At 36.1% G+C, this 56,870-nt stretch overlaps 1 protein-coding gene and 1 pseudogene across 1 annotated transcript; one reads left to right on the top strand and one right to left on the bottom strand.

Annotated features, from left to right (window-relative positions):
• Positions 1–15,562: 15,562 nt before the first annotated feature.
• LOC132560033 (uncharacterized) lies at positions 15,563–23,475 on the bottom strand (annotated as a pseudogene).
• Positions 23,476–41,188: 17,713 nt separating this feature from the next.
• Positions 41,189–54,337, top strand: LOC132560021 (arrestin domain-containing protein 17-like). The gene is made up of 8 exons (XM_060224680.1): positions 41,189–41,249; positions 42,096–42,338; positions 44,261–44,383; positions 46,176–46,399; positions 48,028–48,210; positions 50,428–50,637; positions 52,005–52,185; positions 53,528–54,337. Exons 2-8 carry the CDS (start codon positions 42,224–42,226, stop codon positions 53,719–53,721), a joined length of 1,230 nt encoding a protein of 409 aa, XP_060080663.1. The 5' UTR covers positions 41,189–41,249; positions 42,096–42,223; the 3' UTR covers positions 53,722–54,337.
• The last annotated feature ends 2,533 nt before the right edge of the window (positions 54,338–56,870 follow it).

The raw sequence follows: 56,870 nt of genomic DNA, 5'->3' as shown, positions 1-56,870 counted from the left end.
ATTTTATCATTCAACTACCAGTTATCAATGTGAAAGTTATTAAAGGAGCTGTAATTGACTGAAAGCAAACCATATCCCCATATCTTATATATGGCAATACCATCAACACTAAACAAAAAACAATAATTATTATTAATAAATAAATAAATAAATAAATAATGATAATAAATAAATAAAGATGACACATATAGGTTTTTATCCACCCTCATCCCCTATTTTACAGAATGTAAGTAGCCATGAAGCGATGATACTAGTCTTCATGGGTACACATAGTATTCTTCTTGTACAGAATGCACGGATAAAGCGAATGCTTTTCAAAACTAAATATAATTGCGACGTTTACTGTTAAGGATTAAATACCATTGCCATATTTACTGAAAAATGCACAAGGAAGGAAATATTAGGCCTTTCTGCATTTTGAATTAATATGTATTTATGTAATGAGATAAAATGCAGCTAAGGATGAGTTCGATGTATATTTTTTTCTCTTAAATAGAAAACATCTCTGTGTGCTTTTACCGTGTCTTTGTAGATATTATTTATTTGACTCATTATCCAAATGCCTTCTGGTTATCACTTGTTTTTTCAATGCATAGGAAGAGGAATTTAGCATGAGTATGTATGGAAACACAGGTTAAATCTTTCTACAACCAAGGTCTTCTAAGAGTTGTTTCCCTTAGATCATTTGCCAGCATCCTTGTATTTGCGGAACCGAAACTTACTACTGCCCCATTTAGTTTTGGAATGAAGGCGTTAAAACAAACAAACAAACAAACAAACAAACAAACAAACAAACTAACTAACTAAATGAATATATAAATAGCATACTGTTTTGGCTTGTAATATACTAGGTTTTTACATTTTTTGTAGATTATTACCATGTAAATGCATGCAAACTGACAAAGGGAATCGAACAAAATGTAAAATAAAAAAGAAATATATATATGATATGACATCGCCACGGCTGCCATCTTGACGGATCCGGCAGTCAAGGTTAACGCAATGCTTGCTTGATGGGGAAGCTGATTTAAACAGATATGTTGAGTCATTTTTTTCAAGGTTTATCACCTTCTACAACGACACCAAAGACGGAGTAAAATAAACGATCATTAAAACTCAGAATCGAAACGAGAACGTGTGTGGGGAAGTGTATTTATATATCTTACTACTCCGTGGGGAGAGGGGAACACTGTAGTAATAATGCCACGATTGGAAAGTGAGACTGTTTTGGTGATATATCACAATAGGGTTATAACACATATATATAATAATGCCACGATTGGAAAGTGAGACTGTTTTGGGGGGTTATAACACATTTGTCTATCCTGATATATCACAATAGGTTGTCTTTGCAGAGGTCCGTTATATATATATATATATATATATATTACTATAAGGTCAAGCCAATAAAAGTACATTGCAAATCAATGGCGACCACGTGATTATCTTATTTATTGATTATCAACCGTTTAAAACTGTTAATGAGTAGCACACTTACTCCTCCGGAACACCTGGTCTTATTCTCCTGGTATTTTATTCAGGAGTCTCTGTTTTTGTTGTTGTTGTTGATACTTTGCCTTAGCTTGTTTTAATGTGAGTTTGGATGGTGTGTTGTGTCGACTTCACATAAAATAAAAAAAAGAAATCATTTGTTCCACGTGTATTTTAATTTTTCTTCTCTTTTTCTTTTTTTCTTTCTTCACACTCTGAAGAGTTCAGCAAGTGACTCACAGAGTTATCGCCCTTCCCCCAAATTCCCAGACCAGTACAATCATAAACATTACATCCCCGCCACTACAAAATGTGCACAGGGTGCAAACTGGTCTGAAATTTGGGGAGAAGAAAACTCTGCGAAACACATATCCTTGTCATATTACATTCTATCCAAATCAAATCAATTTACTTGGCATAAAAGCATATATAGAAGTACTATTGTAACAATCTCTATGTTGTGAGAGGGGACTAAATTTATGACACAGTGAATATATTCAGCTGTTGACGCCATACCATAGGTACATGTTGTACTTATTACTAATTCTTTACATAATGAAATTATAAACAATTACTGAATCATTTTCTGTCCGAACAAGTTTGTGGAACAAAACTAACATTAAAACTCTAACTCCGAACAAGTTCGTGCAAACACAAGTAATACTGGAATCTTATTCATTGAAACTAACACGAGAAGCAAAGTGAACAAGGTATTTCAAAATCGCCGTCATCAAACACAGTCAAATATTGCGAATATAGCACTATCTAATATATATCGTACAATTAGTACAAAAAACAATGTCATCAATCGAACATTAGGTCATTCAAGAAACATTATGTGGTGGGTTGGTACGTATTTTCCTTCGAGTCTTCTCATCTAATTGATGCAGAGACATCCATCTTGAATTCTGTGCTGGTTCGCCTTTGAAATGTACCAAAAACTTTTCATCCGGACTTGTAGATCTACGTGCAAGAACACGATGAACATGGCAAGAGCCACTAGACAAAACGTCTGTTGGATCCACATGGTCACTATCTCTATATCGAAGTGGTTTCTGCCGCATTCAACTAGAACGTTTCAATGCCTGTGGCAATACAGGTAAAACATCTGCCTTATCTTCTGTGTTTGTTTGGGGCGACTGCTCCCTCAATGGTAAAATGGCATGCGGTTTTGGTGGCATTGGTAGCAGCCGCTTCTTCGCCTTAGAGTGTGTAGAAGGTGCATGTCCATTACAAAGGTTTGATGCAGGAAGAAGTCGTCTCCTGTGCACTGTTTCGTCATAATTGGTACTTGTTGAAAGGTCTTGCCCAGAATTGGAAATAGGCTCCTTCGGTACATCTACATTTATTGATAGGGCAGCACTATTGTCAGAAGAAGACGCAACTTTCCCCGGAACATCAGTCTCTGAGGCCATCATGAAATCTGTCAAAGAATCAATTTGAGTGTCTGCAAGGTATTCATCGCGTTGATCCCCAACAGGGATCTGGCTTTCAGATGTCACGACTGTTGGCATAAGATAACCGGTCGGCTCAGGAACCCGGATGTAGGCGAGTTTGAGTCGATCGATATGGATAGGTCTTGCAAGACACTTTCCAGACGAAAGATCCTGTAACTGAATAAGGTGAGCTGAACAAACTTTGTGAACTCTGTATGGACCAGCATAGCGAGGTTGAAACTTTTGTCCTTGACCAGTAGGTTCCTTCAGTAAATATACGTAGTCACCGATATCAACAATTAAAGAATTGACTTTTGAGTTCGCATAACGAAGAAAGGTTTCTTGTTTGGAGATTGCGTGACTCTTTACTTCCTCCCGAATTCTTTCTAGACGATCAGCAAATATTTTGACATATGTCTGGCAGTCTTTGGGAATGGCACTGAAATCCGTAGGAAGCACATGGGCAGAGAGAGGAAATCGAGGTCGACGTCCGAACACAATTTCAAAAGGGCTGTAACCAAGTGTGGAATTCACAGTATTGTTCATAGAGAACACAACAGATGGAAGAATTTCATCCCATTGCTTTCCCTTCTGTGTGAATGGTGTTAAACGCTCGGCTAATGTATGACGACTTCGTTCAACCGACCCGAGGCAATGGTGCGCAAAACTAGGCGTCAGTTCCTGATTAATATCCAGAAGACGATGAACTTCTTTGGTACACTTTGAGATAAATTCGGAACCTTGGTCCGACACGATTGTTTTGCTTACTCCAAAGGTAATAAACAATGAGTACATGGCTTCCGAAACTGTAATCGCATCTTTAGAAGGAATTGGTACAGCATACAAGTATTTGCTGAATAAGTCAATGGCAGTAAAGATATAACCATTACCTTTCCCTGAAATAGGTATAGGGCCATATAAATCTACTTCCCATACATCAAATGGAGCAGCAGGAGTTGGAAAAGCTACAACGCCAGTCTTTGTATGGCTTTTTGTAATTTTTCTTGTTTGACACTGGTGGCAGGATCTAACATAATCTGCTACAATAGTTGCTAGGCGAGGGAAATAATATGTGTGCTGTATCCCGCCATGTCCTCCCATAGCCGAATCGTGATACAGAGAAATAATAGTCTTAATCATAACGGATGGGACGACAAGCTGATAATGGGCATGGCTTTTAGTCCTAGCAGATTTTTGCGATTCTAGAATGGAACAGCACACCATCTACTAATAAGTAGTCAGTGCTTTCTAACAAAATCCTCCGAGATTCTTTCTGAGAGGTAGATAATTGTTCATTAGAAAGATACTCAATCATTTTTCGTAAGTTGTCATCCTGACTCTGTAGGGTCTTAATATTGCTCAGATCAAGTGTACCGTTGGAAAACATTCCATTGTCTTTGATCCTGGCAACCATTGAATCATCACTTGTCTGGACGGTATCAGCATCCAAGTACGCTACAGTTTGGTCAGCGTCCTGTACATTGTCAACAGATGAGTCGCTGATCTCCACACCAGACATGTGGCAAGCAGTATCGTTCAGGATCGGGCCTGTGGGCGCACAATCAGCGATACCTGAATTCTGTTGAGGTAAATCAATAGAGGTCTTATCCTGTGTGTCTAAAAGTGAAAAATTAGCAGACAAAACATGGTCTGTGTAGTCAACCGAATTATCAGTTGATTCCTTAATCGGAGTTTCCTTGTTGGATATACATGGTTTTCGCAAGAGGTTTTGTACACCACGTCGCTTGACTGCTTTCTTCCGGCAGGAAAATTCAACCTTCTCGTCAGTGTCTCCGTCATAACCATTGTCCAGATTCACTTCGGAATCCTGAGGTTTTACCGGTAATTGGTAAGGCAAAGGAACATCTGGAACAAAGAGGTCAACATTATTAACTTCTTCAACGGGACTGGAATGTTCCTCGGAATTATTCGCAAGAAGGCCTCTTAAGAAATGGTCCGTCGGTATGATAATGTCAACTTTAGGTTCAGGCACATATGGAAAATGTGGATCATATTCTGTCGGACTTTGGAAGCCTTCCACCTTGGGACAATCTCTGGAGAGTGTATCTGCTACTTGCATTTGGGATGCGGGTTTGTAGCAGATTTCAAAATCAAACTGCTGCAAGATCGCTATCCAGCGTTCATATATAGCTCCCTTCATCTGTTTTTGAAAGAGCGGCCTTAGGGCCTGGTGATCACATTCAACTACAAATTTGCTGCCTCTCAGGTATGCTGCACAGTCCAGAACAGCAGTAACCATGCCCAGTAATTCGAGTTTAGTAGGTCCATATGACTGCTGGTAACGATTGAGCGACTTTGATCCGAATCGTACTACACGAATATCCTCTGATGAAGGATCTGATACTTTTTGGTATAACATGTATCCTATTCCTTTTGAACAAGTGTCAACGCTCAAATGGAAAGTTTGATCGAAGTTCGGAAAGGCTAAGACTTCCGAGTGTTCGAGAAGGAATTTCAAGTGGTCCAAGGCATCCTGACACTGTTTCGTCCATTGAAACTTTATTCCTTTCTTTGTAAGTCGGAGCAATGGCTGTGCCACAACACTATAATTTGGAATAAATTTTCTAAATCAGTTAAAGACACCTAAAATTCGACGAAGAGATTTGGTATTTTCAGGACGGCAGATGCTACATACAGCATCTATACGATCCGGAGGTGGTGAGATTCCTGCTTCCGAGATTTTATGGCCTAAAAAAATGCAAGATTTTTGTGTAAACGCGCACTTTTTGGGTCCTAATTTCAGTCCAGCAGTAGAGAGTCTGTCAAACACTTCCTCTAAATCTGTCAAATGCTGCGAAAATGACGATGAAGTGATAAGAATATCATCAAGGTAGCACAGACATGACTTAAAAGTTAATCCACGCAAAACTTTGTCCATGAGAAGTTGAAAAGTGCTTGGGGCTGAACTCAATCCCATGGGCAACCGTTGAAACTGGAAAGTTCCGTAACAAGTATTGAATGCTGTCAGTCTTGCACTTTTTGGGTCAATCGGCATTTGAAAAAACCCTGAAGACAGATCGATGGAAGTGAAGAAGCGAGGGGTTCGATTGGAGAGTGATTCTGTTAATTCCTGAAGGTTCGGTATGGCATACTGAAATGTTTGTGTTTGAGAGTTCAGGTATCTGAAATCAACGCAAAAACGAAGCTGTGAAAGACTTGAATCCTTAGTGATTGGTTTCGTAGGTTTACTGCCTTTACCTCGCTTTGAAACAAGAACCACAGGGCTTGTTATAATAATTTCCTCTGCCCCATTAACTGGTGCTATGATTCCTTGGTGCAAGAGTTCATCCAGCTGGTGCCGTAAAACTTCTCTTTTGTCAGGGGGAAGTCTGTATGGTGGTTGATGTTTTGGTTTGGAATCCGGCTTTAAGATTATCCTGTGAGTGACAACATCGGTGTAACCTAAATCAGGTGAATCAGCAGTAACAAACAGTTGTTTATGTTTCCATAAGAGAGCTTTGAGCTGTGACTGGTCTTGTGGAGACAAATGATCAGGCATATCAAAGTTGGAAAAGTAACTGTCTGATTTGTTGTCCTGAGTGGAGCTTAACTGGATATTTTGAACAAAATTATCCGATAACCGAGAGCTCTCATCATCTATTGATGTGTAAGTAAAGTGAGCTAGAGTCTTTCCCTCAAGAACAGTTACCGGTTTGGAGGTAGCATTCATAATTTTGATTGGAACAGAGTTTTCACGAGAAACTGTCACTAACGTCTTCGCAATCAAAAGATGCTGGTGGGAACTATATGTACTACCTGTACAAATTCCCTGGGATCCATACAGTACGTGGTTAGGAACTTTTCCCCAAATTACCATTTCTGAATTTTCAGGTATAGTGGTTCTATGTAGGCATCTGACAGGATTTTGTCCAAATGAATAGGAATGCTGAGAAAAGTCTAGGATTACACCTTTTTCGTGTAAATAGCCAGTTCCTAAAATCAAAGGATGAGATGTTGATGCCAAGATGTGAACTGGTATAATGTGGGTGTTGCCCAACACATTCACACGAATAGTTGCTGTACCAATGAGAGTTATAGCCTGATTGTTTGCAAGAGTTACTTCACTATTTTCAGAGATTTCAAATGCAAATTTAAATGTTTCGGGTATATGTGAAAAGAAATCCTCACTGATAATATTTAAGGAACTGCCCGTGTCCAAAAGCGCTGAAATTTTAATGTTATTAATAGTTACAGGAAGGAAAAGAAATTGTGGTCTGGTTGTGGAAGACACAGCATGATGCTCTACATCGTTAGAGATTGACCCCATATTGGCTGTATTTACTTTCGGGGTCCTGAGGAGCTGGGTCGATCTCTCCTCAGGTTGGCAGGAATTGGCGGCACTGGAACGCTGGGTGCCCAAACTGAAAGCAGATCTGACACTGAATGCCAGAGGCGGACTCACCAACTCCAGTCCAGTTGCATTGTCTACGTAGGTGGCCAATGCCATGGCAGGTAAAACATTCCCTCTGATCATCCTGATTTGAACTATGAGTTCTAGCTGCATGAGGTAGACGTGGCTGGGAATGTGTCCACTTCTCCATGGTTAACGCTGACACCATTTCTGTTAAGGATTTAACTTGAATTTTAAGTTCTTCTATTTCAGATGGACGTGGTTTTGGTGATGTAACAGCACAAACTGGGTTGTCTGCCCTTGCTCCACAACTCTCCGCCATCTTTGCTTTGGATAATGCCTGGTCTAAAGTTGTTGGAGAACCAGCGCCAACATACACTGCTAACTCCTTTGGCAAGCCAGTTATAAATGTAGCCATTAATTCATTTTCTGACTTGTTCATCAACTTGCCCTTTTCAAGAACAAGGCAATAGAAATCCTCTATTGGTTGTCCTGGAAGGAGTCTCAAAGCTTGGAAATTGGCACTTTCAGAGAGCATGTGGGGACTCTGCCAGTCTAGTGTGAGGAATCTGTTCTTAAATGCTTCCAATACTGTATCCCAGGTTGCTTTCTGTTTTGATGACAGATTATTAAACCAAGTAAGGGCCGGGCCTTGTAAATGAAGATGAAACGCGGCTATCTTCCTTGGAGAGGAATCAACATTTATCAATGTAGCGAAGGAATCAAATTCATTTAGAAACTTTTCTCCATTTTCATGGGGATACCCAGTGAATTTTGAACAAGATATTGACTTTGCCATACTGAAACTCAAAGAATTTAAAGAAGTATGTTCATTTAGGTCAGGACAGGAAGTATCATTAAAATTGTCTGCTGAGAAATGTAACCCATGTAGGTCTGGCAGTGAAACATCTGAGAAATTGTCACTTGTGAAGACACTTGAAAAAGATTGAGGATTGCAAAATACAGATGTAATGTCAGAATTGGTATGGGGGTCAATAGAAAGTTGATCTAAAAAATCATCATCAAGAATACCACATGTGTCTATATCATTTGTGTCTGTATCATTATCAACATCTGAGTCAATAATAGGTTCTGCAGATATCCAGCTCATGACAACATGTTAACGTTACATTTGTTGCATTATATTGTTGGTCTGTAAGATAGAGTTTTCCTTTAATTGAAACAGGTAAGGAAGTTAAATCTTAAAACATAATAACAACTGCAGTGCCTGTACATAGAGCTCTGTCGGCCGGTGGGCTTTCAACATTTAATTGCTCTGTGTAAACAATTCAAACACATACTCAAGAACAATCACTGATGGGTGGTGGGCTTGCAACCTATGTCGGCCGGTGGGCTTTCGACATTAATAACCAACAGTTCAGTGTATGTATGTGGAACACAGTATATTAGGTGAGTTTATTCACACTTAAAAATCAAAAGTGTCGGCCTGTGGGCTTTCAACACTTTAAATGTTCAACAATCTGTGATAAACCTCCAACACTTTCACCTCCCAAAGTCTTAGTAGACAGTGTCGTGGATGAATACCATCATACAGGTTATAATAGGAAAAATGGGACGTTCTACCACGTGACCGATGAATGCGCAGCTGTGTGTGGAGGGGTAAATGAACTCCTGTATGAGCACAATTAAATTCACCTATAAATGCATTAAGTCTTGATACAAAATCCTCAAATGACTGTTGATGGTTTGTTATTACAGTAGATAGAGTTAAGTTAGATTTACTTGGGTATTTCCTAATTGTAGATTGTAAATTTTTTGGGGGGATTGTGCCAAATAAGATGAGAGCCGTTGGATTTTGGCGGAGAATTTCACTTTCAATGTCCGAAATGGTTTTAGTTATAGAACTAAAGCATGTGTGTCGCCCACAGATGGAATAGTCGCCGATATCATCTGGTATGTCATTAATACCTACACAGATTATGTATAGTTTGTAGCTCCTATCCAACTGACGTACGAGTCTAACCTGGTCCCTTAGCCTAGATCCTGGATAAACTCGGAGGGAAATTGAGCCTATGTTGGCTCCAGCGAATCTGGAATCGCTTAGTAAAATACACCTGCTGTTCATTAAGACAGCGATAAAGAACAGAAGTCAGAAAATTGGCAGTCGGATGTATGTCCACACTATACTCAGTGATCTGGTGATACTGGGACGAAACAATTGGCGACATTCAACGGGGCGAACACCGTCCGATATGAAAATTTACCTCAATAAATCAGATAGTCTAACATAAACACATAAATGGGGAAATATACTGACTCAGTTTGGATTCTCCACCATGTTGTGTCGACTTCACATAAAATAATAAAAAAAAGAAATCATTTGTTCCACGTGTATTCTAATTTTTCTTCTCTTTTTCTTTTTTCTTTCTTCACACTCTGAAAAGTTCAGCAAGTGACTCACAGAGTTATCGCCCTTCCCCCAAATTCCCAGACCAGTACAATCATAAACATTACACTTGATGGTGTAAATAACAGGGCAGACATTATGTGGATATTTTAATGCCCGAGCTGGTAAAAATCTGGACATAAACGAGCACAGAAGCTATTCTTTTGGAGATGACACTGACGATGAAATGAAGGAAGAACCATAAAAGATTCTAGCGGAAAAGCTGTGTTTAATCTATGTAAAGATTTCTACACAGTGAATTGTCACGCTAAGGGGAGATAACTCTGGCAACTGTAGAAAGTCGAGTGAAGTGTCGGTTCTACATAGCGTTAGATATCCAAGAACCAGACTGACACTGAGCGAATGCGTATTGAATGGGACACATCAAGAAGAAATATTGTAAACCAGCTAAGAGTATTTTTTCTCTTTAAGTTTTGGAGGGGTATTTACACAAACGGAAGTGTTTCAGCTTGCATACTATGTGGAGCTCTGTCTTAAGCAGCAGAAAAGGTTCGAGAATTACTAGTAGAATAAACACATTTATCACCCTGTAGGGATGGTGAATATCAACAGAGTTAAAAAGAGATATTAAACATTTAAATATTAGCCGTTAGATCGTTAAAATCCCTCTGTATATAATAACACCAAATTTTAGCGACCCGTCCATAGGACAGCAATCAGGCAATTTGATCGAAGCCCACGTGGCTTATGCTTTCTTAGTCCTCCAATCTCACCTGAGCTTCCTTGTATGTAGAGAGATTACATAAAGTGGCGACCATTGTAGATATGTAGGAAAGGAGAGTTGCCAGGAAAAATAAATACCACAATTATAAAATGTTTCCCTTTTCCATCGATGTATGATGTGTAATGATCACTCTGTTGTAAACTACATAAATCACAGCCTGAATGTCAATCCTTCAGGTTACCGGTGTCCCTGCAGGGGATGGAGTTGTTCAGTGGAGCAAATTACTACAATGACAGAAATTTCTAAAGATCGCAGGCGGTTTTTTCTTGTTCAGCTTTTGTTTTTGTGGGTTTTTTTTCAATTTTTTTTTGTCGCCATTAAAATAAATTACTTGAGACTTGCACATCAGTAAGTTGTAAATAACTTATAAATCTTACGGTACAAGAAACCACCTTTGAGCACATGATGACGTCTTATGGACCATGAACGAGGACAAATCGATATACACGTCACTGTCGAGCCTTAGATTAGATATCACCTATGATAAACAAGCTTTCACAGGTTACATGGGAATTAAGTCTGTTGTAAAGTACGGCCGAACACTAACAGAAGTCCGGAGTGAAAAATCGTGTCTTGTAAACGCCGCATTAAAGGACCACAGAACTCCATCTGATCGATTCCAACTCTATTAAAGAAGCTAACAATTTTCAGATCTGTTTTTCGATTGGATGAAGGAAATTAAATTAAAAAAGGAAATTATTTTCAATTCAGAATGTCACTATTTTAAATTTTCAAAGATATACCTTTAATTTGATTAAATATAGTCTTATTTTTGTAATAATATTTTCTCAAGTTGACAAATAAAAACTACACAAGCTGAATTTTTCACATGAAATCGAATTGATCGATTTGCATTTTCTCTGCCATTGTCGTCGACTCATTCTAATCCGTAAAAGCTAATAATGAAGTGGCAATAATATTTACGGTACATTTAATAATATCTTAAAAGATCATTTCTACAAGTATCCCTAAATAGAGAATATATGTTTACAATAAGCTATGTAATATAAAGCCTGATTCAAGTCAGTATTAGTCGCATATCGTATATTCATAAATGCACATACAAAAAACGCAATATTATAATAAATATAGTAATTTCACAAAAAAGTTTGAGAGATTGTTCAAAAGACACACAAGTGAAAAACCCTTTAGTAGTCTAGAGTGAGTAATAGTCAAATAATGAATAAAACTGCATTATACAGCTGTTTCGTCATTCTAGGCCTCGTCAGTGATGCTACATTATACAGCTGTTTCGTCCTTCTAGGACTTGTCAGTGATGCTACATTATACAGCTGTTTCGTCCTTCTAGGACTTGTCAGTGATGCTACATTATACAGTTGTTTCCTTCTTCTAGGACTCGTCAGTGATGTTATATCATACAGTTGTTTCATCCTTCTAGGACTCGTCAGTGATGTTACATCATACAGCTGTTTCGTCCTTCTAGGACTCGTCAGTGATACTGTATCATACAGTTGTTTTGTCCTTCTAGGACTCGTCAGTGATGCTGCATTATACACCTGTTTCGTCCTTCTAGGACTCGTCAGTGACGCTACATTATACAGCTGTTTTGTCCTTCTAGGACTCATCAGTGATGCAACATCATACAGCTGTTTCGGCCTTCTAGAACTCGTCAGTGATGCTACATCATACAACTGTTTCGGCCTTCTAGGACTCGTCAGTGATGCTACATTATACAGCTATTTCGTCCTTCTAGGACACGTCAGTGATGATACATCATACAGCTGTTTCGTCCTTCTAGGACCCGTCAGTGATGATACATGATACACCTGTTTCGTCCTTCTAGGACTCGTCAGTGACGCTACATTATACAGCTGTTTCGTCCTTCTAGGACTCGTCAGTGATGCTAAGCGCCTACATTTTGAAGGCAACAAAGGAAAATACAAAGTGATCGAAAGAAAAGTCAAAATCTAGACTGGGAGGTGCAGCAGCCCCATAAGTAAATGAATTTAGTAATTGCCATAAAACAGACAATTTCAAAACAGCGTCAAGGGCATTTCTATATTCTGAACCGTGTCACCATTCGAAGTCTGGAACTCTGAACAGCAAGATTAAAAACATGGTTGATGGTGTTTTTGTAGTTAGGTATGTCTGACAGCTTTATCAGCGTGGTGTGCTGTTTTCTTGTCTACCCAGTATATAGTTATTCAATTCTTTTTATATATACAGGACTTGTCCATTTGTTCAATCAACAAAAACTCATGAACTCAGTAATTCTGAAGAACACATATCACTAAAAACTAAATGATTGATTACTTTAAAAAATTACAGACACCTGATATCAATGAGAATCGTCAGTTCAATATGTAGCATGTAAACAAATAACACAGAAATCACATCAAAATAATTTAAATATTTCATCATTTAAAAATGTGTTCTTCAACTTTTTACCAATAAATCAACGGGAATGCATGCCCTGATTCAATGGTTGGTTCATGAGCCTTCGAAACCAAACAATAGTGGAGCAATTTAATAGGATTACATTCGACTGTTATTCCACATCGAATTAAGTAAAAACAAAACAATTCTTTTCAAACACATCCACATGATTTTATTATAACAAAATAGCAATATTTATCACAGTCAATATCAGAGACCTAAGGCCAGTTTGTAAACATACAAATCAGTTCTTTACTTTATACGGTAAAACGTGGTCAAGTTTCCTTTCATTGATAAAATCCTTTTGTTAAAATAAAAAACAAAACCATTTTGTTAAAATTTTAGTTGAAAAAGAATTGATATATAATTTGTATATAATTGAAACAATGTAACTATATGTTTATTTTTGTTTTAAATTAATGATGATTTTATCGCGAGAATAATGATGTCCTAATGTTGTGTATCTTTAAATGAATTAACGATAAAATAGCACGGACGGTATCGTACAGTTCAAATATGATTAAATGACTACTTGAAGCAACGTATAATGATAATAGAAGCGATTGCCACAAAGTCAGCGATAGATGAGGTTTTCAGTCTAAAACTGTCAGTCTGGCTTTGTTATTGCAAAAATGCTTACATATACTCTGATAACTTCAAAAAATATGCGCCCGTGTATATATATGTGTGTGTGTGAGTGTGTGTGTGTGTGTGTGTGTTAGTGATCGGGAGAGAAAGCGTCTGAGCGCCAGTCACAGTGTGGGAGAGTGCGTGTGTGAGAGGGTGTGTGTGTGTGTGTGTGTGTGTGAGTTGATGTGTGTATTTAAGAACGTTTTTTTCAGTCTCCTTAAAGAGTCTAGATTTCAGATATAATTGTAAATAAGAACTATTCCGTATTTTTCTTTATAGAATGTTTCCTCACAAAAAAAATTACCGTATTGCCGGTTATTTTCGCGAGGAGAATATTTTCGCTATTTCGCGGTACATTAAGTGATCGCGAAAATCGGAGAAATACTGATACACAGGTGTATGAAACGTTCTCTTACACCCTATCGCAAAATTTACATTCGTTTAAATATAATTCGACAGTTTTAAAAGAAAATCGCGAAAAAATTCCCCGTGAAAATGGTGTATGGATCTACATTTTATTACACTAACAATAACGTCATATGCAAAACATAAAACATTTAGTCATTATAAAACATTCAATGGAAAAGAAACACAAGTGACTAACATCATTCGATACAAATTGAAGGGATCTCTTTCAGGAACATTGTAATTTTTGCTCGCGCACCAAATTAAATAAAAGTACGCGGTATTTGTAGCACTTTCAGTGAATACCGATGAAATAAGATTTTTAAAAATTCAAAAGGTCAGTTTATCATTACTGTACATCAATGGTTCAAATTAGAGCCTTACAAATATTTTAGTTATCCTGATTTCGTTTCAAAGATGTAGAATTGACATATAATTTCTATCTAGTTAACTGGAGGTATGAGATGACGTAATATCAGTTAATATCATTTGAACAGATCATAATTTAAGTAGAGATCACACGTAGTTGGTTAGTATAATTTTATCGAGCGTTCTTTCAAGTTCAACTTAAATTTCAATGTTCCCTGAAAACTTTACAGTTGACAAGACTTCCTTAGCGATGTATTGTTATTAAGTTAGTCTGTATGATAACACGAGGAGATACTTACTGATATTATCATCATTTACAATTAAACCTGTCTATACAAACCACCCCTTTAAAGCGACATGTCACTGTTAGATAACATTCGATACCTAATAAATGTGCTATTTAACTATGATGCTATGACGCTATACAGCACTGTTCTTTACAACGATATATACACACAATTTCTATTGTATATTTTAATGTATTTTCAAATAAAATGCATGATTAAAAAAAATGAAATACTATATACACAATTTAACATATATCCAGATTCAGGACGAGGCTCATCTGATCCCCTATTGGTTCAGTAAAGAATGGTAGCCAGAACAATGGGGCCTAGTTTCACATATAGCTCTTTTGTAGAGATGGCCTCTCAAACGACTATAATACAATTATTGATTTGTTTTCAGGTACTAACTCGAGAAGGTGATATTTACCGAAGCTTCGGTTAAGAGATCCTCGTATTCACCTGTAAAAAGGGTCCATAATTGTTTTTATCATATGACAACCATTCACGCGTCTGATTGGTTAAAACTGCAGCACGATCATGTGATCGTTACAATAATCTATGAGATGTCCGCCGGGGGGGGGGGGGTTTCACTTTTATATTCTCTTTGCGTGTATGGATTCTATCTGTGTCGATGTAACATCGCAATATACATGTATTTAGACCTATGCCACGTGTTTTAAAACAATCTGCATTTAGGAAAAATGACCAATCATATGATAATTTTAATTATGCCACAAATTAAATGGACAAAATTTAAAGAACTAAATTACATAGCAAAAATAATAGCATCATTTTTGAAAAGGAGAAGGGGAAAAAAGAAAACATGAGAGATAACGATGTAAGCCAGGTCAATTTTTCACAAAGGCCTCTTGTGAAAGATATGTATAGTAAAGTCTTGCAGTCTTTTGTTTCCCTTAACGGAGACCAACAATATATGTACTATATATAGATATCCATTATCCAGGTGTTGCAGCTTGTCTGCTCTTTGAGGTTCTCTGTTAATTTCCAGTCAATGTTATTGGTCTACATCGCATGTCCGACAGCCTCGTTTCTCCCGTCCTATGACGAAGGAACGCTGTCATTGGCGCTGCCGGAGCGATATGAAGACGCGCTGTTTGGTTTGGACGGAATATCGTCGAAGTTGGACGAGCCATGCTGCATATTCGGAGCTGTTCTTGGTTTTTGTGGGAAGTCGTCGACAATTGATCCGTGACCCATCATCCCTGGATTATCATAGCCCATGGATTTAGATTTGCTGAAGACAGGTGGGGGCAGAGGAGAATCCATCTTGTTTCTGCTCGCGGCAGTAACACTATAAGCGGCAATCTTGACGGGGTCAAACTTCTTCTTAAGCTTTGAGTTTGAGAAGAAGCAGCACCAGCACATCAGGATGCAAAGAGCCGAGATAAACCCGAATACCAAGAACCCAACGGTCAAGCCTGTTATCATCTCGTACGTGCTCTTATAGCTCGCAGACTGTAATGAAAAGTAGGCAAACATACGTATATCTGATGTTAAATCCTCGAGAAAGAACATCAACAAAAATGATCACTAAAAGTGAACATCTGAAAGTCAATAACGATGAACAAAATGTTGTAAAATGTATCAAAATAAAGTGAACAAAATAAAATTGAAATCATTGAAATAATGGGCTGCCAGAAGGAGCTTTTGTAGGGAAACAAGAATATTGTTACCTGCCCCAATACTTACCGCACTGACAACAGGTAGGAGACATATCGGTATGTTATGTGATAGTAGGAATTCACCCGAGAATGTCATTCTAACATTTCCTACTGTTTTATGAAATTCTACCCTCTCACATGACACTGTCGCCTGTTCAAAGTTTCTTTCTTTCTTCCTTCTTTTTTTGAAAGGAAATGTCTTCAAAAAGTTACCTATAAAAATCACCCATTACAAATAAAGACGTATTGGCGTTTTCATATCCAATACGTTTGCCCGATAATGTATTGATCAGTAAATTCAGTGTTAGTAAATGTAATGGAAGACACAATGTCAGCACTAACCGTAATTCCATTTACACATATTGATTACCAATAAATATTTACTTAATTCTGACATGTGTATGCATGTACTTCAAGGATTAAATGTGATAGTTTAGGCTAAGTATGCTCTGCACATAAATCCGTATTTTCCCCAGTCCGTGATATTGACAAATTCAATTTGAATTTCTGTCAGAGCAAGCGAAGATTACAAAATGTTAGTGTCAACTGAATGGCGAAAGTAAAAAAAAAAGAAGAAAAAAAAAAAATGAACAATGGTCCCATTGGTAGATAATTTAAAAACTATTCTGTCATATAATTACTTGCTACAACATATATTGATAAACATTATGGTGATTTTAGAACCTTTATATATTGATGTAGGTATATTGTAAAATTAAATACAAAACGAAAAACAAAAAACTCGTCATACTCACCATCTGTGTAGTCTACAATAAAAACAAAAACAATATAGTTACACTAAGGTTATGATATAGTTACTGTAAGGTTATGATATAGTTACTGTAAGGTTATGATATAGTTACTGTATGGTTATGATATAGTTACACTAAGGTTATGATATAGTTACTGTAAGGTTATGATATAGTTACTGTAAGGTTATGATATAGTTACTGTAAAGGTTATGATATAGTTACTGTAAAGGTTATGATATAGTTACTGTAAGGTTATGATATAGTTACTGTAAGGTTATGATATAGTTACTGTAAGGTTATGATATAGTCACTGTAAGATTATGATATAGTTACTGTAAGTTAATGATACAGGTACTGTAAGGTTATGATATAGTTACTGTAAGGTAATGATATAGTTACTGTAAGGTTATGATATAGTTACTGTAAGGTTATGATATAGTTACTGTAAGGTTATGATATAGTTACTGTAAGGTTATGATATAGTCACTGTAAGATTATGATATAGTTACTGTAAGTTAATGATACAGGTACTGTAAGGTTATGATATAGTTACTGTAAGGTAATGATATAGTTACTGTAAGGTTATGATATAGTTACTGTAAGGTTATGATATAGTTACTGTAAAGGTTATGATATAGTTACTGTAAGGTTATGATATAGTTACTGTAAAGGTTATGATATAGTTACTGTAAGGTTATGATATAGTTACTGTAATGGTTATGATATAGTTACTGTAATGGTTATGATATATATAGTTACTGTAAGGTTATGATATAGTTACTGTAAGGTTATGATATAGTTACTGTAAAGGTTATGATATAGTTACTGTAAGGTTATGATAGAGTCACTGTAAGATTATGATATAGTTACTGTAAGGTTATGATATAGTTACTGTAAGGTTATGATATAGTTACTGTAAGGTTATGATATAGTTACTGTAAGGTTATGATATAGTTACTGTAAGGTTATGATATAGATATAGTTACTGTAAGGTTATGATATAGTTACTGTAAGGTTATGATATAGTTACTGTAAGGTTATGATATAGTTACACTAAGGTTATGATATAGTTACGGTAAGGTTATGATATAGTTACTGTAAGGTTATGATATAGTTACTGTAAGGTTATGATATAGTTACTGTAAGGTTATGATATAGTTACTGTAAGGTTATGATATAGTTACTGTAAGGTTATGATATAGTTACTGTAAGGTTATGATATAGTTACTGTAAGGTTATGATATAGTTACTGTAAGATTATGATATAGTTACTGTAAGGTAATGATACAGTTACTGTAAGGTTATGATATAGTTACTGTAAGGTTATGATATAGTTACTGTAAGATTATGATATAGTTACTGTAAGGTTATGATATAGTTACTGTAAGGTTATGATAAATTTACACTAAGGTTATGATATAGTTACTGTAAGGTTATGATATAGTTACTGTAAGGTTATGATATAGTTACGGTATGGTTATGATATAGTTACTGTAAGGTTATGATATAGTTACTGTAAGGTTATGATATAGTTACTGTAAGGTTATGATATTACTGTAAGGTTATGATATAGTTACTGTAAAGGCTATGATATAGTTACTGTATGGTTATGATATAGTTTCTGTAATGTTACGATATAGTTACTGTAAGGTTATGATATAGTTACACTAAGGTTATGATATAGTTACTGTAATGTTATAGTTACTGTATGGTTATGATATAGTTACTGTAAGGTTAAGATATAGTTACGGTATGGTTATGATATAGTTACTGTAAGGTTATGATATAGTTACTGTAAGGTTATGATATAGTTACTGTAAAGGCTATGATATAGTTACTGTATGGTTATGATATAGTTTCTGTAATGTTACGATATAGTTACTGTAAGGTTATGATATATTTACTGTAATGTTATGATATAGTTACTGTAAAGGTTAAGGTATTCATACGTTAAATGTCGTAGGTTCTACAAATGCAGCAAATATCTGGAAAAATTACCCCAGCAATATTGCACACTTATGGTGTAAGTACTTGATAATTTCTCGAATTATTTCTGTGTATTTTTAATTTCCTTTAACTAAAATATCTCAGTCTCTACGGGCTGACACAGACCTTGATTGGAATGATAAAATTGATTATTTCATCATATCCACGTTTATGTTTAAACAGTGATCATTAGCGAAAAGTATTCTCAGACTTAAACCAATGTTTACAGAAAATCACGCGCTTGATTAGCTGCTACGTATTGTCCTCATTAATATAAGATATCAATCTTTAATGAAGAAACTGTATTATGTTTCTCTTCTTTGTTAACACTCTGGTTGTGGTAAGGAATCCATACATACCACTGGTGGAGCAGGTGTTGTTGGTGGTAAGACTGAAACAACATTAACATCATTAGTAAAACAGAAAAATAAATCACACCAACATCACGACATAACGAAGAGCTGGGAGAATCGTTCGAGTTTTCTATATCATTTTCGTGCTACATAGGAATATATCAAAAAATAACAGATGGCGACAGAAAATATGACAATTACAATTTCCTGTTCATTAACAGTACGATAATCAACAGTACTTAATGTTATATCCTAAAAAATATACCCAGGACTACAAAGATGGGGATCAAATTACGCCATCATATAGCCAAGCAATTCCATTAATGTTGGAATAAATTGCTAGCTATACCCACTATCCACATCCTCTAATATATATATAGGTAGCAGTACACAGTTTCTCGGTGTGGCCATGGGTGATTTTTTTGCTCATTAGATTACCCCATTATAAAGGTTTTAATTAAAAATGAAAAAAAAAATCCTTGCTAAAATTGGTCCTGTCATGTTAAAGTGGACAATGTGGGTTTTCATTTTTTTCAGGATAATATTTTAGCTTTGTGTTGGAGATTACTATTTGGGCAGTCTCGAATCTGTGTCTACGCACCAAAAACTAGCTTTACAGGAAGTGAAATTTTCATAGTGTTCACATGTGGTCATGTTATGAAGAATTTCCGGGTTGGAATTTGCTGAAATGTAAGTACTTTGTTACCATGACAGTGTTGTTGATTGTAAGATAGGTGTTTAGAATTAAATTTCTCCTAGAAAGTTGTAGTGTTGGGTTGGAATTAGCAGTATTTTTGCATTTTTAGCATTTTTTCAGTAGGTAACCATGACAATCAAATGTCAGAAATCAGAGGAAATTTTTTTTTACACAAATTTCATCTCTCTACTGTTAATGTAATTGTTATATAGTTTATAAATATATATCTATACATGTAATGATGTATTTTTCATAACCAATCTGCTATACCTGTATATCTCAAACATGACAAATAATTTCAGGAAAAATGCAAATTAACTGTTTACTGCTACCATAACACTTTCTGTCCTTTGCAAATTATCATTGTGACCTCGTTTTTATTTCTTGTGTTTTGTACGCGGACCTGTCGATCCCAGATCTATATATCGTGACAAAGCGTGGAACTATAGAAGTGTTATTGTAGTAAACAGATAAAATAACAGTGTTAAATCTAGATATGAAATTCTTGATCAAAATTACCTGGTCCTCACAACAATGCTGTAAAGTTCGTCATGAAAATAATTTAACATTGCCGGGGTACAACACTGACATTAATCAGAATTGATCGTCTGTCATATATTGTAATGCTATTCCGGAAGACATAATCGATTTTCAGTATTTCTTCTATGGCAAGCAGATCGATAAAATTGAATAAATCGCGACAATTACAATAACTTCTTTGAAGACGTTGCTAAGCAACGATCAATTGTATATTATTGATGTAGCATTTCCAACATCCGGAAACTCAAACTACAAACACAAGAGAAATATATCGTCATTCCTGACATTGAATATGGTTTTGAGAGACGTATGGAAATCAATATCAGGTATAATTATAAGGATTAAAGCTACCAGATCTAAACATGGCGGTATATCATCGGATTTATCTTAGCATGTATTGGCGATTTTTGGCCTATTATAGTATATAAATCACACCCTTCTACACGGGAACACTTAATTATATATTCAATTAGTTTCCATTTCTTAAAAGCTTGGCAATCAAATCCTCAGAAGTTAATAGAAGTTTATTGATTTTTATTTCAGAGAAACGAAACATTCGCTATAGCAAGTGCTTGGATTTTTTTCGAGAATGTTTTTCTCTCCCAAAACCATTCCAAATGCCAATTGTGAGCTTATATCGACAGCATACCTTTAAAAAGCCTTCACTTAATAATCATAGCAGAGTTATTAAGATTTAAGTATGCGAGGTCACACTAAGCACCGACCGTTTAATAACACTAATGTACTCTCTATGCTGTAAGCATAATTGAGTATTAAAACATGAGAGGTATCGAATGGTCATGCCTAAGGATCATTAAAGTTGTACTTACTGTCCTTGCTACACGCATAAAAGAGATCGTACTGGCAATCGACCGTTCGGAACTGCAGGTAGCCATCCACCGCCATGATAACACATGGTCTTAACGCCGCATTGAACGGTTCATTGTAATACCATTTAGTCCACGTCATCTCTTCTCCATCTACCCAGAAAAACTTCTCCAATGACACGTTGTAGAACAGACCGATGTATATGTCTTTTTCCGGCATACGCCTGTGGGTGGAAAATAGAAGTTAGAACATGTACTCTCTGACTAGTGATAATGGCTTGTTTTTCTTTCTTTATTTATTTTGAATGTTATTATTGTCATTTTCGCTTCATCATTGAAACGTTATATTATGCCTGAAATGAATTCCTTCTGCCTTCCTTGGTGGTATCCTTAAAAACATTACGATGTTCATATTTACCATTCATTTCTCTTTTTTCTTTTTAAGTTTTAGCGACACTTCTGTTAACATTTCTACTTCTTTTTATAATATTAAATTATTTGAAAACCAGCAGCTAATCTGTACGAATATGCCAATTGTTACAACGACATCTCAGACGATTCATAACACGGATTCTGATATCTTTAAGTATAGACGTTTCCCCCTGTCAATTCCAGTCTGATATGAAAAATCATACTTGAAGAACAGTGTACTGCTGGCTTCTGAATAGAAGTTCTTTTTTGTAAGTTTCCTGAAAACAAGTTCTGTTTATTTAAGCAACCACGAAATATTCGTTTCACTATTTTCCGGTTGGATTTCTCTGATTTTGTGGCGGAGATTTCCTTGAAGCAGCCGTTGCCTACCTTACTGAACAACATTCGGGAAGTCCGTCGCATGCCGTCTAGAACCACATATACCAGCCTCATCTGCCAACACGTTCATACACTAATAAAGGCATTAACTCCATCGGCCAAGCGACCTAATTCGATAAACTTGAGATGGTCACCTAATCGTTCAGGATATCTCGCTGAGAGTAGTCTTAATCGACAAATATTTTTTCTTTAATTTGAAATATTGTTCACTATATATGATGTCCTAAAATTGTTGCCATCGCTAAATTGTCACATTTCAGATAGTCGGACACTCACGTGATAGTCGAATCAGACTCTGAATCCCTATAAATTAGCCTCAAAAACACTTTTAAATGACATGTACGCGATTCAGCGTAAATGCAAGGTTAAGACAGCTCATTAACTGATTTGCTTGTGATTTATTTTTTATTCTCAACGTTATCCCATCAGGCAGCACAGCTACACAAACGTAATGAGTCCAACATTTTGACTCATAAAACAGAAATTACCTCTGATATTTTGAAAGCACGGCGCTGATTGACCCAATTTTTGAAAACTCGGCGTTGATTGGCCCGTTAGATTTAGAACAGCATCTTGCATTTAAGACAGTGTACCGGGAGTTTTAAATCTGGGCTGTGATGATTGACATCGGTGTCAGCACAGACCAAACTGCTTCCCGGCGTCATGAGAAAAACTAATCGCAACGGACACGGGTCATCGAACCACACCGCGGACATTCGCCTGATCTTACAGGAAAATACCCTAACCGACTGAGTCACGTCTTCCCCTACTGTTGTAAAATCTCAAATTTCAAGAATTCAAAAAGATAATAATCTTGAGAAGACAAGGACAGGAGAGTTCCGCATCTCAAGGATCAGCTCTTTTATGTATCGACGTAATATTGATGCCGTAGTAAATGAAAATGAAAAAAGTGTGTGGAACAAAATGAAAATGGTGACGAAAATCTGTCTACAACAACTTGATGTGTCTTACCTCTGGTAGTTTGTGATGATATCGTGGGCCTGGTCCCATTTCTCCTGGCTGTCGACTTTGGCTAGCTGAAGTCCAATACTTGAACAATTGTGTTCAAGGTTTTCATGAGGAAGTTTCGTCTCAAACACTGTGAAGTTGTACTCTCCAACTGAAAACAAAATAAACGCTTAATTGGATGTTTGACCAAAAAATACGGCGCACAAAAAAATAAATAAATAAATAAAAAGATAAAAGAAACACGCACCCACCCACCCTCAGTCTCTCCATACGCACCCACCCACCCACACCCACACGCACCCACCCCACATTTTCTTCATCTTTGTTTTAAACCGCGGAAATTCGAATCGACAAAAATTACCTCAACATTTTATATTTATAGACAATTTTTTTTCCTTATTCGACATTTTGTGAAGCCATTTCAATACTAATGGCGAAGTCTATATTGATCTGCACTGGCTCAACAGGAAACGCCGTTGAATTATGTATTATGTCAGAATCTTAATATGTAAATAAATGGAATATCCAGGTATTAATCTGATGCTGTTGATATGTGAAATCGATATGTTCTGGGTTGATTCCGGTGCTGGTTTAAGAGAAACTCGACAAACGGTGAAATGAACATTTCGAGAATATGTGTATAGATCTAAAACAGCATTAAATAACCAGGAGTTTTCTTAGTTAGATTGTATATCCCCAGACCAAGCACGTCACAATTTCCACCGTATCAACCAATCAAAGCTCGTAAGAGTTTAACCCTCCTGTGGTTTGTTTAGTGTATACAACAGGTTTAATGGTTACATGAACCCTAGGGAGCTGAATAACATCAGTGTATTGTAATATATTGTTTTTCTTTGCGATACCGATAGATAAATATTTGTAAGATACAAGTATACAACTTTTTCATACGTGGAAACCATTAAATGTTCCGACATTGGGTAAATGGAGATGATCAGCATACTCTAAATCATTGTATAAAGTGTCAGGAGAAAGACACAACCAGGTTATACATTGTATAAAGTGTCAGAAGAAAGTCATAACCAAGCTATACATTGTATAAAGTGTCAGTAGAAAGTCATAACCAGGTTATACATTTTATAAAGTGTCAGAAGAAAGTCATAACCAAGCTATACATTGAATAAAGTGTCAGGAGAAAGTCATAACCAGGTTATACATTGTATAAAGCGTCAGAAGAAAGTCATAACCAAGTTATACATTGTATAAAGTGTCAGAAGAAAGTCATAACTAAGTTATACAATTTATAAAGTGTCAGGAGAAATTTATAACCAGGTTATACATTGTATAAAGTGTCAGGAGAAAGTCATAACCAGGTTATACAATTTATAAAGTGTCAGGAGAAATTTATAACCAGGTTATACATTGTATAAAGTGTCAGAAGAAAGTCATAACTAAGTTATACAATTTATAAAGTGTCAGGAGAAATTTATAACCAGGTTATACATTGTATAAAGTGTCAGAAGAAAGTCATAACTAAGTTATACAATTTATAAAGTGTCAGGAGAAATTTATAACCAGGTTATACATTGTATAAAGTGTCAGGAGAAAGTCATAACCAGGTTATACATTGTATAAAGTGTCAGTAGAAAGTCATAACCAGGTTATACATTGTATAAAGTGTCAGTAGAAAGTTATAACCAGGTTATACATTGTATAAAGTGTCAGAAGAAAGTCATAACCAAGCTATACATTGTATAAAGTGTCAGGAGAAAGTCATAACCAGGTTATACATTGTATAAAGCGTCAGAAGAAAGTCATAACCAAGTTATACATTGTATAAAGTGTCAGAAGAAAGTCATAACTAAGTTATACAATTTATAAAGTGTCAGGAGAAATTTATAACCAGGTTATACATTGTATAAAGTGTCAGGAGAAAGTCATAACCAGGTTATACATTGTATAAAGTGTCAGTAGAAAGTCATAACCAGGTTATACATTGTATAAAGTGTCAGTAGAAAGTCATAACCAGGTTATACATTTTATAAAGTGTCAGAAGAAAGTCATAACCAAGCTATACATTGTATAAAGTGTCAGGAGAAAGTCATAACCAGGTTATACATTGTATAAAGCGTCAGAAGAAAGTCATAACCAAGTTATACATTGTATAAAGTGTCAGAAGAAAGTCATAACTAAGTTATACAATTTATAAAGTGTCAGGAGAAATTTATAACCAGGTTATACATTGTATAAAGTGTCAGGAGAAAGTCATAACTAAGTTATACAATTTATAAAGTGTCAGGAGAAATTTATAACCAGGTTATACATTGTATAAAGTGTCAGAAGAAAGTCATAACTAAGTTATACAATTTATAAAGTGTCAGGAGAAATTTATAACCAGGTTATACATTGTATAAAGTGTCAGGAGAAAGTCATAACCAGGTTATACATTGTATAAAGTGTCAGTAGAAAGTCATAACCAGGTTATACATTGTATAAAGTGTCAGTAGAAAGTCATAACCAGGTTATACATTGTATAAAGTGTCAGTAGAAAGTCATAACCAGGTTATACATTGTATAAAGTGTCAGAAGAAAGTCATAACTAAGTTATACATTGTATAAAGTGTCAGAAGAAATTTATAACCAGGTTATACATTGTATAAAGTGTCAGGAGAACCAAGTTATAACCAGGTTATACATTGTATAAAGTGTCAGAAGAAATTTATAACCAGGTTATACATTGTATAAAGTGTCAGGAGAACCAAGTTATAACCAGGTTATACATTGTATAAAGTGTCAGTAGAAAGTTATAACCAGGTTATACATTGTATAAAGTGTCAGGAGAAAGTTATAACCAGGTTATACATTGTATAAAGTGTCAGGAGAAAGTTATAACCAGGTTATACATTGTATAAAGTGTCAAAAGAAATTTATAACCAGGTTATACATTGTATAAAGTGTCAGGAGAATGTTATAACCAGGTTATACATTGTATAAAGTGTCAGGAGAACCAAGTTATACATTGTATAAAGTGTCAGGAGAAAGTCATAACCAGGTTATACATTGTATAAAGTGTCAGGAGAAAGTCATAACCAGGTTATACATTGTATAAAGTGTCAGGAGAAAGTCATAACTAAGTTATACAATTTATAAAGTGTCAGGAGAAATTTATAACCAGGTTATACATTGTATAAAGTGTCAGGAGAACCAAGTTATACATTGTATAAAGTGTCAGGAGAAAGTCATAACCAGGTTATACATTGTATAAAGTGTCAGGAGAAAGTCATAACCAAGTTATACATTGTATAAAGTGTCAGGAGAATGTTATAACCAGGTTATACATTGTATAAAGTGTCAGGAGAACCAAGTTATACATTGTATAAAGTGTCAGGAGAAAGTCATAACCAGGTTATACATTGTATAAAGTGTCAGCAGAAAGTCATAACCAGGTTATACATTGTATAAACTGTCAGTAGAAAGTCATAACCAGGTTATACATTGTATAAAGTGTCAGGAACGTCAGTAAACTTTTTCTTCTCAGAGTGAAATGTGACTTCATATTTTCTTGTAGTTTATTTGGAGAAATTTCAATCTATTTCAGTTTTTTGTCCTGTTACCTAAGCCACTATAACTTCTATTTTTCTGCCACAGATCGGTCCATGTTATAAACGTTCTATATATATCGTTTGTTTTAATGATAGGAGCATAACTCATCGACATGATTGTAGACGATAACTTTCTAGCCTGTGGAGATATTCACAAGCGATAAATAACACCAATGATGCTTTTCGGTAAAAATAAAGCAGTGAAATATGTTGGAGTGTACTCTTGTATACCGTTTCTGCTTTGTATGTTCAACGGATGAATGGCGCCACGCATATCCCATATATGTACCGGTGTATACATATTTCAACGAATTAATCACTGAACCGTAAAACGACGATAAAAGCGAAAAATCAATAGTTAACGATGTTAACAGCTCAATCCTACAAACAGAAACCGATGTTTATAGAAACTGTTTTGATAAGAAATAAGTATATACATCGATATATCGAGTTGGTATATTCATGGCCGTGAAATATCAAACATGCAGCTGTGAAATTGTTTGGTTAGTTATTGTTTTTCTCAGCTGTGTTTGGTTTCGCATTTTTTTGTTTCTTTTTTTCTTTTGTGTGTGTGTGTGTGTGTTTTTTTTTTCTTTGTTTTTTTTTTTACACAACACAGTGCACAGTCACTGCTGAAATAAGACCGATTATACAACAACTATATTACATGGGACTCCCACACCATTCACTACCGTCTGGTAGAAATGACGTCTTAGATTTTGGGCGCCGAAGATTTCCGGAAGTTACCGGAGAAAGCCGAAGCGTGGACAGGTAATGAAACTCACATGTGGCTGAGCGCACTCGACTACTACCTAGGTGATATCCATGTCTAAATATATAGAGACTTTAAAAATATTGTTGCCCGTAACCTGTTAAGTTTCTTTGTAAAATCTGCCATGTATCTATAATTTAATTTCAAACTTTTTAAATTGCTAGTCCATTTGAACGATAAAAAAGCAGCGTCATTATGTAAATCAAACTAATATGGTGCTGAGTTTGTTGTCATTGCTAATCAATCGATTTTAAAAACCTAACATTCTTTGTTTAACATTTATTTCCAACGGCACTCGACCTAAATCGTTATAAGTCATAAAACCGCGCGTTGTTGATCTCACTTCTAGAATTCTTTTACGGTTTTAATGATGAAATTGTTGTGTCACTTTCAGATTTTCGAATCCCCATATATCCGATCCCTATGATTGGATAAGTTCGAAAAACATCGCTGTATGTATCAAACTCATATTGCCACGACGGCAAAAAACAACCAAAAGAAAGGTCTAATGGAGCCTGATAACAGATATAAAAATGTGCAACAGTCTCGTAATCTTATCAATTGTTTTCTCTTAATTCTGAAGTTGCTCTAACACTGAAGAAAAATTCATCTTGGAGACTTAATCATCAAATGATCGAAAATCCGTCAGCAAACTCTTTACCACAAAATAAAGCAAAGACCGTAACCCTTTACCACAGAATAGAGCAGAGCCCGTAACCCTTTACCACAAAATAGAGCAAAGACCGTAACCCTTTACCACAAAATAGAGCAAAGTCCGTAACCCTTTACCACAAAATAAAGCAAAGTCCGTAACCCTTTACCACAAAATAGAGCAAAGTCCGTTACTCTTTACCACAAAATAAAGCAAAGTCCGTAACCCTTTACCACAAAATAAAGCAAAGTCCGTAACCCTTTACCACAAAATAAAGCAAAGTCCGTAACCCTTTACCACAAAATAGAGCAAAGCCCGTAACCCTTTACCACAAAATAGAGTAAAGTCAATAAACCTTTACCACAAAATAAAGCAAAGACCGTAACCCTTTACCACAAAATAAAGCAAAGTCCGTAACCCTTTACCACAAAATAGAGCAAAGCCCGTAACTCTTTACCACAAAATAAAGCAAAGACCGTAACCCTTTACCACAAAACAGAGCAAAGCCCGTAACACTTTACCACAAAACAGAGCAAAGCCCGTAACCCTTTACCACAAAATAGAGCAAAGCCCGTAACCCTTTACCACAAAATAGAGCAAAGCCCGTAACACTTTACCACAAAATAGAGCAAAGCCCGTAACCCTTTACCACAAAATAGAGCAAAGTCCGTAACCCTTTACCACAAAACAGAGTAAAGTCAATAACCCTTTACCACAAAATAAAGCAAAGACCGTAACCCTTTACCACAAAATAGAGTAAAGTCAATAACCCTTTACCACAAAATAAAGCAAAGACCGTAACTCTTTACCACAAAAGAGAGCAAAGCCCGTAACCCTTTACCACAAAATAGAGCAAAGCCCGTAACCCTTTACCACAAAATAGAGCAAAACCCGTAACCCTTTACCACAAAATATAGCAAAGTCCGTAACCCTATTACCAAAAAGATAGCAAAGACCGTAACCCTTTACCACAAAATAGGGCAAAGCCCGTAACCCTTTACCACAAAATAGAGCAAAGTCCGTAACCCTTTACCACAAAACAGAGTAAAGTCAATAACCCTTTACCACAAAATAGAGCTAAGTCAAATCCGTCAGCAAACCCTTTACCACAAAATAAAGCAAAGACCGTAACCCTTTACCACAAAATAGAGCAAAGCCCGTAACCCTTTACCACAAAATATAGCAAAGTCCGTAACCCTATTACCAAAAATATAGCAAAGTCCGTAACCCTTTACCACAAAATAGAGCAAACACCGTAACCCTTTACCACAAAACAGAGCAAAGTCAATAAGCCTTTACCACAAAATAGAGCTAAGTCAATAACCAATTACCACAAAATAGAGCAAAACCCGTAACCCTTTACCACAAAATAGAGCAAAGCCCGTAACCCTTTACCACAAAATAGAGCAAAGTGCATAACCCTTTACCACAAAACTGAGCAAAGTCCGTAACTCTTTACCACAAAATAGAGCAAAGTCCGCAACCCTTTACCACAAAATAGAGCAAAGCCCGTAACACTTTACCACAAAATAGAGCAAAACCCGTAACTCTTTACCACAAAATAGAGCAAAGCCCGTAACCCTTTCCCACAAAATAGAGCAAAGTACATAACCCTTTACCACAAAACAGAGCAAAGGTCATAACCCTTTACCACAAAATAGAGCAAAGTCCTTAACCCTATTACCAAAAAAATAAAACAAAGTCGGTTGTAGATATAGATAAAACTACATAATACATTTGTTCATGTAGAATATAGTGCTCTAGTTTTAGGACAAAGACTCCAGTTTGCGGCACAAGAAAACATTAAGTGTTTACTAAGTAATAGTCTGAAGGGCAATGGTTTGAAAGAAAATAGATTTTATAGTATTTGATAAAAAAAATGACCGACCGAAAACCAATCAATAATGAAGCCGAAATCCCTGGGAAGACACGATGTTTTGAAGGCTACAATTATACGTCATCATTGTCAGAAGGACATACTACATCTGAAAATGTCGATTTCTCATTAAATGGAAATAAACATTGACTTCTCAGACATTATCGATCACCTCATCACATTAAATCTATAGAATTCTGTGTAATTTTGGCATAAAATGCCAATCAATACGTAGTTTAAATGATGTAATGGTTAGTAATGCCAAAGGTTGAAGCATTAAGAATCACCCGAGATAACGCGTCACAGATATATATATAACAAACTGGAAGACTTCTGTACTGCAATGTCAGACTTTATCGAGTGCTGAACTTTAATAATCTTGTCTATAGGATTGAGACGTTTTTATTGGTTATATTATTATATACGTTACCATTCTCACACGGAGCATAAAATGTCAGTGAGGATATTTTAAAAATCAAGAAGTTGTGAGCTGTTTCTGCTGGAAAAATAAAATGCACATCTTTCCTTAGTGAAAACGAGAGTGCATTAGTGAAGGGAATGAGAAATGAACCTGCTAACCCAAGACAACGTGAAATCTACCCTGTCGATATAGTATACATTGTGTGTCGATACATTATCTACACATACCACTGTTCAGTAGATACAGAAATTTTGCTATTTTTGTCCCGATCTCGCGTGCTTCTTTTTTATGAAACTAAACAAAAACAATGTAAGTTTTTACAATGAAATCATGTCTTCTGTCTTACGACCAAGAATTCGTAACCTTCGGGGGACAATTGAAAAAAAATTATAGTATTAAAATAATTCTTGTTGACTTCCTTAGATGGAGTTTCCCGCGTGAAGAGTAATCACGTGGTCGAGCAGTAACTCTGATTATCACAATGTCAAGTAAGATGATATAGCTGTTGTCATGACATTCAACGGAAACATCAATGAGGGGAGATACAGTACGTTTTTTTTTGGGGGGGGGATTCTGTTAAATGTGTTTATTTTTACACCATTGATATTTTGAGTTAAATGATTATAAAGGATGCGGGGAATGGTTACATATGTTATCATATATAATTCTTTATCAGTGCATACTTCCCTATTATTGTTGTCATTCATTTTGGGACCATACATCTAGTTACATGTCATCATTTAAAAAAAAAAAAAATAAAAAAAAAATTCTATACATAAAATTTCACTATTTCAAGCCAAAATAGTCCCTGGTGATATGGGAACTCCGAACTTTCTGTGTCTACAAGAAATATGGACAAATCATAAGTTGTTGTGAAATAATTAGAGTGAATCTGTCTAAATTTTAACTGATTCGGTGTGTCACAAGCTGTCACACCCTGGTCCGGGCTATAAGCGACACAGTACATCAGATATATCTATGTCTACATACGTGACATACAACTCAATACATAGAAAGCATCAATTCCAGTCTATCATCAGTTACATGCATGAAGTTGTCTTTCCATCCATCTACAACACTCATCCGTCCATCCATCTACCCCACCCATCCGTCTATCCACCCATCCGTCTATCCATCTACCCGACCCATCCGTCCGTCCATCTACCTACCCATCCGTCCATCCATCTACCCCACCCATCCGTCCGTCCACCTACCTACCCATCCGTCCATCCATCTACCCCACCCATTCGTCCGTCCATCTACCCCACCCATCCGTCCGTCCATCTACCCCACCCATCCGTCCATCTAACTACCCCACCCATCCGTCCGTTCATCTACCCCACCCATCCGTACAACTCAATACATAGAAAGCATCAATTCCAATCTAACATCATTTACATGCATGAAGTTGTCTTTCCATCGATCTACAACACTCATCAGTCCGTCCATCTACCTACCCATCCGTCCGTCCATCCATCTACCCCACCCATCCGTCTATTCATCTACCCGACCCATCCGTCCGTCCATCTACCTACCCATCCGTCCATTCATCTACCCCACCCATCCGTCCGTCCATCTACCCCACCCATCCGTCCGTCCATCTACCCCACCCATCCGTCCGTTCATCTACCCCACCCATCCGTCCATCCATCAACCCTACCCATCCGTCCGTTCATCTACCCCACCCATCCGTCCATCCGTCTACACCACCCATCCGTCCGTTCATCTACCCCACCCATCCGTCCATCGGTCTACCAACCCATCCGTCCGTCCATCTACCTACCCATCCGTCCATCCATCTACCCCACCCATCCGTCCGTCCATCTACCCCACCCATCCGTCCGTTCATCTACCGCACCCATCCGTCCATCCATCTACCTCACCCTTCCGTCCACCTACTCATCCATCCATCCCACCAATAGATAGATAGATAAATAAATAAATAAATAAATAAATAAATAAGAAAGAAAGAAAGAAAGAAAGAAAGAAAGAAAGAAAGAAACAGAGAACGAAAATAATACCAGTCATTCTATTTCCATAATTGTATATACATATATATGTATACTGTAAATTTGATTTTTTGGTGGTTCAAATATTCGCATTATTACCGAAAGATGGAAGAAGAACGAATTAACTGATCACGAAATATATAAAATAATTCCACTGTTTCTATCTTTTGTGCATTTTTTTCATCACTGAACAAAGAGAAAATTAGGCCCCCTTGGAAATAGCCGTTATGGTATTAAATTACCCTGAACTTACACAACAAACACCCTCATTTGGATCATAGTGCTGCAGAATCTTGATTTCCACATACAAAAAAGGAGACATGGAGTGAAACTGAAAGAACCAACAGTGATATAAAGCGTGTGTTCACGTATAACGTTATTTGTATTTCTTTGAAAGGTTCAGAACTTACCGACCAAGCCAGTGATCGCCATGAACACCAGCCATCTACTGCCGATGTACATCCCACCTCTCATTCTGTGGCTGTCTGGTGCATAAGAATCCGAAATATATCCCTTTTTCTTCAAACCTTAATACCACTTCTCAAAGTTTCTATAAAACTGGTTATAGAAATACTGAAATCCAGTGAAGAATATTCCTGTCTATATAGACTATTCTTTAACGCTATGATGAGAAATGCTTTTCAACGTCCAACGTCTGACTGTTTCACTCTACAGATTCACGCAACAAACGAGGCGTTTAGAATTTGAATAATAGATCTCGCGGAGATATATCCAGGTAACTGTCTCCCCACACTTCACCTGTGTGATATCTACCTGTCGTGATATACATCTGTACCAGCAGCCTCAGCCATGTACCATCCAATCGCGTGTCGTGTTTAAATTGACTGGTACGGTCGTGGCAGAACAATTTGTGAGGCAGTCATTTAATTTTAACTGATTTATGCTGTATCTGTACTCCAACACAATCCTATGTAACTCCCAATATGATCAATAAAAAAATGAGCAGGTGCTACAACACAAACAAAGTCAAATCGATATCAATTATTTCAATGGCGATCAATTGATCAAGTTCGGAGATCGAAACCTTGACTGCAAAACTCTTTCTATAACATTACAGAAAAATGGCCGTTTTACTTCTTCGATGTCGATGTTACTGGTAGTGAGAATCTTTTTGGTCTTCCAGCCAGCCATACACGCACTCTGTGGTCAGTGGCATATTCATCAATGTATATTATTTTCAGCTCACTACACTACCTTAATTGAAACATCCACGTTGAAGGTCACCAGCGACAATATTTTGTAGATATAGCACCTAGGTTGTACCCTAATTCGAATTTTACCTCTCGATATGGTTGTAGCCGAATACCGGAAACGGGAGGAGTCGCGGAGGCGGAAAACTTGTATCCAACTGGGCTACAGATGAGTTTGATTACCTGTTCGCTGTTCGGTGGTAGCTTTTTGAAATCTTCGGCACTCAAAATATGTGACGTCACTTCCGCCAGACCGTGGTGACAGCTCGAGTCTCATATAATATGGTTGTTTTATTTTAGAATTTTATTAGAATAATTCAGAATCACCATCAATCTGCTTCTCTCGAAACCTTTTTTGCTATTTTCCCCGTTAGTTGATATTTGGAGTCCACAACGCTCGGACCATAGGATGAGGAAGCCGGTATGTTGCTATCTTGAAATGAAGAAATTGAGATTTAAATTATCATCAAACAGCTTTGCAGAAGAGCTTGTCCATATCCGATAAGAATAGTTAGCAAATGTTCTGATGATAGAGGACAAACTCAGTAAAAGTGAAATAAATAGAACTTGTCCAAGCCTTTATCGCCTGGTTGTGAAACCTCGATGATGAATTTTGTCTAGTGTGATTATAAAATCTGCTTTATGATGTATTGTTCCATAAAACCCACTAAAAGTGTCATCAGTTCGATTTCAAATATCAATATGACATTCTTACGTCATTTTAAATGGTAAAACATTTACCCTGTATGACTGGTACGTCACGCATTTGCATATTGAATTATTTTATTTAATTTATTATTGTCCAACACGATATCTCCAAGATAATTCTGTTTCTATCTTAAAAAGGTAATAAATGACACTGATCATGGCTGCAGGACTACGTGAAGGTTAGAATATGATTCGCCGTATGTCATTTCCATAAAGCTCTTCACGTATTCCGATTTCACGTTCCACATTGTATTTTAATGGAACAGTCATCTGATGTACTTAGTATTTCGGTGGTTAAGGTATTGAATAAATTAAAAATTTTAATTTTTGTTCAGTTGTTACTGTATCATTCCAGTATACCGGTTAAATAAGGCCTGGATTATACAGGTGTGATATCACGGACGTTCCTTATGTATGGATTATATAGATGTGATATGTCCCCGGGCGTTCCTTATGTACGGATTATATAGATGTGATATGTCCCCGGGCGTTCCTTATGTACGGATTATACAGATGTGATAGGTTCCCGGGCGTTCCTTATGTACGGATTATATAGATGTGATATGTTCCCGGGCGTTCCTTATGTACGGATTATATAGATGTGATATGTTCCCGGGCGTTCCTTATGTACGGATTATATAGATGTGATAGGTTCCCGGGCGTTCCTTATGTACGGATTATATAGATGTGATATGTTCCCGGGCGTTCCTTATGTACGGATTATATAGATGTGATATGTTCCCGGGCGTTCCTTATGTACGGATTATATAGATGTGATATGTTCCCGGGCGTTCCTTATGTACGGATTATATAGATGTGATATGTTCCCGTGTGTTCCTTATGTACGGATTATATAGATGTGATATGTTCCCGGGCATTCCTTATGTACGGATTATATAGATGTGATATGTTCCCGGGCGTTCCTTATGTACGGATTATATAGATGTGATATGTTCCCGGGCGTTTCTTTTTTGGCGTGTTAGATATTATGCTATGAAATTTCGCATGCAGCGAGACAGAAAAAACACGATACAAATAACCATTTTAACATGATGAACGTTTGAAATGTAGGGGACCTGTATTTAATCCCTGCTTATAGAATTTTATATCAATTTCTAAAATACGATATAGCCTGTAATACAGAACCATGTGATATAGAACCCTTATGATACAGAACCCTGTGATATAGAACCCTGTGATACAGAACCCTGTGATACAGAAACCCTGTGATACAGAAACCTGTGATGCAGAATCCTGTGATATAGAACCGAGTGATATAAAACCCCTGTGATATAGAACCCTGTGATGCAGAATCCTGTGATATAGAACCGAGTGATATAGAACCCCTGTGATACAGAACCCTGTGATACAGAACCCTGTGATACAGAAACCTTGTAATATAGAACTCTGTGATACAGAAACCTTGGCATACAGAACCCCTGTCATACAGAACCCTGTGATACAGAACCCTGTGATACAGAACCCTGTGGTACAGAACCCTGTGATACAGAAACCCTGTGATACAGAACCCTGTGATATAGAACCCTGTGATACAGAACCCTTGGCATACAGAACCCTGTGATATAGACTGTGTGTGGAGACTATCAACAAATATGTCTCTTTTATATGATTCTGTTGTAAACTTCTTGTCGTGGATGTAATTTCAGCAAACACTGATAGATAGACATAACACAATTGTCAATAAGCTATCGTATATGACATATCTGAACGAGCCGAACGACATATTAAACTTTCGATCAATTTCCCGTCAACTTTTTGTATTGGTGTGTCCCGAGCAGACGGATTTATTCCAATATTTGTCGATGTCGTTTTCCTGGTTATCAATTCATATTAACGATTTTTATACATTATATCACATAGGAGTTTGATTATATTGTGCTATACTGATTGTGTTAATACGCCATTGAAACAAGTTCTGTACGATGTGACTCCTAACAAAGAGCTACATAGAAAAATTGACTTCCGTTTTGTTTACATCCCATTAACACAAGTGAAATCGATCGCTACCAACAACGCCACACCGTCAGACACATTAGTAGTCTACAATAGATGTAGATATATTTGTATTACAAATACATTCAGTGTCATCAATACCAATTCGGATCGATCACACTCACAATGCCTGTGCATGATTGAAAGAAGATCGCCCCGCTGTATTCCACTGCATTACCACATGAGGCGTCTAATGTGGGACGATGTGCAGATTCATATTCTTTATCGAACGACGGGTAATATTTGATGGCGTCCGTCAAACCGTTAACATCAACTTATCATTTGAAATTAAAATCAAAACAAATGTTCAATCTTATATTAAACCACGCTTGTTGGCCCAGATAAAAGTGTGCGTAACCACAGACCCCCCACCACTCACCCCCATGTATCATTACCTATCATTAATTTGCCCTCTTTCCACAACTCTTGTGTTCTTTTTATTGAATACATACATGTGCGCATGTAAATATTTCTCTGACTTCTCCGCATCCACAGAAATATTGCCATTGGTTCATTTTAATCTACTGGTCTTTCCTGCGTTTTATTTTTGATCTCTGATTAAACTTAAACTTCCAAACACAGTCATTATTTCTTGAACTGGATCATACTTAGTGTCGCGCTACCACTTAATAATCCACTGTTACTGTTCCAGCGCCCGTTCTTCTTATCAGATTATATTGGAGCTTTCTGAATGGCATCTCTCTCTCTCTCTCTCTCTCTCTCTCTCTCTCTCTCTCTCTCTCTCTCTCTCTCTCTCTCTCTCTCTCTCTCTCTCTGTCTCCCCCTCTCTCTCCTTCTCTGTCTCTGTCTCTCTCAGTGTCTCTCTCCTTCTCTGCCTCTCTCTGTCTGTCTTTCTATATCCCTCTGTCTCTCTGTCTCTCTCTTTCTCTCTGCCCCCCCCCTCTCTCTCTCTGTGTCTCTCTATCTCTGTCTCTCTTATGTAGCCTTTGTAAAATTCTTTAGCATTTTGTGACTGGGGAAAGGTCTTCAGTGTTAAAGAGAGGTCAGATGTTGTCGGGCAATATTCTGAAGTAGTGACAGTGTCGTATCTCGAATTCTGGTGTTTTCAGCTATATAAGTATTCACACCTATTGGCCTGATCGATAATGTCATTGTGTATTTATTAGTATAATACAAATTATGTGTGTGTAAAGTCGATAGGGTTGTGCTGATAAGGCTGGGTTTTTATACAGAACATATTACTTATTCATTGAAATACCTAACACACCGCGGTCAACTGACTCCATTTTTATTCGATCATTATTAATGCAAAGTTTCGGTAATACGAACACAAATTGGGTCAATTTAGTTTGTGTTTCATGTTTTAATTTGATCTAAACATAAAACAAAAAACCGCTGGAAGTATTACTTATCGATTTGTGATCGGTTATATATTTCCAGAACAGCTCTCATGATATCAAAATCGATTAAATTCCATACCATTTATAAATAATACAATATGATACACTCAGATGACAGACACATGTTTTCCTCAATTCCAGGCGTTCAACCAACACCGGATTGACAATATTTTCAAACCAGTTGGAACAAGGAAAACAGAGTAACGCATTTTTTTCACTTACACAAAGCATTCGATATAGCATGAATTGTCATTGCGGTAAAACTTGGGGACTTTTTGTCATTTTCATTTTTCTGAAGCTGTAATTTGAAGACAAGTGCCCGAGAAATATTACCAAAACAAAATGTAAACAAGAGAATACCTTTGGATTCATATATGTATGGCAAATGTGATTTACGGTACGATAAATGCCACCCAGCTTGTCACCGTCACAACGCTATCACCATAAGACAAGCGACATGCGTAGGAAATGCAATAGATAAGGAACTGTCTGGCATTAACGGTCGATATAAATGACAAACATAATAACCATATCAGAATATTGCCGAAGCGTATTATAGGTTCATATAGCGTACTGCTTCCACAGAAAGCGCATGTTAAAACTCGTTATTTTATATAAGTCGCTCTTTCAGATAACATAAATGTAGAGTATTTTGATGAAAAGGAGTATTTTTCGTGCCAATTAGTTATAAAGTTACCTTTCCACGCAGGAGTGTAGTTACCATGTCGGTAACGCCTTATGGGCAGTTGCATGGTTCTGAAAACACTGATATCACATACTGAACGTTTACGATCTTCTTGAAATCACGGACTGAGTTACCCTCGCACCCTTCCTCATCTTCATTAATTACGTTTATCTATCTTATTTATGTATTTAACTATAAATACTTATATATTACTGTATCTCAAATGTGTCTATCCCCGATGTTTATTAAAGATTCCCCCAGCGGACGTGAAAAAGTATGGGGTCATCCACCCGACCTCATAGGTTTTCTGCAGGTATTCATTAAGACCCGGATATTGACAACGGATAACGACTAATGAAATTAAACGACATGACGTTCAATTTCAGCACAAATCTCTCAGCACAAGTGTCTGCTGAACTTTCGATTATATGCATATTATAAAGGTAACTGATTCTTAAGCTAGTTTTAAAAGCGTTCCGTTCATTTTTTCCTTAAATAAATCAAACATTTAACTCAAATCAACATCATACACAGGTTTAGACTACGGTCCATATATATGTAAATACATATTCAATGGACCGTGAGTAAGGAATCCGTGCGAGTCCCTGCATGAGTGTATTTTTTTTTTTATTTTACCATTTAATGATTGTCATATGACGTCTCTAAATATCTAATACGAGTGCCCTGAAATTCTAGTTCCAAATAATATTGCCGGTAGTGATATGAATAAACAACATGTTAAAGAAAACAGAACGCATGTCAGTAAATATATTATACAAATAGGTATATCGAATTTTAAACCAATAGTTTGTTTAGTCCGCATGCTCGAGGGACAAGTAAATAGAGCACTTTAGCTAGGATGTGTGAAGCTCAAACAGATCTAGAAAAGCAACCTTTAGGAAACAATAGCAGAATATTAACACGGAATTATGCCAGAAATTCGAACTTCAGTAAAGAACACTTGTAGATAAATTTATTCATTTATTTTCCTTTTTACTGAATGAAATAGAAATGTGCTGCAACGGAGAAATATTTTGATTACATAATGGTGTCCTTTAATACCAATATACTATACAAGAATCATTCTACTTTAGTATTGTGGTAAACTGAAGATAGATTTACACGCGAGGGAAGCGAGATACATAAACGTGGTTAAGAACTGAGGTAGATTTTGACGCCATTTGATAATAAAATCCATAACCTGGCTTCTTTATACCTGTATACTGACTAGGATTTGGTGATCGGCTTCTCCAAATACATAATTATAACTTTAAAGGCAACATATCTATGTTTCGTGTAATTTACAAAATCTAGTGACATTTTGCAAACCAACTAAATTTACAAGCACCTGAAAGACTATTTATAAAATTACTGTAATATGTACATTTGTATAGAAAATATGATAAACTTTTGAGAGGCGAAAAAATATCGGACTGCGCAAGAGTGGTGTCACATGGGAGACGACAGAAAATCTGGAAATCCTTTTATTCAGAAGATTATGAAAGCCTTTTTGACTGAAACGAAATGTAACCAGTAATTAATAATTATCTGCTGGAGATTAGACCACCGTTCTGCCGGAAATAGCAATCATTATCATCTGTCTCTATACTTCCTCAGTTGCCTACAAGGTTTAAAACGGGTATGGTGCTTTATCGTTACGGAGCACCAAACTCAGTTCATCGCCATCGTCTATTAAATACGTGACCAATGACGACAGATAAACATGCATTGGAGTCATTGTGTCTAAATATAGAACATTTACGTCTAGAAGGTGGTGTATTCAACGTGAATGTTTTAGATTTCGATTAAAACTGCGAAATTTACAAGTTAAATGCAAAACAAAAGATAAATCAAATGACTTGATCACCTTTTATGATTCTGAAGTTACTACGGACGTTCAGATGATATCTATCATATCTCCAACACTATCAAGTAGGACTCTATGTGACTAGCGCTATCATGTCAAACTGTCATGTTTTAGAAAGTAATTGTTGCAATTAATGTGTATGAATATGAATAATTAAGTTAAACGACACTCGTCAAAAATACAAGTTTATTAAATATGTGTATTGAAAGAAAAAAAATAACATTATGATGTCTGTGGATGAGATCGAACGTGCGACTCCGTGCAAATTCTATTAATGTGGAAGTAACGTTTCTTTTTTTAATCATTCAAGCGTTTTTGGTCCCAATTATAGGGCCCCGGGGGTTGGGTTCCCGAGGTTCGTTACAAAGCATGTAATAGTATCATATATTAGATAACAGCCATTGACACATTTTACGCAGTCACTTATAATATATTCATTTCACACTATATGGAGTTTAAGTATTAAAATGCATTAACACGAAGCATGAAAAAGCAAAATTTTGACAAGTTACAGAACTCATTACGCACAAACGACAAGTAACATTTTACTCTCTGTACTATAGACACTGATAAAGAAAGCATCTACATCTGCATCAGCACTGAACATTTTTTTTTTAATAATTCATTGTTTATTTTACTTTATTAAAGTTGAATAACGCAGTTGAATTAAGAAGTAATTTAAAGAGACATTAAACAACAGGTTCAAATAAGAAATATTCATATATTTAGACTCTTTTTCAATTTATATTATTGTTTTGTATATATTCGAAAAGATGGTTTCAAATAACGGTGCTGCACAATGTAAGGGAGGTAACTCCAATATAAAATATGTTTTACATTAAATGCACTTCCGGTTCTTGGTAAAACAAGAAACAGATATCTGACAGATGCTGTCATTATTGATACGATGCTGACCTGGTGATAGATTGGATTTATTTCTCATTCATCGTTTTAAAAAGGTAATAATCGCTTTCGGTTTAGATAGGATGTGGTCGGAGTCATTTGTAATTGTTTACATGTTGCTCGACCTGCACTGCTCTGCTGAAAATGGGGCATACAAAACAGACTGTTAACTGTGTCAGCTTACAAACAGGGTATAATGAACTTAGACAAGGAATATTTTTATAGGTCTATCTAGATCAGTACTTTTTATAACAACCATCATCTGTGGACCAAATGTGTACATTATGTAATGAATTAAAAATCAAGAATTGGTCATAAGATTTTCAATGTTTTTGGAAAATAAAAGACGCGATATGTGAAGTATGAGCAAGCTGTATATGTAGGAGTCGGCTTCATGTAAAACGCTTTATTACAACTGTAATGTAAGTGGACCCTTGATATACAGTACATTTGTACATTGTAACTACATGTATAGCTGTACACACACACACACACACACACACACACACATATATAATTATAATATAAATGTAGCACTGTATTACATGTGAAACAACATCACTAAAACGAAACAAGACCCATGGAGGTGGTCACTTAAAATGGTCCTTTCCGTGGTTCGTCATCCATCCATCTGTTCTTTAAAATAATTCTTGTGGTCGCCATTTTTCAAATCCCACATGAAGGTATACCCATTAATCCCTAGTTGTGCCTTTTTGATTTTAGACTTGATCAGAAAAAAACAAAATGGCTGACAGATGGCCATCGTAGATTTTCACAATGAAAATATGTTATTTCTATTTCTTGAGAAGGACTGAACTAATTTCTCAAACTTAACATGTAGCAAGATAAATCAAATAGATCTTTATATTTCCTAGAATTGTAAGTTTCTGTTACCATTTCAGGTTTGGTCACGAAAGAGACATTTATCTAGTAATGATGTGATCCTGTGAGATTGGATGTTGTTCTGTATTGAGGTTGGAAGCTGTGCCTAAAAGATTGGATGCTGTATAAGAAACACTGAACACTAGCCATGAAGCTGACTCTGTTTGACATTAAGTTTGAGAACCAGCAAGGGGTTTTCAACGCTGGCTGTGAAATCATCGGAAACATTATCATCAATTTGGAAAGACCCATGAAAATGAGACGTAAGAACATTTTCTTAAATTAGCAATAGCTACCTTTCCTGATCTTATTTGTAGAAATATTTTTAGTGTGAATAAATAAACAGTATAATGTACCATAACACTGTAAAAAAATTTCTTGATGAATATGTGTGAAGCTTTGGGCTACAGTAGGCCTGTCATTGCATGAAAAAAACATGTAGCAATTTATCATTCACACTCACCTATTCACTTATGGATTCTCCAATGTAATATTTTTAGCCACCATCATCATATGGTGGACTATTCAAATCACTCTGCGACCATGGTCCTTGGTCTGCCCATCATCTGCGTCCGTTCATAAACAGTTTTTGTTACTGCCTTTTTCTTGAGAAATAATGGACAGATCTTTCTCAAATTGCATATGTAGGCCCCCCTTGGTCCCAAGTTGTGCCCATTTGATTTTGGGACTGAAAAAAAAAAGACGAAACGGCTGACAGACAGCCATCTTGGATTTTTTCAATGAAGTTCATTGTTGCTATTTCTTGATAAATAAGAAATTGATCTCTCTCTCTCAAATTTCATATGTAGGTTCCCCTTGGTCTCTAGGTGTGCCCATATTATTTTGAGACTGATCAGAAAAACCAAAATGGTGGAAAGGTGGCCATCTTGGATTTTGACTTTGAAAGTTTGTTATCACTATCTCTTGAGAAATGCTGGATAGATCTTTCATAAATTTCATATGTAGGTTCCCCCTTGGTCCCTAGTTGTGCCCATTTGATTTTGGGACTAATCACAAAAACAAAATGGCCGACAGACAGTCATTTTAGATTTTGACTTTGAAAGGTTGTGATCGCTGTTTTTGAGAACTACAGTCTAGATCTTTGTCAAATTTCATGTGTATGCTTTCCTTGATCCCTAGTTGTGCCTGTTTGGTTTTGGAACAGATCAGAAAAAAAAAATGGCCCACAAGCGGCCATCTTGGATTTTGACTTCAAAAGTTGATCACTTTTTCTTGAGAACTACTTAAATTGTATAGATTCATTTAGGTCCCTAGTTGTGCCTGTTTGAGTTTGGGACTGATGAGAAAAATATATTGCTGACAGGCAACCATCTTGGATTTTGCGTAAAGATTATTATTGCTATTTTTTATGAAGTACTGAATGGATATCTCTCAAATTTCATGCATATGTTCCCTTTGGTCTCTTCTTGTGCTTGTTGGATTTTGGGACTGATCAGAAGAAACAAGAGGTTCTGGGTTCGATTCCTTGCAGAGGCATTGAAATAAATAATGACCTCTGTGACATCTTATGCTAACAAATGTTCCAAACAGGATGCAATATGAGGACATTCAGAAGAAACAAAATTTGTGGATTGATTTGATGTTAAGTCCACACTGACATTCAATGCAACCACAATTGACAGTTTGACTTTAACCCTGTGTTACATGGTGTCTTGCTGTACACTTACTCAAAGTTACACACTCAATCATTACTGAAGAGCTGTTGTGCATACACTGACGATAATACAGTAGTCAAAGGGTATCAGGATTATTTCAATGGCAGAATAGATCAGATGTATATTTAATCCTTAGTGCTTTGTGTACGGTATATGTTACTAGTAGGATCTTCCCTGGAGTGTTTGAATATAAAATAAAATCTTCTGAAACTTGTTTTATAAAATCTCACTGGGAATGACAACTCATACATGATCCTATGTTTATCAAGTGTTGGAGGTATTGATATAGAGGTAGCTTTTAGTTAATTTTCTTAACTTGTTCTTGTCTGCACCTGATGAAAACTGTTCCCCCTCAAAGGTTAAGAAATGAAATGTTGTAGCAGTTACCTGTGATAACTGAGTTATCAATATTTTTACTTTTAATCCTGCATGACTGAACAGTATGACTTAACTGAATATTAAGCTGATAATTTGGGATTAAATGCTTCTTTGACTATTTTCTTTTTCAGGAATAACAATCTATTTTGAGGGGAAAGGAAAAGCCTTTTGGGATGTCCGTTCAGGGAAACACACCACGAAATATAGAGGCCATGAAAATTATCTCAACCATACCATTCTGGTGTTTGGATCAGGTAATTACAAAATACATGACTTCTGTGATGTCTTCCTAGCAAAGAATGTCTATAGATTCCTTGTTATGTGATAGGATTGATCGCCTGAGAATCATCAACATCCATTTCTGTATACAAAACTTGTTATAAGACTAGATGTTGTTGTATAGTTGTCAGCATCCAGAGGTGTTTAATTATACTTTATTATCTGTCATCAAAGAAAACAAAACTACATGCCCACTAAATATTTAACATAGATCAAAATTCAAGGAAATCTACCGTATGTTATATTCTTGTATACACAGACACCAGTTTCTAGACATCTGTGAAAGTTAATCACTAAATATTTAACATAGATCAAAATTCAAGGAAATCTACCGTATGTTATATTCTTGTATACACAGACACCAGTTTCTAGACATCTGTGAAAGTTAATCACCGTGAACAAACTCAAACTTGAACAACTGCAAAATATGAACTGCTGCGAAATCAAATAACTATACAGTCATTTTATCAAAATCATTTTGGTTTGATATCTATTATCTTTTTTCTAAGTAAGGACATGATATTATAATTTGTATATAATCTGGATGATATATCATCATATACAAGAATGTCATTTGTAATAACAAACATATTCATAAAATCAAGTGTAAATTTTTCAAACCAATTAATTCATGTAACTTAAATTGACCCAGAATTGAAGAAATCAATCAAGCGTGCAAGATTTCAAAATTTTCAGTCATCATTCGTAACAAATTTAAAAAAAAATTATTTTCTATGCATATTAGCAGTAATTTTATTTTAGTGCTTTAAGTACTGTAAGCATTGCCCTAAGATGTTACTTTGGTGCTTTAAGTACTGTAAGCATTGCCCTGAGATGTTATTTTAGCTTTAAGTGCTGTAAGCATTGCCCTGAGATATTACTTTGGTGCTTTAAGTACTGTAAGCATTGCCCTAAGATGTTACTTTGGTGCTTTAAGTACTGTAAGCATTGCCCTGAGATGTTATTTTAGCTTTAAGTGCTGTAAGCATTGCCCTGAGATATTACTTTGGTGCTTTAAGTACTGTAAGCATTGCCCTGAGATGTTATTTTAGCTTTAAGTACTGTAAGCATTGCCCTGAGATGTTATTTTAGCTTTAAGTACTGTAAGCATTGCCCTGAGGTATCACTTTGGTGCTTTAAGTACTTTAAGCATTGCCCTGAGATGTTATTTTAGCTTTAAGTACTGTAAGCATTGCCCTTAGATATTAATTTGGTGCTTTAAGTACTGTAAGCATTGCCCTTAGATATTACTTTGGTGCTTTAAGTACTGTAAGCATTGCCCTTAGATATTAATTTGGTGCTTTAAGTACTGTAAGCATTGCCCTGAGATATTACTTTGGTGCTTTAAGTACTGTAAGCATTGCCCTGAGATATTACTTTGGTGCTTTAAGTACTGTAAGCATTGCCCTGAGATATTACTTTGGTGCTTTAAGTACTGTAAGCATTGCCCTGAGATATTACTTTGGTGCTTTAAGTACTGTAAGCATTGCCCTGAGATATTACTTTGGTGCTTTAAGTACTGTAAGCATTGCCCTGAGATATTATTTTGGTGCTTAAAGTACTGTAAGCATTGCCCTGAGATATTTTGGTGTTACACTTTCTCTGTGTTGCTTTCATTCCAATGAGTTTGGTTGCCCAAATTCGTCATTTGTCAGGAAGAAATAATTTGCTTAAGTTGGATTGCACCAAATGAAGCGTGAAAACTAGGTACTAAACAAGATATCTTCATTCTGTGTTTTAAGTGTGTTTGTTTTGTTTGTTATAAAGGACAAGGCTCAGAGAACGTTGTGGAACACCCTGCGGGACAACATGTGTACCCCTTCTCTCTCCATCTCCCGTCCACTGTACCATCTTCATTTGAGGGACGGCGTGGTTATGTACGCTACACTTGTAAGGCAAATATCGACCGACCTTGGAAATTTGACGAGAGTACTAAAAGAGCATTTACTGTCATCCGTCATTTGGACCTCAACACAATACCTAATATTTTGGTAGGTAACCTCATATTGTATCCCAAAGTTACACTTCAGACTTCAGAAAAATTAGAATTCTGACCGTTGCTCAGAAGCTCACCAGACGGACTTTGTCGCGTGCTAATCTGAACCTTTTAGAGACAGATCCTGCTAACTTTCTGCAGAGGTTTGTGACTATGGATGAAACGTAGGTAAATTTTTTCACCCCAGAGGCCAAACAACAGTCTAAACATTGAAAGCACCCTGATTGACCCCGCCAAAGAAGGCAAAGACTGTTCAATCAGCTGGAGATGTTATGGCCTCAGTTTTCTCGGATGCTGATGGTATTCTGATAATAGATATAAGCCCTTGTTCACAAGTCTGTTATTGCCATGGCTGCCATTTACAATTATGGCTTGGAATTGATCGAGCATCTATCTTATTAACCTGAGCTCACTCCATCAGACTTTCATCAATTCCCAAAGTTAAAAAAGGCCATTTCTGGTACCCACTTTCAGTTAGATGTCATATATGCAGTGGAGGATTTTCTGAACGGTCAAGAAAAGGACTTCCTTAAAAGTGGCATTGAGGCCCTTAAACATTGCTGTCAAAAGTGTGTAGATACTGAAGGGGATTATGTTGAAAAATAATGCAATATGTCCGCCAAAAGTCAAACCCATGAATATGAGGTTCACAACATATCCCTTGTACATAGGACCCCTGTTTTATACAGAGAATTTATGAAAGACCAATAAATACATACACATGTATTTATATTAGAATACTGTTATAAAAGTGTCAGTGTTTACTATGACTGTATGCTCACATGCTGTGTGTGTTATGTGATAATATCACCCACTCAAAAAAGTTCCTGATAATTGGAAGGGCAGCACCAGGAACAACTTAACATGTAAATTTACACATGTAGGAAAAAAGTATTCCTGTGATATTTTGTTTATTTTTTTTTACATGTAGTTTATACAGCTATAAATATGTGCTGTGTGATTATCTTAACTGTAGATATTGAAATCTGTCTGCTAAATGTTAATATAACACACGCTTTTTGAAATTACTTTTTTTTTTTTTTTTTTTTATAAATGAAATATTTGTCAAATACATTGTAGATATTGTTTCTTTTTATGATTTACAGGAAACTTACCAAAAGTGTTCAAAATGAAAATTTAATTTAGAGAAATATCAGTGTGCTTTGGTATTTTTTCTTAAAAAATGTAACAACTCAGCGAAACGCATGAATTTTCAGAAAATAATATTCACATAGCAGTATACCTGTTATGTAAAACGTTCAATAAAATTTAGGTGTGAAAATGTCAAGCCTTTACAACAACACAAAATTCATTGTGCATAGGAGAAAAAAAAATTTTTTTGGAAAAGGATGACAAATTTTGGTCTTAAGGAAAATCTTTCAGAAAAGATATGTTATAACAAAGATTTGCTGACATATTGACATCAAAAGACTTTGTTAATGTGACAGTAAAACTGCTGACAATGTTTTTGTGTGTAAATGTCCTAAATGAAGGCTAAAATTCATTGAAATTATCTTTAATCTCCCTGACTGTGAAGACAAGACATCTAATGTATTAGAACAAGGCTAACTGCTATATTACAGGATATTTTGTTGTTTACAAAAGTGATATTTTTCTTTAAAGATGCCATCGAGGGCTGTTGAGCAGGAAACAATTCAAGGATGTTGTTGTGAAGAAGGAAAGGTGAAGGTCACCTTGGCAATCAACAAGACCGGCTTCGTCCCAGGGGAACACCTTGTCTATGATATTGAAGTGGAAAATAATAGTGAGAATGCCATCTCCCACCTGAGCTTGGAACTAAGACAGGTCAGAACTATTCTGTCAGAAAAAAGGAAAATGAAATCAGGTGGCCATTTCTGGCTTAATGTCAGGAAACAAATAATGTTTAGTGTGCCTATTGAAAGGATGAAGGGATATATAGAGTGATCCCATCATAAGCCATGTGCCAGCTTTTAAAATTCTGCTGCAAGTTATGAAATGTTCTAGTACAAGATTAAATATATATATAGACATGTGTCTATATATGTTCAGACAGGGTGATGTGTTAATCATGAAATGTGTCTATATATGTTCAGACCGGGTGATGTTTTGTATCATGATGTGTGTCTATATATGTTCAGACCGGGTGATGTTTTGTATCATGATGTGTGTCTATATATGTTCAGACAGGGTGATGTGTTTATCATGAAATGTGTCTATATATGTTCAGACAGGGTGATGTGTTTATCATGAAATGTGTCTATATATGTTCAGACAGGGTGATGTGTTTATCATGAAATGTGTCTATATATGTTCAGACAGGGTGATGTGTTTATCATGAAATGTGTCTATATATGTTCAGACAGGGTGATGTGTTTATCATGAAATGTGTCTATATATGTTCAGACAGGGTGATGTGTTTATCATGAAATGTGTCTATATATGTTCAGACAGGGTGATGTTTTGTATCATGAAATGTGTCTATATATGATCAGACAGGGTGATGTGTTTATCATGAAATGTGTCTATCATGAAATGTGTCTATATATGTTCAGACCGGGTGATGTTTTGTATCATGAAATGTGTCTATATATGTTCAGACAGGGTGATGTGTTTATCATGAAATGTGTCTATATATGTTCAGACCGGGTGATGTTTTGTATCATGATGTGTGTCTATATATGTTCAGACCGGGTGATGTTTTGTATCATGAAATGTGTCTATATATGTTCAGACCGGGTGATGTGTTTATCATGAAATGTGTCTATATATGTTCAGACAGGGTGATGTTTTGTATCATGATGTGTGTCTATATATGTTCAGACCGGGTGATGTTTTGTATCATGATGTGTGTCTATATATGTTCAGACAGGGTGATGTGTTTATCATGAAATGTGTCTATATATGTTCAGACCGGGTGATGTTTTGTATCATGAAATGTGTCTATATATGTTCAGACCGGGTGATGTTTTGTATCATGAAATGTGTCTATATATGTTCAGACCGGGTGATGTTTTGTATCATGAAATGTGTCTATATATGTTCAGACAGTGTGATGTTTTGTATCATGATGTGTGTCTATATATGTTCAGACCGGGTGATGTTTTGTATCATGAAATGTGTCTATATATGTTCAGACCGGGTGATGTTTTGTATCATGAAATGTGTCTATATATGTTCAGACCGGGTGATGTTTTGTATCATGAAATGTGTCTATATATGTTCACACAGGGTGATGTTTTGTATCATGAAATGTGTCTATATATGTTCACACAGGGTGATGTTTTGTATCATGAAATGTGTCTATATATGTTCAGACCGGGTGATGTTTTGTATCATGAAATGTGTCTATATATGTTCAGACCGGGTGATGTTTTGTATCATGATGTGTGTCTATATATGTTCAGACAGGGTGATGTGTTTATCATGAAATGTGTCTATATATGTTCACACAGGGTGATGTTTTGTATCATGATGTGTGTCTATATATGTTCAGACAGGGTGATGTGTTTATCATGAAATGTGTCTATATATGTTCACACAGGGTGATGTTTTGTATCATGAAATGTGTCTATATATGTTCAGACCGGGTGATGTTTTGTATCATGAAATGTGTCTATATATGTTCAGACAGGGTGATGTGTTTATCATGAAATACGTCTATATATGATCAGACAGGGTGATGTGTTTATCATGATGTGTGTCTATATATGTTCAGACAGTGTGATGTTTTGTATCATGAAATGTGTCTATATATGTTCAGACAGGGTGATGTGTTTATCATGAAATGCGTCTATATATGATCAGACAGGGTGATGTGTTTATCATGAAATGTGTCTATATATGTTCAGACAGGGTGATGTGTTTATCATGAAATGCGTCTATATATGATCAGACAGGGTGATGTGTTTATCATGAAATGCGTCTATATATGTTCTGATTGATGCTTTAAACAGTCTTAGAATTAATACATTACTAAAAAATGTTTTTTTTTTTTTTTTTTACTAAATTCAAGTTAGAAATGAAGTTTGATCTATTTTGCAGGAAGCAACATACACTGGTTATTCTGACAGTCTGTTTTCCTCAGGGAATCCCCATTACCATCAGAAGGTAGACACCTTTAACCTTGTCAGCGGAAACTTGTCCATCCCCCAGGGAACGACCAAGGCCTTCCATCAGGCAGCCGTTATACCCTCCCTGCCACCATCAAAACTGGAGGGCTGTACCATTGTGGACATTTCCTACATTGTTGTGGTATGTAGTCAATATCTCATTATTTACGTTATTAAGTCTGTGTCTGGTAATAAGTCACCCATGGGTCCCTGGGCTTATTGCAGGGTAAGTGTATTATACTACAAGTGATGGATTTGCCTAAATATTCACTTTTGAAGTTTGAATGTCTAGATTTGATGTCAGTTTATTTTCTACAGTGATATGATATTAACTATACTACTGTAGTGAAAGACTAAGGAAACATATATGTCAAGGTCCATTGATTCAGATTGGTTTGTGCTTCCATTCGTCCATCACACTTATTTATGAAGTCCTACTGTTCCAGAGCGGACAAAGCTTTTATAGACTTTACTAATTTCCCAGAGGTTTACAATGTACTGTCTTACTGACAAATGTCCCTCAAATTCTAGGTCTTCAATGTATTGTCTTACTGACAAAGGTCCCTCAAATTCTAGGTCTACAATGTACTGTCTTACTGACAAAGGTCCCTCAAATTCTAGATCTACAATGTACTGTCTTACTGACAAAGGTCCCTCAAATTCTAGGTCTACAATGTACTGTCTTACTGACAAAGGTCCCTCAAATTCTAGGTCTACAATGTACTGTCTTACTGACAAAGGTCCCTCAAATTCTAGGTCTACAATGTACTGTCTTACTGACAATGGTCCCTCAAATTCTAGGTCTTCAATGTACTGTCTTACTGACAAAGGTCCCTCAAACTTGAGGTCTACAATGTACTGTCTTACTGACAAAGGTCCCTCAAATTCTAGGTCTACAATGTACTGTCTTACTGACAAAAGTCCCTCAAATTCTAGGTCTACAATGTATTGCCTTTCTGACAATGCTTGTCAGTTTGTTTTTTTTATTTCAGAGGTCACAGGTCAAGGTCACTTTTACTGAAGTCCTGATTATTCAGACACTCTGTCAACTTTCTTTCCTCAGTCTGAAGTCCATGTGCGGCATGCATGCCAATTTCTTTACACAATTTGCAGGCACAGGTCGCTTATTTCCTTAACTCTTTATAGGGCCAGAGTTCTTATATTCATCTTCTGCAAAGCATTATAGGAAAGGCGATAGAATGTCAAAATTATTACAAAAGTAAAAATAGAAAGTGATATGTGTGAGTTGTGTTTCTAGTTCTGAAAATCATGAAGCTTGAAATGGTATTGTAATATGTGTTGATTATCTGTTGAAGTTTGATTGAAGGCAAGACATGAAATTGAGGCAGAGCCACAATGAATGTAACCGTAAATGGAACATGCAATTATCTTAATATTCTTATGAGATTTCCTATAGGACAGAGAACACACAAACGTTTCGTGGAATGTTGGTAATGCTGAATGACTGCCTTCAATTATCATTGTAAAGAAAAATATTTTGTTTTCCAGCTGAAGGTCCCATGCGGTTGGTCAACTATAAAGATGATGCAAGCCATTATGATCGGGACAATTCCTGCCCGCCCTCCAGTCTTTACACCTCCTATGTTACCTTCAGCACCAGGAACAGATTTCTCTTCTATCAGCCCCAACCCAAGTGTGGAACCACCAGCATACTCTGCTCCAGATGCACGTATGTATTTGTTATAGCCCAGGGAAGGTACACTGAGTGTGTATCAATATTTGTGTTATAGCCCTGTCCTAGTACACTGAGTGTGTATCAATATTTCTGTTATAGCCCTGTCCTAGTACACTGAGTGTGTATCAATATTTGTGTTATAGTCCTGGCCTAGTACACTGAGTTTGTATCAATATTTGTGTTATAGCCCTGCCCTAGTACACTGAGTGTGTATCAATATTTGTGTTATAGCCCTGCCCTAGTACACTGAGTGTGAATCAATATTTCTGTTATAGCCCTGTCCTAGTACACTGAGTGTGAATCAATATTTCTGTTATAGCCCTGCCCTAGTACACTGAGTGTGTATCAATATTTCTGTTATAGCCCTGTCCTAGTACACTGAGTGTGTATCAATATTTCTGTTATAGCCCTGCCCTAGTACACAGAGTGTGTATCAATATTTGTGTTATAGCCCTGTCCTAGTACACTGAGTGTGTATCAATATTTCTGTTATAGCCCTGCCCTAGTACACTGAGTGTGAATCAATATTTCTGTTATAGCCCTGTCCTAGTACACTGAGTGTGAATCAATATTTGTGTTATAGCCCTGCCCTAGTACACTGAGTGTGTATCAATATTTCTGTTATAGCCCTGTCCTAGTACACTGAGTGTGTATCAATATTTCTGTTATAGCCCTGCCCTAGTACACAGAGTGTGTATCAATATTTGTGTTATAGCCCTGTCCTAGTACACTGAGTGTGTATCAATATTTCTGTTATAGCCCTGTCCTAGTACACTGAGTGTGAATCAATATTTCTGTTATAGTCCTGGCCTAGTACACTGAGTGTGTATCAATATTTCTGTTATAGCCCTGTCCTAGTACACTGAGTGTGAATCAATATTTCTGTTATAGTCCTGGCCTAGTACACTGAGTGTGTATCAATATTTGTGTTATAGCCCTGTCCTAGTACACTGAGTGTGAATCAATATTTCTGTTATAGTCCTGGCCTAGTACACTGAGTGTGTATCAATATTTCTGTTATAGTCCTGGCCTAGTACACTGAGTGTGAATCAATATTTCTGTTATAGTCCTGGCCTAGTACACTGAGTGTGTATCAATATTTGTGTTATAGCCCTGTCCTAGTACACTGAGTGTGTATCAATATTTGTGTTATAGCCCTGTCCTAGTACACTGAGTGTGTATCAATATTTCTGTTATAGCCCTGGCCTAGTACACTGAGTGTGTATCAATATTTCTGTTATAGCCCTGCCCTAGTACACTGTGTATAAGTACCAATACTTTTCTCTGTTGAAGCTTTGCCCATGTATGCTGAATGGTTACCAAATTTTTGTTGCAGCCCCACCCTCCTATGCTGAGTGTGTATTTGGTCGTGTGACTATCCAGGATGAGAATGATGATGAACATACAGGTGGAGAGAGTTCCTGGGCACCTGCCTACCCTTACTATGATTGGAGTCGCCATACCAACCAAACGTATGGAGGTGCACAAGCAACAGTGCCACAGATGGCGCCACCTGCTTATGACGAATAATGCCTATTAGATCACTTGTGTATTCGCATTTGTATTTTGCCTCACCTGTAAACTATCTTGAAAAAAAATTCAGATTATTTTTTATAGAAAATTTGTCCTAGCTACAATTATTGTAAGCAAACTGATGAGGTTTGGTTTACCAAATACTGAGCTACATTATTGCCTCCTGGGTAGAAGCTTTCCCGACTGTGTATGTAAAAAACAGATACTTACTGGATTTTTAAACTTGAGGCTTTCATGAAGCTGAAGGCAAGACATTAAAAAATCTCAGTCTTTAGCTGATTTTAAATTCTCCTACTTTACTGTCATACCATCATTGTATGAGATGTTTATTTTACACATTTTTTAAACCCCTAACAACCTTCCAAATGCTGGATAAGAGAAAAGTTGTACATTAAAATAATATAGTATAGTATGTTGCAGTTCTATGACATATATGTTGTAACATCTAATGTAAATAGGTAAAGACATTATTGTCTCCTACCCCGTACAGAGATATCCTCAATATTGTCTCCGCTATATCAGTAATCTATCTTTCATCAATGTCTTCCAGTTAAAGAGCATTAAATAACTATAAATCAGCATAATTTTCAAAGGTAAGAAAATTTGTGTTACATGTATACCATTGTAATTACAGCTGTAATTAGTTATACACTCCGTGTAATGTAATTACAGCTGTACTAAGTTATACACTCTGTGTAATGTAATTACAGCTGTACTTAATTATACACTCTGTGTAATGTAATTACAGCTGTACTTAGTTATACACTCTGTGTAATGTAATTACAGCTATACTTAATTATACACTCTGTGTAATGTAATTACAGCTGTACTTAGTTATACACTCTGTGTAATGTAATTACAGCTGTACTAAGTTATACACTCTGTGTAATGTAATTACAGCTATACTTAATTATACACTCTGTGTAATGTAATTACAGCTGTACTTAGTTATACACTCTGTGTAATGTAATTGCACCTATACTTAATTATACACTCTGTGTAATGTAATTACAGCTATACTTAATTATACACTCTGTGTAATGTAATTACAGCTGTACTTAGTTATACACTCTGTGTAATGTAATTACAGCTGTACTAAGTTATACGCTCTATGTAATGTAATTACAGCTGTACTTAGTTACACACTCTGTGTAATGTAATTACAGCTGTACTTAGTTATACACTCTGTGCAATGTAATTACAGCTGTAATTAATTATACTCTCTGTGTAATGTAATTACAGCTGTACTAAGTTATACACTCTGTGTAATGTAATTACAGCTATACTTAATTATACACTCTGTGTAATGTAATTACAGCTGTACTAAGTTATACGCTCTATGTAATGTAATTACAGCTGTACTTAGTTACACACTCTGTGTAATGTAATTACAGCTATACTTAATTATACACTCTGTGTAATGTAATTACAGCTGTACTTAGTTATACACTCTGTGTAATGTAATTACAGCTGTACTAAGTTATACGCTCTATGTAATGTAATTACAGCTGTACTTAGTTACACACTCTGTGTAATATAATTACAGCTGTACTTAGTTATACACTCTGTGCAATGTAATTACAGCTGTAATTAATTATACTCTCTGTGTAATGTAATTACAGCTGTACTTAATTATACACTTTAATGTAATTACAGCTGCACTTAATTATACACTCTGTGTAATGTAATTACAGCTGTACTTAGTTATACACTCTGTGTAATGTAATTACAGCTGTACTTAGTTATACACCCTGTGTAATGTAATTACAGCTGTACTTAGTTATACACTCTGTGTAATGTAATTACAGCTGTACTTAATTATACACCCTGTGTAATGTAATTACAGCTGTACTTAGTTATACACTCTGTGTAATGTAATTACAGCTGTACTTAGTTATACACTCTGTGTAATGTAATTACAGCTGTACTTAGTTATACACTCTGTGTAATGTAATTACAGCTGTACTTAGTTATACACTCTGTGTAATGTAATTACAGCTGTACTTAGTTATACACCCTGTGTAATGTAATTACAGCTGTACTTAGTTATACACCCTATGTAATGTAATTACAGCTGTACTTAGTTATACTCTCTGTGTAATGAAATTACAGCTGTACTTAGTTATACACTCTGTGTAATGTAATTACAGCTGTACTTAGTTATACACTCTGTGTAATGTAATTACAGCTGTACTTAGTTATACACTCTGTGTAATGTAATTACAGCTGTACTTAGTTATACACTCTGTGTAATGTAATTACAGCTGTACTTAGTTATACACTCTGTGTAATGTAATTACAGCTGTACTTAGTTATACGCTCTGTGTAATGTAATTACAGCTGTACTTAGTTACACACTCTGTGTAATGTAATTACAGCTGTACTTAATTACACACTCTGTGTAATGTAATTACAGCTGTACTTAGTTATACACTCTGTGTAATGTAATTACAGCTGTACTTAGTTATACACTCTGTGTAATGTAATTACAGCTGTACTTAGTTATACACTCTGTGTAATGTAATTACAGCTGTAATTAATTATACTCTCTGTGTAATGTAATTACAGCTGTACTTAGTTATACACTCTGTGTAATGTAATTACAGCTGTACTTAGTTATACACTCTGTGTAATGTAATTACAGCTGTACTTAGTTATACACTCTGTGTAATGTAATTACAGCTGTACTTAGTTATACACTCTGTGTAATGTAATTACAGCTGTAATTAATTACAAATGTACAGATTTAAAGCTATTAACATTATAGGTACCATTTTATCAGGTTAGTGTAATGTAGTATTATTTACAGTTAAAAGCAACATTATAAATGGACGTAGAACAAAAAATATATCTATATATATCTGTCAGTAAATCTATATCTGGTGATATCCCTACCCATGTTAGTTACTCTTCAGTAGAATTTAAACATCTTCTTTTCATTGTCATTTAGGCAGTCTATGTCTGGTCATATCCCCACCCATGTCTGTTACTCTTCTGTAGAATTTAAACATCTTCTTTTCATTGTCCCTCAGTAAGTCTATGTCCGGTCATATCCCCACCCATGTCTGTTACTCTTCTGTAGAATTTAAACATCTTCTTTTCATTGTCCCTCAGTAAGTCTATGTCTGGTCATATCCCCACCCATG

This window comes from Ylistrum balloti, unplaced genomic scaffold (genome assembly GCF_031769215.1).
Source record: "Ylistrum balloti isolate Yb309-2 unplaced genomic scaffold, AGI_CSIRO_Ybal_v1 Utg371002, whole genome shotgun sequence".
In the NCBI taxonomy this organism is placed as follows: domain Eukaryota; kingdom Metazoa; phylum Mollusca; class Bivalvia; order Pectinida; family Pectinidae; genus Ylistrum; species Ylistrum balloti.
This window is presented reverse-complemented; position numbering and strand designations above follow the sequence as displayed.

Excerpts from the sequence above, each read along its gene's own strand:
- LOC132560021 (XM_060224680.1), top strand. The coding sequence starts at position 42,224 with ATGAAGCTGACTCTGTTTGACATTAAGTTTGAGAACCAGCAAGGGGTT. Across the intron at positions 46,400-48,027 it reads ACACAATACCTAATATTTTG|ATGCCATCGAGGGCTGTTGA; the intron begins GTAGGTAACCTC and ends TTTTCTTTAAAG. Across the intron at positions 48,211-50,427 it reads TGAGCTTGGAACTAAGACAG|GAAGCAACATACACTGGTTA; the intron begins GTCAGAACTATT and ends TCTATTTTGCAG.